The following is a 70,833-nucleotide window of genomic DNA, read 5'->3' as shown; positions in this document are numbered from 1 at the left end:
AACCGATGCCCTCCCTCTTCCATCTCTCTATTCTGTCGCCGTTGCTCGTGCGTCCACTAGAGAGGAAGGAGGAGAAACCCTAGCTCAGCTGCATGGGTGAGGAGATGAAGTCGGAAAACCCTAGTTTTCCTTTGTTCTTCCTCTGTTCTGTTTGCCGCCATGACGCCCTCCCTCTTCTCTCCCTCTATTCTGCCCCCGCCGGAGCACAAGGGGCTAGAGCCATCACGTGCCTCTTTGCCGTAGCTACTGCTGGCCAGAGTTTGTTTTTCAGCTGCTGCTGCTCATGTGAAGGGCAGTCGTTGGCCGATGAAATGTTCATCGAGGACAATCATTGTCGGAGAAGAAACATCGTTGATAACTCTTACGAAGAGTTGTCCAATCGTAGCCAATCAACCTTGATCATCTAATGATCATCTGCCAACTTCCCGAGAGAACTTATGAAGCTTTCGGAGAACGTTCCACCAACATTGAAAAGGTTCTGATAATTTGTCCCAAATCGGCAGTCAAAGATTTACCACCGAAACTACATCGAGAATACGATTATTAGTGATGGTTAGAAAGTCCCGAAAAACGATCACAACAAATATTGTTGCGTGTTTTTGGAATTAGACTTTTTTCTTGAATCGATCGTTATCGATCATCGGCTAGTACTGAAGACGATGATACGACTCGTGCCTTTGGAAGTCATCCAGATGACTGTTTAACGTGGATCACCAGTAAAGGTGGGACTTCAACAAGAACCGCTCGATTGATGCCAACTTCGCTCAACGTCATCAATGAGGTACGCGTAGAATATTTACTATTCTATAAAATTTTAATTTTTTGTTATGTCTTGTATGTTGTTATTTCCTATCTATAAATGCGTGTATTGTGATAATTACTGTTAATTATAATTCTATTTCTACTGCGTACATTTGCGAAACATGTAAATGTAAGATCGGGTTGGATCGGCTAGAGGGGGGTGAATAGACAATTAAAAAGAATAACACTCGTCTTTTATCCAACCATTTGAAGCCAAGCTTTATCACAACTTTTATTATCTTTTATCAAGGATAATTAAGTTTTTATTCATTTGACCATGCACGTGCAATTTTTAATTTTCCTTATTAATCAAACTTCCAACTTAGTCAAGCCTCCAACTTTGGTCAAGCCTAGTCCAAGTCAAGTGTTCACTTGGTCAAAGTCAACTTAGTTGACTTTTTGTAGATAGATTTTTTGGGTGATTTCTGGCCAACCGGAGTTAGGCTCACCCAAGCTCGACTCCGGCCTTTCGCCCCTTGAGTGTGCTTCATCCAGGCTTCTCGTCTCTCGGACATTGTGTACGCCTTTCTCGCTCCACCGATGTACTCTTTCGTAGCTTTCGCGTCCCTCGAATTGCACCGAGCCCATCAACTCACTTCCTCGCGCATCCCTTCTCGTCCGCTACGTCTTACACTCGACTTCCTCTGTACCTATGCTCCTGCACACTTAACAAAGGGATTAAAATAACACAGGACCTAGTTGATCATATCAAAACTAACCAAGACACCAACAGTAAACACGTGTATTGCACCGGGATGATCCCAATAAGTTCTCCATTCTAGGATCAGGGTAAGATCGTAGTTAGGCGTAAACCTGACTAAAAAATTATTTAGAATTTCAAAGTAAAGGTGGATAGTTGTAACCGTCTAAACTTATAGTCAATATTATGTGTGTTTAGTGGACTAACTCTATGTTATAGGAAGCTAACCTAAATCAACCAAGCGATCGGAGTAGAATCGGATGACTGGAGGATCTAGGCAACCAAAAGGAGGTCTTGGCGATCTAGAGGGTTCGGATGATCGGAATGATGCTCTAGGCAACTGAAGGAATAAGACATTAGGAATATTTGGAAGGTTATATGATCCAGGTTGACATATAGATTTTCAGGAGATCGAAAGTGCTTCCGGGTGACCAAAAAGAGGATAAAATTTGGACAACGAACAAAGGATAATGACGTAGCTGAGGGCAAACGAAAAGGTTTCTAGTCGCCCAGAATACTTGTATAAATAGGGATCGACAATGACCTCTCAGATCAATCAATCAATTTCATCATCGATTATCATCATTCTAAAGTGCTTTGCTCGTTTAAGATCTTCATTAGGTAACTTTGCGCTTGTTTCGATATTCTTTAATTAAGCTACCTATTTAATTCTTTATATTTGATTCTGCACTTTCTATATTTATATTCTTGTAGCAAATAAAATTGTAAGAAGTTTTTCCATCTCCAAAAAAATTTTGATAAAGGAGAAAGTATAACAGGATTTTCTAAGACTGATCCACCTAATGAATCACTAGGCCATGAAGTAGCAACCCTAAGGGTTGTGAACTAGGTTAAATTCACATGTTTCTATTCTTATGTGTTTATTTATTTTCTGCTACATTTATTACTTTAATAAATATTATTTATTTTTGAAACAATATTTACCTCTTCTAGTGTTACTCTCTTGATCCTACAATTGGTATTAAAATAGGTTATGATGATCGTAGCTAAGGAAGCTCAAATAATGCATGTCTAGGGTATCACCATACCCCGGGAACTTACCTAGTGCACTTGACTAAGATAATCTAATTGAAGCTATCTTCTAAACTAGTTAGACCAAATTTTAGTCTTGGTAATGTTGGATCGGATAAGCGCAAGAGGGGGGGGTGAATAGCGCTTATAGCAGTTTTTCCCCGATTTCAAAACTTAGAACGTGGTCGTTGTTCTGATATCCAAGAAGGCTCATGTGCGCGCCTCGCCACTGCCTGAAAATTGTTTTTGAAATGTATGTTTAGAAAGTCAAACGATTAAACTTAAATCTGACTCAAAGTTAATCAAATAAAAGATACCTAAACAATAATTAATAAGATAAGTCCAACAACACACTTAACTTGAACCTTGTGTCATTATCAAAATCAAGATTCGATCATCTGATGCTTCCCGTACCAACAAGTAATATGGGTTTATTGTTTTAGGAAGGTTCTGACTAAGACATCTGAATACTTGCTTAAAAATGCCCGATGGTCTATTCTAAAAATGCTTGCTTGAAGAACCAAAAGTGAACTTGAATCTAACATAGGATCTAATCATCCTATTCAACTTAGAGAATTGGATATAATTGATTAATTTTTAATTTTCTATCTTCAAAGCAAAACTAACCATTTTATAATATTTTTTTTCTTATTATATCTCTTTATTATTTGTGCTACTTGCTTAAAAATATTTGAAGATTCCTTTCAAATCTTGAAGAAACTTTTTTTACTGCCCTTGTAGAAATGTTATAGCACGGTGTGGAAGACGTATATCCAGTCGAGTCATGCATTTATAGTTTGACTTTTGATGCATGGGAGGCTCCAAATGAGAGATAGGTTGGAGTCTGTTTAAGAGAAAGCACATTTTGTGGGAAGCAGATGGAAACCCAAGAGCACCTTTTCTCAAATGTCCTCTTGTGACTCTATTATGGAGTAGGATCGGGGCATTGGCTATTCATGCAACATGAGATGCTCACTTATAGGAGGATGCTCAAGATCTACTGAAAGTACTATCGTGGCATTCAAATTTTAGTGAAGGCTCGACATCATGCTATGTTATCCCTGATACATCATGTATGGTTAGTTAGAAATCAGAGCATGCATGAGGGTGCATGCATGATGGTGAGAGGATTGATGTTGAGAAAATTTTAAGAAGGACACAAGTGTATGTAGATAGGATCATGGGAATCTACTCAAACTTAATGTTGTATCATCATGAGTAGAGTACCAAGTGTTGGGATCGTCCCAGTGCAATGTGCGTGTTTACATGTTTCGCAAACGTGCACAGTGGAAATAAATAAATATATAATTAAATTAATTATTATCACAACATACGCATGCATAATAGGAAATAATAGCGTATAAGGCATAGTAGGAAATTAAAATTTTTACAGAATAATAAATTATTTAACGCATACCTTCTTGATGACATTAAGCAGTATTGGCATCAATCGAACGGTCCTCGTCGAAGTCCCGCCTCTACTAGTGATCCACGCCAAGCTCTCATCTGGACGGCTTCGGAAGCCACGAGTCATGTCATCGTCTTCGGTACTAGCCGATGATCGATAATGATCGATTCGAGAGAAAAGCCTAATTTTGGAAACCACGCAACAACGTTTGTCGCGATCATTCCGAGGGCTTTCTAACTATCATCGAGAATCATATTCACAATGTAATTTCGGTGGTCAATCATTGACCATCGATTTAAGATAAATTGGTCGGAACCTTTCCGACATTGATGGAAAAATCTCCGGAAGCTTCGTAAGCTTTCGCAAAATTAACAAATAGTCATCTGACGATCGAGATTTGATTGACAACGGTCGAAAAACCTATCCAATGGCTGGACACAATTTCCAGCGATCGGACAACGAATTTCGACATCCAAAAACTCTAATACAAACAGCCTTCCCTCTCTTCTCCCACACAACCAAACATGAACAATATCACACAAACAACATCTCCTCCTCTCCCACACAGTCTTCTCCGACAGCAACTCTGGCAGAGGTTCCTCTCCGGCGGTGACTTCCTCCTGCGACCAACCAATGGCAGGACAGAGAGGTCCGATCGGGCTTTGGTGGCGGAGAACAGAGAAGGAAGAGAGATCAGCCATGCATTGTTCTTCTCTAGCCAATTTCATTCACTCACCACTAAAGGAGGCAGCGACAAGCGAAGAAGCGGTGCTGATCGTCTTCCACGGAACCGGCAGAGCAGAGGCAGCCGGCCAACGGAGTAGAGAAGGACAGCAATCGACGGCACGTCGCGGGCTCGGGCGACGTCGTAGGGCGGGCAACGTCGCAAGGCGAACTCCTTCACGGGTGCGTAGGAGGCATCGTGGGTGCGGGGGTGTTGCGGAGATGATGCAGGGTAGCGTCGTACCCTTTGGAGAAGATGAACAGGAGCACACGACGTGCACTGGGCTAGGATTTTCCTCCTTTTCTTCGCTTCTCTGGTAGCCAGGGAGCAGACCAGACACGCAACGGGCTAGCACCGCGACATGGGAAGAAGCCCGCGCAGGAAGAAGACCATCTACAGGGGAAAATCGTGATTCCCTTTTTATTGAGGAGCTACAATGTTTAATTACAATTAGGGTTTTTCTTTCCTTATTTTGCTTTCTCACGACAGCCGAAAGAAACAAAAAAAAGCTGAAAACCCCTAAATCGGGTTGAACCAGGTTCAGCCGATCTGGCACTGTAGCAAATCGAATTTATTTTGGTTCGTCTGGTTCACCAATCAAACGAACTTCGATTTGACCCAAACTAGTTTTGTTCAATTTGGTTCAAAAAACTACGTTGGTTCAATCGTTTTGGTTCACTAACCAAACGACCTCTGATTTGAACGAAATCATTTTCGTTTATTTCGTCTTCATAAGACGAATTCCATCATATTGTCCTTTGTCTGGTCCAACCAGACTTTATTTCTTTCGTTGTAAGAATTTAATTCTCAAACTCGTTTTAAGTCCTTCAGAGAACTTGTAGTACGTGTGACCTAATAGGTTTTCGATTATGTTGGTCGTCTTAATTAATCATTAATTACAGAACGATCATGAGTGACAATTAGTAGTACATCATGATCCTAAATTGACTGGAAAATCAACGATTGATTTCAGAACATCTTATAAACCCTCTAGCAATAAATCGTGTCTTATTCCTTTCACTATCTTATACCTACTTGGTTCAAGACATGGTCTATGTGTCAGTCCCCACTAGGCTAACTACGTCACACCTAGCCCAAGCTACTTTCTTGTCCTGTGGATTCAAGTTACTTGTACATGTGTCCAAGAGTATTGTACTCTTGACGTGTAATGCTTTGGCCAAAGACTTTTAATAACAATCCTGACAAGTGGTCGTAGGGTATACATCTCCTTTTTCTAAGGAGTGGTGAATCCTTTGTGGGTTATTCAAATACCTTCGGGCACTTTGACTTATACGCAATCATCTCGGGTCCATACCTCCTCAGAGATGCTTGCTTAATATGTCAAAGTATAAATCTCGATGACCAAGATGACTTGAATACTGCAAGTCAAAGAAAACTCACACTTAAGCTGTACTGAGATCTTCATTGACATATGTACAGAACCATATAAAGTCTCATGGCAAGTCACTTTAATGAACTGGTTACTTTTAACTAGCATCCACATTTAACTCTCAACATCCAATGTCTCTAGCAGTGAGATCTGTTGCTTGGCTAACCAAGGAGTTTAAACGTGCTAGTCTCAACATAATCGATGATGTCCGTATTCATCAATTTCTCGACTAGGGATAATTTTAATACATTCATAATTGCACATGTAGAGATGCTCACGAGTTGTGATCCAATCACAAATTCTCTCATGCTATAAATCGTATTGTGGATATTCAGTATTTGAGTTTAAGATCTAATCAAACATATATGGAATGTGTACTCAAATAGTAAATTGTTATTTATCCAATAAATAGTATAACCGTAAAACGATTATCTTAGGACACCTCTCAAATCTAACATCAAGGTGATCATTGATCATTCGATTTGGATATACATTATTGATAAAAGAAATCTAGAAAGAGTATCCAAAGTCTATACCAAAACCTTAGATAGTCATACTATCATATCCTCACTTATTGTAATTTTAACCAAACTTACTATTTGATCTTTTGTGTTTTTTAAAATTTGAATAGATAGTCATACTATAGTAAACCAATAGAGTCCACCTATATTTCAAAGTAAGCAAATGACTAAATAAATTATTTAATAATTTTAGCCAAAATTGTTATAGGTCATTTTGTGTTTATTTTTTTTTAAAATAAATTATAGATGTATACTAAAAAACCATTAGAATCGATCAATATTTTCAAATGACTAAACGACTCCTATAATAATTTTAGCCAAAATTATAATGTGATTGTTTTTAAAAAATAAATTTAAATAGATAAATGAACTTTATAAGGTTAAGGTGATCAGTAATTCAAAAATGACTATTTAGTAATTTTAACCAAGACCCCTTTCAAGAGTTTTCACTAAAGTTATCATATATTTTTATTTTTTTAAAGAACTTATTAGCACCTAAATATAGACTTTTTATTTTATATTTTATAATATTTACTTTTAAATTTTTACCTTCTGGAATTTTTATTTTAAAATAATTTTATTTAAATTTATATTAAAAATATTTTTTTTCAAAAAATTATACTCATATAATATTTTTTTTAAAAATTATGATAAAATTTATCAGTTTTTATTCTCAATTATTTTTTAAAAATATATTTTTTGTGATAATTTTTTAAATTTGTTTATATATTTTAATAATTTTTAATTTATATATTAATTATTTAAAGTATGTTGTTTTAAAATTTTTTTAAAAATGTATATTATTTTGAAAAATATATTGTCTTTTATTCTTTTATATTTTTCAAAATTTATAATTTATGTAATTAGTATTATCTAAAACTAATATATAATTTTAATAAGGAACATGCATTAGATTAACTGGATGGTTGGTCCGATATTGTTTTTGGACGTCTAGATGCTGAATTAATAAATTTAAGAATATTTATAGTATAAAACTTTATGTAGAATGCAAGATATTGAATTTTGTTTAGTTTAAAGAAATATTGTTTTATAGTTTTCAAAAAAAAATACAATTGATAATAAAAAAATCCTTTACGAAATTTGCATCTTTATTTCCTTTCTTAGCAGCCCAAACAGCGACATATTTGGCAAAATAATACACCGAAGTCAATTTGGCGAACTCGAGAATCTGGCGTCCAATCAGTGGGTATATTTTGGTAATTTAACCTTGTGATTGTGAGGGCATTTAAGTCATTTCGGCAATATAAATTGTAGAAGAGGCGGCGGAGGTGGTTATTCCGGTCGAGAAACATTTATGAATACACAAAGCTAGATTGATAGGGAATAGCCGTCTGCCCGCATCCCTTCCCTTCCCTTCCCTTCCTACCTGTGAAATTGATAAGAAAGATTTCGATCTAAAGATTTTGTCCTTTTTTCCCCTTTCTCGGAGTTTGTTAGATGCTGATGAACAGATGAAGCATCAGAGATTAATTAGGTTGCTTCCTTCAATCTGTTAGTGCAAGTCAGCTACAACGAGAGATCTCATAAAAAAGATCGTTGTTTTTTTTTTTATTTTTTAAGCAGGGGAGTGATTTAGAGAAGAGAGGAGGACACGATGTACGGATCGCCACTGGCGTCGGCCCAGGCGGATACCGAGTTCGAACTCCTCCGTCATCAGAACTCTGGTCTACTGCGTTTCCAGTCAGCTCCGGGCTCTCTGCTCGTGGAACTTGGCGGGGGTGTCGTCCAGAAGAGCAACCTATTCCAGGAGTCGCTACCGCAGCCGGAGTTGGTCTCCCACCAGCAGATCGTTGCGTCCTCCTCCGCTCCGCCCTTGATGCACCGTGAATTGGCGATGCAGCAGCAAGTTGAAATGGGAGGCGGAAGGAATTCTTCCAATCTGAGCAATCTAGTACGGCAAAGCAGTTCGCCGACCGGCTTATTCTCTCACTTGAACGTCGAGAATGGTAACATCTATGCGTTTTCTCTTGTAGGGATAGAAATCCAATAAATTATCATCATCATCAAAAAATAAAAAGAAAAAAGAAAAGGAATCAGATCAAAATTCTTTCTTTGATTGCCTCTAGGATATTCGATGATGAGAGGACAGGCTGGTGGTTTCAGTGCTGTGGAACTACCTACGACCGGCAGTTTAAAGAACCAGTTGATCCTCTCGTCGAGGCAGAGCTCAATGATGTCTCAGATATCGGAGATGGGAAGCGAGGAGATAGGTGGAAGTAATCCTGAAGAGAGTTGCCAGTGTTACGTAGCCGGAGTTCCGGTGTTATCTTGGGAGGAAACTGAAACCTTGTTGACTCCTGGCAACATGTTCTCAGGAAGCAGAAACAGAGAGGAGGACGGGAAGATGGTGGCTGGTCTCAACCAATCTCAAATATCTCAGGCAATTCACTTTAAACTATATAATTCTAGTGATAAACTACGTTGATTAAGAATATTGATTTGCTTAAGAGCAGTACGGGGAGATGAGTAACCATGTGGCAGCACTGACACATCAGATCAGCTCGCCGGATGCAGAAATGGCGGACATAGAGAAATCTGTCCTGTTTCAGGATGCAGTCCCTTGCCGGATCAGAGCCAAACGGGGTTGCGCCACTCACCCGCGAAGCATCGCAGAGAGGGTGGGTCATTCTTCTTCTTCTTCTCCTTTCCTGCTTCTTCTCCTTCTCCTTTCCAGCTTCTTCATTCCAAAACCTTGATTGAATTTCGCCAGGTGAGGAGGACCAAGATTAGCGAAAGGATGCGGAAATTGCAGGAACTAGTTCCGAACAAGGACAAGGTATAACATCTCTACGTTCCAATGGAACAGTAACTAACAATGCCTGAAAAACTAACTTGGGTTGTGTTTTGCAGCAAACCAACACCGCAGATATGCTCGATTTGGCAGTCGACTACATTAAAGATCTCCAAAAGCAAGTGAAGGTATCTAAACATGATTTGATTATCTTTAATTCATGCTTTTGATTTTTTTTTTCTTTTTTTTTGTCTTTTCCTGGCCGCTACTTCAAGATATTGACGTATGGCCAACGAAGCTGCATATGCTCGTCTATCTAGCAGATGTCTTGTCGCAACTCATGATTGCTTCCGTGATTCGTCTGATTTAGGGATAGATTTCATCTTAGAACTACAATTGAGATTGCTGAAACCTTTAATCGTGAAGGTCTCTTCCCTTCATTTGTTATATTCTATAAGTATTCCTGTGTCTTATATCTTGTGGATCGTATAATGCATGTGTCTTCCTTACAAAGAGCAAGAAAATATTCAGCTAATAGTTTTTCCTAAAGAAAGAAGTGTCTGCAAACTTCTTGAAATCAGAAATCGAATTCATGTGAGAAGAGAAAGGTGAATCGATGTACAGAGCAGCTGTATCCAGCAAATTAAGATCGACCTCCTAAGTTAGTAGTCTTTTTTTTGTGTGACAATTAGGGTGATAACGTTTACCTCAATTGTTCTTCCACGATCTATCTTTTTCTTCCGTAAAAGGTGGAATCCGTCATCCTAACGGTCCTATAATCATCTGTGAGAAGATAAATCAAGAAATTATAGTTGATCAGGACGGAGGAGATTATTGTTCGATTTCATCACGATTCGAACCCTCGTTCTCTTCTGCAATTCTATTCCGTCGTAATCAATAACCAATTCAGCTATGCCACAGTTCATGATCTAAAAACATATGGAAGAGTGACAAATCATGAAATTAAATAGCCTCTTAAATAAAAATAATTTATTCTTTAAGAAAATAAATCTCAAGATATAAAGTTTATACATGTGACAATTCTACTATTCAAATAAAATGCTAGCTCTCCCACACACGGCGAGGGCTTTTTTTTATTTATTTCATGGTGGAAGAGATTGAGAGAGAGTCACCGCAAATAAAATGCTTTCTCCCTTCATTTCATCGTCGCCATCATTCATCATATCCACTCGCCGTGATCACTTTCCCTCGTGCGTCAGTCTCACAAGTCACCATCAATGGCCTCCTCCAACGAGATGCATGAACTCCGGCTCATTTCCTCCATCAGACGGCAGAAGTCGACGAGTGCAAGAAAGAGATAAAAGCGTGAAATTTGCACGGTGGGTGATGCCGATGAGTGATATGGTCTCTTTCCGAATAAATTACGTTTTGATAATTAAGAGTCAAAGGATGATCTAAATTCAGACTAATTTGGCAGCACAAGTGAACATGATCTAAAGGAAGATGATTCCACTCAAGTGAAATTTGGGCAAGATCAAACATCATCTTAGGCTCAGATTTTATCTCGATTGCAGATACCATCTCAACTTCAGATTCCATCTCCATCGTAGACAGGGGCGGAGCCAGGATTTTTACCGAGGGGGGGCCATTTTTTAACATCGCATTGTCACACTAATAAAATAAATTTTGAATGAACTAAGAAATAAGTTACATTCAACGCAATTTAAGTTGCGCTCTTCGCTTTTTCATAGACTCAAATTCATCTATGACAGAATTGACATCAAAATTGCGAGCAATATCCTTCTCAATATACATTATCAAAGAACTTGATAAGAAATCATCTTCCATTTTGTTCCGCAACCTATTCTTCACAATTTTCATTGCAGAAAATGTACGCTCTGATGTTGCAGTAGAAACTGATAGAGTCAAAATAAGTCGAATCAATTTGTCAAGAAAAGAATAACTTTCTGATTTTCCTGTCTTCGATAAGACCTGACACAAAATTATGTGCATATTAGTTAGCAATGACTAACCTTCAATAAAAAATATTATTTTTTATATAAAAAAACATTCTTGGCATAATTAGAAATAGTTGAGATATCCTTAAAGTTTACATTTTTCTGAATTTCTATTCGAAAAAGCTCCAATTGATATCTTAAACGCGTTTTTTCTTGATTTGTAAAATCTTCTTGATAGAACTTTTCAGCTAATCGGCAAATTTCATGAATATCGAATGATTCATAACCATTTTTCGGATGAAGTGTTGAACTGAACTTGAGTAATTCCATCATCTCTCCATTGAATCGGATCTTCATCTCTTGTAATATACTGTCTATTGTGCCAATAAAAATTTCAACCCGATAATAATACTCTGATGTAACTGAATCAGCCTTTCGTGGATGACCTTTACTCGACAATCGTCGATCATTCATGTCAGGGACATTCACATCATGCTTCTCACAGAATTGCTTTACATTTTCTAACAACTCATTCCAACCTTTTTCTCAAAAATTTTCAAGGTTTTCTTTGGTATTTGCTACTAACTCAGTAGCATTCAAGATCTTATATTGTATCTCACCTCTTGATCTTGTGAGATTGATTTTGAAGAACCTATCCAATGGACCACAGTATTGAGCTTCATCAATCTCTTCTACAGAAGAAGCTTCATCAATCCCTGCAAAAATAATAGCAAGACAATATAATGGACATAATTATATTATTAGCAAATTAGTAAGAGCAGTTGATCACACAACAACAACAACAACAACAACAACAAACTCAATAATTATATTAATGCAATGAAACGTCTATCAAACTAAATGATGGGATATAAAATCATAATAGCATACATATAAACTCAAATAATGTAAAATCATTTATCAGCTAGTAATAAATAATTATTATGGGAAAAAGAAATACGGTGAGAATGAAATAGGATCAATGTTTTTCTTTTTTCTACATTTAGTTTGTATTAATTGCCTAAGTAATAAGATTTTTTTTGGAAAATAACAAATCTGCAAAACTGTAATAATAATTACTTGAGTAAAAGGAATAATTATCTTTTTCTTTTTATCAAACTTTGATTGTTTAACTGACTGCTGATTTCAATTGTACCTTTTGGATAAATACGAATATATGGCACATGAGAAATGTTCGGCCAAACTTGGAAGCGATCCTAATTGTACGCCCCTGTTCAGGGGGGCAGGGGGGCGACCGCCCCTAGGCGCCCCCCCTTAGCTCCGCCTCTGATCGTAGATATCATATCGGTCTCAGACACAGTCTCAGCCTCAGATATCATCTCAGTTTCAGACTCCATTTCGGCCACAAAATATCATCTCAATCTCAAACTCCATCTCCGCCGTAGATACCATCTCATTCTCAAACTTTATCTCCACTGCAGATATCATCTCGATCTCAGACACAGTCTTGGCCTTAGATGTCATCTCAGTCAAATTCCATTTCGGCCGCAGATACCATCTCAATCTCAGACTCCATCTCCGTCGTAGATATCATCTCGATCTCAGACACAGTCTCGGTCTCAGACGTTATCTCAGTTTTAGATCCATCTCGATCGCAGATCCATCTCAGTCTCAGGCTCTATCTCTGCCGCAAATATCATCTCGATCTCATACAATCTCAATCGTTGTTTTCTCAGCCTCAAACGTCTTATTAGTCTCAAACATCATCTCGGTCTTAGACATTGTCTCGACTTCAGAAGTCATCTTGGCCTCGAGCCTCAATTTCTCATATCCTTAGAACCATTCCATATCCTAACTATGAGTCTCCAATTCTTTGCCTTTTGTGGGCCCGTGAACAAGGATTGTAAATATTCCTGAAACACACGATCATACAAGAATAAAAGGGCAGTTATGAGGTTGTAAGGTATGTTCCCCTTGGATACCCTCCTTGCTGCATATAAGGCCGAAAGGGAACAAAAGTAATCAACGGTTGTCAAGTTTGATTCCCTCGGATACCCTCATTTTTGCACATAATAGCAAAAATAAATAGAAGCAATTAACAACCGCTAAACCTGATCTCCTCGTACGCGTCCGTAATGACGTTGCCCTAGTCGATGTAGAAAGGCACTCTCGACGGCTATATAAAGCCTAAAAAAGTGTGATTTCATTCTCTCTTCTTCATCTTTTTCTTCTCTTTTTGGAGATTCCTCTCCTTTTTCGCAGAACTCTAAAAGCATCGGAGTGGCTTGCCGAGACTCCTCCGCACTAGTTTAACCTCCCATTGAAGTGTGTTTCAGGTTCTCTTCAACCTCGTTAATGTTGGGAAAGTTGAAAAACCGTTCCGGTGAATTCTTGCAGTTTTCCAGAAACGATTTCAAGTTGCCCTCCAATCAAACCAAGGTTTGATCAACGCATTTAGATCATTGGGTTCTTGTGTTTTGGTTTACAGGATCCGAGATAAAAGGAATAATTTAATTATAACGAAAATATTAAATTATACCTCTTCTTTACGGGATGTCTAGAAGGAGTTGAAGACCTCTCGATCTTCTGCTGTATTCCTCTCCTCTTCTCGAACGTTGTGTAGGCAACGATCCTTCGAGATGATTCCACCAAGTCTCTTTACTCTGATGGCAAGCAAGCAATGAACTAACCCTTCCTTTCTTTCTCTTTTGCTTCTCCTTCTTCCTTCTCCTTGGCCGCCGGCCCTAAGGGGAAAATAGGATCAAGGGCGCTGGCCCTAGAAGAGCTAGAAGAGGAGAAGAGGAGCCGGCCCTAGGGGAGTAAGGGAAGAAGAACTCCTAGGGGTCGCCGGCCCTAAAGAGAATAAGAATGGAAGAGGAGGAGGAGGGAAGCCGGCCCTTCACAAGGAGGGAAGGTATGTGGCCGTCCCTAGCACAAGGAGGGGAGAAAAATTTGCTCAATTGTAATTTTTTCTTTGCAAGCCTCCTCTTTTATAGCTTAGCCATCTCACAAAATTTGGTATGATTATAATCAAATCAAATCTTCTTATCCAGATTTGATTAGAAAAATTATTACCAATTTTGTCTGCGGAAGAGATAAAATTATGATTCTAATCAAATCAAATCTCATCCAGATTTGATTAGAAAAATCATAATTAATTTTGTCTGCAGAAGAAATAAAATTATGATTCTAATCAAATCAAATCTCATCCAGATTTGATTAGAAAAATCATAATTAATTTTCTCTGCGGAAGAAAATTAATAATTTCGTAACGGAAATTTTAATCAGAATTTCTTAACAGAATTTTTCTCCAGAAAAATAATTTCAGAAATTCTTAAAATTTTCTATCCGAAATTTCATATAATTTTCTTAGGTGGATACGAGGTTTTATCCAGAGGCTACAGCAGGGACCTAGAGGAGAAATTGATTTTGGCCTCCTGATGGACTTGGGCTTCCTGTGTTCTCCCTGAACACCCAACTTCAAGCCCATCAATAATAACTCATTCCACTAGAGAGTTATTATTGCACTACCGCACCAATCCCATATTATAGTATGGGCTCCTTCTTACTATAAGTACATTAATCTCCCTGTGTTTAAGATATCGTATGTCCGTTAATTAAATGAGTTACTGACAACTCGAATTTAATTAACTTCTGATTCCGAGAGTAGTACCACTCATCCTTTGTTATCATGCGGATCTAAGTCCACCTGCAGGGTTTACATGATAATCCTTTATGAGCTCCTCAAGGGGACATCATCAGCCTAGATTATAGGACACAGTTTCCTTCTATAATCATCAACATACCATGTACATAATATTACTTCCCAACTCATCGGGCCTTTTGATCTATCGCTCTAAATCTCACCTTTTGATGAATCAAGGAAGTATATACTAAGTACATGTGCTTGTTATTATATAGGGATTAAGAGCATGTACATTCATAGCAATAGAGGTTTAGTTCGATTATATAGTCAGTATAAATCGAACAATCCTCAGATGGTCCTGCTCAATACATATTGAGTGTACTAGTGTAATTCTATAGTCAAAACAGACTAAGACCAAATTACACTACAACCAATCCAATGGTTTGTCCAATTTATCTTGATTGTGAACACTGTTTGTAATCTATAAGGAACTGATAACATGGTCTTATGTGTGTGACTCCGCACACCATGTTTATCTACAATATAGATTAAATGGACACTTGCATAAAAACTAAATGCAAACATTGACCAAATATGATTCTTATTTCAGAATGTTTATTGGTTGAATTTATAATGAGAGTCTGTAGACATATATAGAACACTACTTTTAACTATTCCTAGTCGAGCATTAATATGCAAGGACAATATTAATGTGTTGAGACTAGCATGTAGGTTAATTGATGACTTAATCTCACAAGTCATGGATATGTGATATCACGTTGACACATGGGTACATATTAGAGACTATGTACTGAATTGACCTGCCATGAGAATGTTTCGTGGATCGTTGTATGGGTGTCATAAATATTCTCATGTGACTATTGGTATGAATAGTCCTTAGACCTGAAGTCACTACGGTTCCCTACATAATGAGTTGTATACTTTAGCTTCGTTAAACATCACCTGTAATAGGGTGACTATATAAAGGCGATCACTGAGTATGCAATAAGTTATGTGGAGGGATGTAAGTGATGTAGATGAGATTTATTCCTTCCATAACGGAAGTGATATCTATAGGCCCCTTGATAGAGTAGGACTGCAAAAATGTATGATTATGCTCGAATAAGTCAATATGAGATATTGAGCTTATTTGATTGAGTAGTCTACTTGGAGATCAAGAAATACATGATTGATAAGAGGATGACACGTGTAGGATCGAGTTGACCGGCTAGAAGGGGGGGTTGAATAGACGGTTAGAAAATTGAAGCGGAATGCACTCGTCTCTTAAAAAAAAACTTGGTTGCAACAGATCGTTGCTTCCAAGACAATGGCTCAACTAATGAATACTCCTTATGGCGGAGAAGCCTTACAACTGGGAACTCAAAGACTTAGAGAGAAAGAGAGATTACAATTCAAATCAATGTTGATACTCTAAAACTCTAAGTCTATTTATAGGTTAAGAGAACAAATCTTAATCGTAGATCGTAGATAGGTTTTGCTCTTAACCATTGATCTGTAGATGGGATCTTCATCGTTGATCTTTGATAAGCTTGATTTGTAGCCGTTGATTAAATAAGGATAAACTTTATCTTTAATAAAAGATAAAGAGAATTATCCTTAGTATATATATAATTTAATGTAAATGGAACTAACTATGCATTATATTCATCAACACAGTAGAGACGCAAGTGTGAGATTTAGAGTTAGCACGGTGAGATCATTTTTTTTTTCAACCAGCGCAACTCCACGAAGAGAAAATCCCAATCATGTATGTAGCGTACAGGATATTATATATATATATATATATAGCTGATATCCTACGCGACATCCCCATCCGCGACCCGTGAGCACCACCCGACCCACGCCCACTGCCGCCGCTCCCGTTTCGCCATCCGGCCACCTCCCACCGCCGGACCGGGCCCGATCGACGTGCCACTCGCCGGCGCGTCGATCGGCGACCGCCGGTGGCCGGACGGCAGCGAATTCGACCGGAATCTGCCGCTCTCCCACCCACGCCCACTACCGCCATGATTTCATCGCCGTCCGGCCATCTCCGGCCGTCGGACCTGGCCCAATCGACGCGCTACTCACCGGCGCATCGACCGACGTCGGTCCGGCTGCTGGAGATGGCCGGACGGCGACGAATTTGGTCGGAATCCGAGACCACAGTGACTGACGCGGATTCCGACCAAATCGTGATCGGAATCTGATCAAATTCCGACCGGAGACCGGTCGGAATTCAAAGTTAATCATTTTATTATATTAAAATAAATATAAATAAAAAAATTATTAAGTCAAGCATTAAATTAAACTCAGAAGATTCGTTAATTGCCTTTTGTTTTAAATAGATTTTCTGTCATCCATTTGATATGCAGTCAATGGGCACTTTTCATTTAACTCCTTTGAATTTTGAAAAATATATATTGAATGATATCATTTTGCGTATTGAGAAAAGAATATGAAAAAGCACAATCCTCAGCCCTTGCTTCTACTTAAAAAGTGGAGTCGAGGATATTAAATCATTTACGATTTACTCTATAATTATTTATAAAGTAAATTAAAAAATTATAATTGATCATAATGAAAAGATAAATCGAGAAGTTACAATTGACACCATAATGGAGGAAAACGTTACCTCGACTTCGTCGAAATCTAATCCTGTCCACTTTTCACTTTAACAATTCTATTCCATCATAATCGACTCAATTGAAAATTTATTTTATAGCAACTAACAAACTTTAAGCCCACGGAAATAATTTCAATAATCTCTGTGGAACGTTGAAAATGGCGTATACGTATCATTCTCCAATAATCTTCCGTCTCTGTTTGCGTTTCCTCGGCCTCGTCGTCACATCAATCATTCTTCGTTTTCTTCTTCGATCGGGGCAATGGAAGCTGATCGGAGGGTGGGAGTGGCCGTTGATTTCTCGCCTTGCAGCAAGGCAGCGCTCCGCTGGGCCGTGGAAAACTTGGTGAGGAACGGCGACCACCTCATCGTCGTCAACGTCCAGAAGGAAGGACACTACCAGGAGGGCGTGACGCAGCTCTGGGAGGCCACCGGATCACGTATGATTCACCTTTTCCCTGCCTTTTTTTTCTTCTTCTCTTATTCCTCTTTACAAGCCCTAAAAATTAAACCTTTTCCCTTTGCTTCCTCTAATCGAAGTCCCGTTGCTTATTTCGGCCCCAATTCAAATTTGATTTCTCAACATAAATGATCTTTCAGAGATTGAAATTCTGGCTTTTGAGTTATGGATTGAGGACACTGCTAAGAATCAGATGGTGTGGGGTCATGAGACTAGCAGTTGCAATCTAGGTTTACTGAGAAACACAAGTCTTAATAAGTTTTGGACCTTTTGTGTTTATTCAAGAGTCAGTCTTACGTTTGATTAAATTCACACTACTCTGAGCTACGGGAATTGTGTAAAGTCATCTTACTTTGGAACATTTGGTGCATAATTGTAGCTGATTTTATGAGTTCTTTTTCTTTTGTGAATTCAATGGCTGATAAAGAACATCAAAATGATGACATATCAGCTGATTTTTTTTTTTCACAATTAATGTATAAAACATGCTGGAAGAGCTTCCTAAGGATCGATGTTTATCAATTGGTACGCCAACATGCAATCTCAGATCTTTAAGTGCTCCATAACTGAAGTCTTTTCCTATTTATCACCATTAATAGGTTTGTAAGGATGTTTTTATTTGAATCAGAATAGAAGAAATATCAGATGGAATATGCTGTTGGATCAGTTACTTCAGAGATACTTCTCCTTTGTAGATTCAAGATAATTGTCCTAATTATTTCAACCAACTTGGTGAAGGAATACTACACCCATAGGGCATTATGATTTCCTATATGGATAATACTGTCTTCCACTTTAAGTTAAGCTACGAACAATCAGGATCTACTTAAACAGCTGGAAATGTCACCTAGTTCAAGGGTTTCTAACTTCTAGCTTGATTTTCAAACCTAGATATGCTACTGCTTATATACAATCTTGTCTACACACCTAATCAGTTTGTAGCCAATGACTAAGTCAAGTTCATCAATCTTAATATTGAAATGCTAATATCAAATCTTGATGTCTAATACAAGTCTCACTTTTTCCCATACTTTGCGTAGTTCAGACTAGAAATTATCTGAGTCGCGAACCAACAAAGATCAAGCAAGACAAGCTAGGCATCCTTCGACAATTGCACACAAGACCTTTTGTTGCTACTCTTTCTTGAGTAAAAAATACTTGCTACTTAGTCTTCTAGCTTCTTTGATTTAGTTGCAGCAGAGTAACAATTGGAATACATCATTTCCTTTTCCTGTCTTTCTGCATCTTATTGAATCTACCTTCTCGTGTATATGATCTTGCATCGCTAATTGCATCTCTTTGTCTTCTAATTATCCTGTTACTGCAGCATTTATTCCCCTATCAGAATTATCTGATTCTGGTATCGCAAAGAAATACGGCGTGAAGCTAGACGCTGAAACCTTGGACATACTCACCACTGTTGCCCGGCAAAAGGAGGTAGTCTCTACTTTCTATCTGTTAAATTTTTAGCTGCCCAAACAAGAACAGAAACTGTGACCATACTCAACACTTGTTAGTAGTTTCTAACTCTGTCTATCAAGTTTTAGCTGCCTAAACAAGCATTGCAACTGTGAGCATGCTAAAAAACACTTGTATAACTTTTTCAGGTCATCGTTGTGTTGAAGATCTACTGGGGAGATGCCCGCGAAAAGATATGTGAAGCTATTGATAGCATCCCCCTCAGCTGCTTGATCATTGGAAATAGAGGTCTTGGGAAGCTCAAGAGGTTAGAAAACTTCTACTTGGTAGATATTGTGTTCCAATGATAACCTTGAATTAGAAATGGAACAAGAACCTTATGGTGCCTTTGGCTCTATTCCCTCATCTTTCAGGGTGCTCCTGGGCAGTGTGAGCAGCTATGTGGTGAACAATGGAACTTGCCCTGTTACAGTCGTTAAGAGTACTGATCATGCAAGTTAACTTCACTCTGCTTGTCTTTCTTTTGCTTGAATAAGAAACTTGGCTGATATGCCACTGTTCTAAGTTGCTTGATGAGGTTGAACTCATGATGTGTTATTATTCTATGTGCCTTGTGGCAGTGTGTTTGTGTGCAATAACAATAATTGAGGTGTGTCTTATCAGAAATAATTTTCTGAAATGATCAGAATTTATTTAGTTTTTTTAAAAAAAAATTAAAATAGGGTAAAAATTAGAAGGTAACGTCTCTTTAAAAAAAAAATCACATGAGCATCTCATTTAAAGTGAATAGTCCAAAATGCTTTTAATGTAGGTATGATTCAAAAATTCTATATTTTTTAATTGGATTTAGCGTTTAAGATTTAAACCACAATCAGGTGCTACACTTTGTAAAAATTGATAATCAGTTGTTATACATTATAGTAATTATCTATTAGATTTTACATATGAAGTGTTATGGAGTTCTTTTTATTTAATTTGTTTATTAAAATATTATTTTAATTATGTTATCATTCTCTAATAAGTAAAATTAATATAAGATAATGATATTATTGTAAAAGTTAACAATCAACTGCTACATTTTGAAATAGATATCGATTAATTTTTATACGGTCGATCGTGATCATATAATATTCATTTAAAATATAATTGATGTCATAAAGTTTCCTTCATTTATTTTATTCATTAAAATATTATTTTAATCAGATTATCATTATGTAATAATCAAAATAGGATATTAATACTGTTGTAAAAGTTAATAACAATCAATTGTTATATGTTGTAGCAGCTAACTATTATCTTCTATACGATTGATTATAATCAAAAGATATTCATTTAAAATGTAATAGATGTAATAGAGTCTCCTTCATTTGTTTCGCTTATTGAATATTGTTTTAACCATACTAATATTCTCAAAGAAGCAAAATCAAAATGAGATAATGATCGTATTTTACAAGCTAGCAATCAATTTCTACACGTTGTAGCACCTGGTTGCTAGTTCCTACATGCTCGATCGTGATCAAAAGATATTCATTTGAAATATAGTGAGTGTCATGAAGTCTTTTTTATTTATTTCATTTATTAAAATATTATTTTAACAAAGTTATCACTTAAAGCAAAATCAACTTTTGATAATGACACTTGATAAAAGCTAACAATCAATTGCTATACGTTATAGTAGTTAGATGCTAACTTCTACTAAGGTTGAATATAATCAGAAGATATTTATTTGAAATGTAAAGTCTCTTTTATTTATTTTACTTATTAAAATATTATTTTAATAATATTATCAATCTCAAATAAGTAAAATTAATTTTTAATAATGACACTTTATAAAAACTAACAATCAACTATTATACATTATAGCAAATAGTTACTAGTTTTTATGTGATCAATCATAATTAAATAATATTCATTTAAAATATAGTAGATATCATGGAGTCTCCGTCATTTAATTCATAAAAACATACTAACAATAAAATAAAATACAGAAAATTAAATTCATCGGAGTTTATAAAAAGCTTAATCCCTTTAATTCAAATTGTTTGATACGGTAAATAAAAGAAAGAATTTAGTTTGGTTTTGGAAAATAAGACATATTTTATTTATTTGGATGTTGTGTTTCACCTTTTAATATATATTATAGTTTTTTTTATTGAGCAGGAAGCGAGAGGAAATTAATAGGAATAAATTTTTAAAATTAGCATTTTGGACTTTTAACCATTTAACTGTAAAATAATAATACGATACGAACGAAGCAGAATAAGCGAGGGCAGACACGTCGATTTGGACACGTGGCTTTTCGCTATTGGGCTCGCTTACTTTTGGCCAGTAGGAGAAAGACGATTGACGAATCTCAAATTCAGGTAAGGTTACCTCCGGTTACTGTACTCAATTTTCTCTCCAAAGATAAATCTCCGATCTCAACCTCTTCGTCTGGATCCAAATCGAGAAGAGCTCGAAGGGCAGTGAGAGAGAGAGAGGTCCGCAATGGCGATCCGAAGGAGACCGCCTGTCGTAGCCGCCCTCGCAGTGGCGCTTGCCGTCGCATCGATCGTCTCCGCCGAGGTGTATTTTGAGGAGCGATTCGGAGGTATGCGTTTTCCCTCGTTGATCCGTATTCTGTTCCCGATCTCGATCGGCGTTGAAATCTCTTACTAGATCACGCTCATGTATGTTTCATGAAAATGAGACTCTAGTTTTGCTACGGATTTGTCGATGCATTCTTGTGGTTGATGAGTGCAAGCTTTCCTTTGATTTGCCGTTGACCTCCCTGTTTTAGATTGCAACACAACTGCTGTTTTTATGGTTATTTGGACGTTTTATCTCCATGGTTATGCGGCATTGTTTTTTTGTTGGTTCTAACAGTTCCTTTTGTCTGCTCATGAACGTTGCGTAAAGAACATTTTGGCGATTGGTTTAAAACATTCCGATCTAATCTGCCACAACGTGATCGCTTCTGTTCTTTTTCCTAGGTTGTTCTCTCAAAGGAAGAATTTGATCTTGCGTTTTCTTATTGCATTTTTCTTTTTGTTCTTGATGCTGTTGGATTGTTTTCGCCGATTTGAATTATTTGTTGATATTGACATGACTGATGTGTTTATATTGACAAATTGGTGAACTATAAATGAATTAATTTTTGTAGACTAAAAATTCAGAATGATCGTCTGCCAAAGGGGGGAAAACTTTTTAATGATTATTTCTCCTAGTAACTGTAATTGCATATATTTCTATATGAAGATGGATGGGAGGATCGATGGGTCAAATCTGACTGGAAAAAGGATGAAAACATGGCTGGAGATTGGAACTATACATCCGGCAAATGGACTGGGGATCCAGAGGATAAAGGTAATTCTCTAAAACCATGAACCTTGCCTCGTTATCACTGTAAAAAATTTTTGTAACTTGCTTTTCACTGTGAAAGCTTGAACCATTTGATTATGTGATATACGATCTTGGCTTCATAAATCCTTTGAATACAGGAATACAAACAGCAGAAGATTATAAATTCTATGCAATTTCGGCACAGTTCCCAGAATTCAGCAACAAGGACAAGACATTAGTTTTGCAGTTCTCTGTTAAACATGAGCAGAAACTTGATTGTGGAGGTGGCTACATCAAGTTACTTAGCGGTGAAGTTGATCAGAAGAAATTTTCTGGAGACACTCCCTATGGGTACCTCTACATTCTTTGTTTGTTATCGCACCCATTACATTTTTCATCTTATCTGAATTGGACGCATGCATTTGGAAATTGCAGCATTATGTTCGGCCCTGATATTTGTGGGTACAGCACCAAAAAAGTCCATGCTATCTTCTCACGTGACGGGAAGAACCATTTGATTAAGAAAGAAGTGGCGTGTGAGAGCGATCAGTTAACTCATGTCTACACCCTCGTTGTTCGACCTGATGCCACATACAGCATCTTCATTGATAACAAAGAGAAACAAACTGGTAGTTTGTACACCGACTGGGATATTCTTCCCCCTAAGCAAATCAAGGATCCCAACGCAAAGAAAGTAGGTTTCAATTATTCATGGTTCATCATAGACCATTGGGTGTGACAGCTTGATCTCAATGACAATATTTAATTAATCTTTTTGGCTATGTTGCAGCCAGAAGATTGGGATGACAAGGAGTACATCCCAGACCCCGAGGACAAGAAACCAGAGGTAGTTTCTGCTCAATGTTAATTCCGTCATTTTCATTTTGATTGTTTTCCTTTTTGTTCCCTAACTGCCATCTTCTACAGAGATTTTAATTTTGGCTTCTTTTCAAGCATTTTGAAAGATTAAATTTTCGCAGATCTTTTTCTAGATATTACTTCTAGGTTGAATGTTAGTTGCTAGTCAGAATCTGATTGTTATACATCGTTGGATTCCTTTCCAAGATATTCTTCTGTCCCAGTATGTTCATCACTGCAAATTTTGAGCCAAACTAACTTAATCTTATTGATGAAGGGGTATGATGATGTTCCTAAAGAGATCCCTGATCCCGATGCTAAAAAGGTATAACTGATTGGTTCTTTAGTAAAGTTAATGCTTTATGGGTGTTATTATTTGTGCATTTGCCTTTGCCATCTTCTGCTGCATCATAGCTCTTCTATGCATTTGCTGTAGCCGGAAGATTGGGATGATGAAGAAGATGGTGAATGGACAGCTCCAACTATTCCAAACCCTGAGTACAAGGGTCCTTGGAAGCAAAGGGTATTGGCGTGCTCTTTAATCTTCCATGATAAAAGAGGCATTAGAGAGCCAGCAAAAAAAAAAAAAATCTAATTAGTTATTATGATGCCTTTTGTAGAAACTTAAGAATCCTAACTACAAGGGGAAGTGGAAGGCACCATTGATCGACAATCCTGGTACTATTTGATCTTTCAGTAACTTAATTTGCTCATGACATTTGACAAATAATTTAACCTTTCATCTTCTTGCAGACTTTAAGGATGATCCATACATCTATGCTTACTCAAATTTGCGATACGTAGGCTTCGAGTTGTGGCAGGTGATACATTCTCATTTCTCCACATTGCTGATTTTCTTTGTATTGAGCTTATGATTTGTTATGTTTTTTCCAGGTCAAAGCTGGGTCTATTTTCGACAACATCTTAGTCTGTGATGATCCCGAGTACGCAAAGAAATTTGCGGAAGAAACATGGGGCAAGCTCAAGGATGTAGGTTGCTTAGTATTGAATCTTCCATCTGTCAAAGATTTGTAACTTCTAAATCGGCTTCCATTCTTCTTTCAGGCTGAGAAGGCAGCATTTGAGGAGGCTGAGAAAAAGAAGGATGAAGAGGTAACCTTCTATCATTCTATTTCTTTCTTAGTGAAACACAAAAGTTTTCAACTGCTTGTTATCAAAAGAATCTCTATAACAAGTACTGAATTAAACCATACATGATATTGTCGTTCAACTTCAGTTTCCACGATTGCAACTTCGTCCGCATAAATCAGAATACAATTCCACAAAACTGAATGTTAAATTCCAACTCATTAGAAGCTTCCCTTGAGTCTCTTGATCCAGATATCATTTGTTGTTATGATCCACTTGCATGAGAGAATTGGCTTATTAATGTGTTGGTCCCGATAATAGATCATTCATCTCTATAATTCATATTTAAAGTAAACTTTTTAATCCACAGGAAAGCAAGGATGATCTGTCCGACGTAGAGGTTAGCACGCCTAAATCTACGTCTTTTCCTATGGCTTATATGTTCACTTTCTCAGCCTTTTCTCTTTTCATTGTTGAGTTCAGGAGGATGACGACGAAGATGACGATGCCTCAGACGAAGCTAATTCTAAGGCTGATTCAGATGCAGAAGACGAAAAGGAGGCAGCTCATGTAACTTGTTCTTCGCTTCATTTTTTTCTCTCCATTTATTTTGCAATCATTCTGTTCCTTTCGTGTTACTGACTCGCATCGTAAATCTTGTTCTCAGGACGAGCTTTAGAGGGATGAGATCAAGTTTTGGTGGAAGTAAACAGGAGATTTGATTTTGGGTGGTAGTTGAATTTGAGCACATAACGCAGTGGTTTTCTCTTTATTGCTTATTTGTCACTCAACTGTTTTCTAGATCCATGGACTACTGTCTTGTTTCATTAGACCATTGACTATTTCTGCTTCTACGTAGAACTCTCTCTTTTTTTTTAAAAAAAATATAATAATAATAAATTTCAACGTCGAAATATATAAATAATTGATAGATTAACTTTAGAGCATCTCTAAGTTTTAGAGTTTTTTTGGTCCTTGCCATGCCATATCGCCATCTCAAAAGAAAAAAATTTATTTATTTTTTCATTATTAATAAATCGTCTAACAACTTGTATATAGGTATTATTCACCTCTTCATTTTTAAATATATTTTATATTTATATTTTACATTATGTAATTGATCAAATATAATTTAAATTTAAATCCATACAATAAGTAAAAAATGAATATGAAGATTTATAAAAGAAATACTAGAATTTTTATCCATCTCGAATGAAAAGAATAAAGAAAAAATAAATTGATAAGATGAATGGAAGAAATAAAGATATCTTTATAGATAATTTTATTAAAAAATAATTAATCATTGAATTATGACTGAAAAATTAACCATTGAATAACAATTTCTCTTTATACTCCATCAACTAATTAGTTATGTCTAATTTTTATCTTAAGTAGGTAGTAACAATACTTAACTCCAAGTCACACCCACTTCGCTCCCCAACTACACCTCACAAATTGTCAAAAATATAACAAATAAAAATAAGATGCAGTGAGCAAAATGTCCATGTTTCTCCTCCCATTTTGTATTATTTTCAAATTCATCCTTCGTTAACTCCCTCTTCTATCTCTATCTCCGTCTCCATCGCCAATTTCTTGCTATTCGACGGCAGCGATGTTCCTAGTCGCTTGGTTCTACGGCGTCCTCGGCTCCCTCGGCCTCTTGCAGAAGAAAGCTAAGATCCTGTTCTTAGGGTTGGACAACGTCGGAAAGACTACGCTGCTTCACATGCTCTCAAGGATGAGGTTCGATCCCCTTCTTTAGGGTTCCTCAAGCTTCATCGTATACCTGCCGAATTCGCTTGATTTGACCGGAGCCCGTCGAATGCAGAGACTGGTCCAGAACCAACCGATCAGCTTCGGTGATTCCTCCAGTGTCTGTGTTGCCGATCCATTTTCTTCATCATATGATTCTCTAAATTAATGCATTTGACAAGGAGAGGCTTGCCGAGTCGAAGAAGGAACTGGATGCGCTCCTATCGGCCGATGCCTTGCTAAATGTTCCCTTTCTCGTCCAAGGAAACAAGATCGACATTCCCTACGCGGCCTCCGAGGAGGAGCTACGCTTCCATCTAGGCCTGAACAGCTTAGCAACCGGCAAGGGCAAGGCGAACCTTGCAGCAGACTCTGACGTCCGCCTCCTTGAAGTCTTCTTGTGCAGCGTCGTCCGCAAGATGGGTTACGACGAAGGATTCCGGTGGCTTTAGCAGTACATAAAGTAGTTTTATGAACTTGAAACTCGAATACTTTGTGATCAACTCTTCGACTCTCCATGTAAACAACGAAATATGCTTCGATGCGTATGCGATGTGTGATGCGACGACCTCCCTTGATGATATCCTAATTAAATCAACTCGGGTAGAATTCCTGTTAATGTCAATGAGACATACTCCACTTTGAGTCAAACAAATACATGTTCAGTGTCAAAGGTGGCGACTTTCTCAAGTATGTCATCACGGAGTGCAATATAGAAGTCAATCCAGATAAAATACAAATCTTGCAAAACATGATATCTCCATGAAGCATCAAAGAAGTCCAAAACATAGTTGGACGAATGACTGCCTTATCACGGTTCATCTCTCAATTTTCCAAAAAAAAATCTTCTTTTCTTCAAAATATATTACGCAAAGCAGTTTATTTTTTTTAGATGAGAAGTGTGTGAAGGTCTTCGTTGATCTTAAGACCTACTTGTGCGAAGTTACCTGTCCTATCTAAATCAGTCGCCCAAGAACCCTTATGGTTGTACCTATCTACATCTTAGGGAGCCCTTGGTTCGGTGTTGGTTTGACAATATGGCAATACCCAACAACCTATATACTTCTTGAGTCACTTAGGATGTCGAGATGCACTACACCATTTTGAAGAAGCTTGCATTAGCTTTGATATTAATTACTCATCAACTGCGACCTTATTTCTTATTACACCTATCACAGTGCTCACTAATAATGCCTTGGGCAAAGATGACCAATCCCGAAGCCTCTGGGAGATTGATTAAGTGGACCACCGAGTTCAACGAGTATGAAACCCAATAGTGGACGAGAACCACCATCAAAGTCCAAACCTTGGCTGACTTTCTAACTGAGGTTGCAGGACTGATAATGCAGGAAGCTTGAAAAATCTATGTGGATGGGTTTTCACCAAGAATGGCAGTGGAGTCGGAGTATTGTTGCATTTACCACAAGGGGACTCATTGCAATTGGTCGTCAAACTTCATTTTCGAACTTCCAACAACGAAGTTGAATATGAAGCCCTACTCATCGATCTTCAGGCAGACAAATATGTGAGAGCAGTCGAAGTCATTATTCATTTAGATTCGCATTTAGTTGCTTGTCAACTCAATATCTTTGAAATCCGCAATGACAGATTACGACACTATGCCAAAGCCTTTGCCAAATTAAAGACGGAATTCTAAGAGTTCATCTTACTAAAAGTCCTCGAGCGGATAATCAAAAGATAGATGAGTTAGCCAAGATAGCCAACGCTTTGCATACGTGAGAGTTAGAAGAGCCTGCTGCTCGAGATTAATTGATCGCTCATATCAACCATGCGGCTCAACCAAGGTCCTCGCCTGACTGGAGAGCCTCCTTTATTTCCTTCATGAAGTATGGAACTTTACCTGGCGACCTCGAACACACCTGCACCTTCAAGAGATGGGTTGCATGTTTCACTCTAATTGGGGACGTCCTATACAAGAGTGTTTTCTCCCGTCCTCTACTCAAATGCTTGAGCCCTAAAGATGTCAGCTATGTCATGTGGGAGATCCATCAACACTGTTGTGGAAACCACACCGAAAGTTGGACCTTGGTGAGAAAGGTGCTAGTGGTTGGTTATTTCTGGCCCACCCTACAAACTAATGTTGCTTAACTAGTCTACACTTGTTCAAATTGTCAGAAGCATCAACCCATAATTCACCATCCCATGAGTTCCTGGAAACCTCTATAGTATCCTGCCCCTTTGATCAGTGGAGGATGTATATAGTAGGACTCTTCCATACAATTCTGAATCAGAGAAAGTTCCTCTGGATTATTTTTCAAAGTGGATCAAAGCCAAGCCGTTGGCAAAGATAACTGAAGAAGCCATCCTCAAATTCCTTTGGCATAATATAGTATGTAGGTATTACCTTCCCTGTCAAATAGTGTCGGATAATGGACGATAATTCTAGGGTGGCAAGCTCTGGGAATGGTGCAGAAACCTTGGTGTCCATCACACTTGCACCTCTGTCTATTACTCTCAAAGTAATGGACAAACTGAAGTCGTCAACCAAAAGCTTGTCTAAGGGCTAAAGGTTAAACTCGACCATGTCGAGGACAGTTGGGTAGAAGAGCTTCATAATATCCTTTGGGCTTACCGTATAACTGTTATATTTGAGAGGTGTTTTAAGACAATTGCTTTATAGTTATATTATTTATTGAATAAATAGAAATTCACTATTTCAGTGTACATTCACTATATGTTTGATTGAATCTTAAACTTATTTATTTGATGCCCATAATATGATTCATAGCATGAGAGAATTTGTGATTGGATCACAACTAGTGATCATCTCTACATATGCAATTTTAAATGTATTAAAATTATCTCTATTCGATGAATTGATGAACATGAACGTCATCGATTCTGTTGAGACAAGTATATTTTAAACTCCTTGATTTACTAAGCAGTTGTTCTTGCTGGTTAGAGACATTGGATGTTGAGAGTTAAACAATGATGCTAGTTAAAGGTAATTAGTTCATTGAAGTAACCTTTATATGGTTCTATGCATATAGAGATATGTCAATGAAGATCTCAGTGCAACTTAAGTGCGAGTTTTCTTTAACTTATGGTATTCAAATCATCTTAGTCATGGAGACTTATACTTTGATATCTTAAGCAAATATCTCCAAGGAAGTGTGGACTCGGGATGATTGGGTATAAGTCGAAGTGTCCGAAGGTGTTTGGATAGCTTATAGAGGATTCACCGTTCTTTGTAAAAGGAAATGTATAATTTACGGTCGCTTGTTAAAATTGTTACTGAAAGTCTTTAGCCAAAGTATTACATGTCAAAAATATGGTACTCTTGGACACATATACAAGTAACTTGAATCTATATGACAAGAAAGCAAGCTTGGACTAAGTGTGATGTAATCAGCCTAGTGGGGACTGACACATAGACCATGCCCTAAATTAAACATGTATAAAATGGTGAAAGAAATGAAACACATTTCATTATAGTTGCTGAAGGATTCAAAAATGATTCTGGAATCAATCATTAATTTTTTTTGATCAATTGGGGATTATGATGTACTACTAGGTGTCACTCATGATCGTTCTGTAATTAATAGTTAACTGCGGACGACCAACATAGTCAGGAACCTATTGGGTCACATGTACTAAAAGCTTCTCCGAAGGATTTAAAATGAGTTTGAAAATTAGATTCTTTGACCAAGAGAAAGAAAGTCTAGTTGGCCCGGACAAAGGGCAAAAATGATAGACTTCGTCTTATGAAGCCGAAACGAACTCAACATGCGTTGTTGCGTGTTTTCGATATTAGAGTTTTCTCTCGTATCGACCATTGCTGCTCAATGGTTAGTACCGAAGATAATGACATGACTTGTGGCTTGGGAAGTCGTCTATACGAGAACTTGACATGGATCACCGGTAGAGGTGGAACCTCGACAGAGCCGCTTGATTGATATCATTCCTGCTGAGCGTCATACATCAAGTATACGTAGAATAAATCGTTATTATAAAATTTTTAAATTTTCAGTTATGTTATGTACATATTGTATTCTGTATGCATATGTTGTGAGTATTGTAATAATTAATTTTAATTATTATTTTATTTCACTGTGCATGTTTGTGAAACGTGTAAACACGCGTAATGCACCGGGCCGATCCTAATAACAACCCCTCACAAGAGAGGCGAGATGACTCCTTTTCACCTGGCCTATGGAGGAGAGGTTGTTATCCTAGTCGAAGTTGGTTTCAAGTTGACTCAGATCTAGGTCTACGAGGTAGAGAAGGAAAACTCCGACAAGAGACTCTTGGAGCTGGATCTCATCAGCGAAACTCTTGAAATAGCAGATACGCACCTCAAAGCATATTGACAGTGCATAAGTCGGGCCTACAACAAGCGAATAACCCCCCTGTTCCTTTCAGGTGGGAGACATCGTGTGGAAAAAAAATTAAGCCTACGGGAGATGTCGGTAAATTAGAACCCCGCTGGGAGGGGCCTTACCGAGTCATATGGTGACTCGATGGTGGGTCATACTATTTGGCTGACCCCAAGGCAAGGAACTTAAGCAGCCATGTGAAGGTGCTTGAAATTCTATCTTGTTCAATTTATGCCAGATAAAAATTTTACAGGGACGGAACCTTTCTAAGCAACCCACATGTTCGATCAGATATGTGCTTGATCGAAGCATAAGATCGCTAGACTCTTGTGTTGATATTTAGGATCCATACAAAGAAAACTAACTACGCAGTGGAATTAAACTACTTGTACCTTTCATTTGTAGATTGTATAGAAAATAGTTTGTGCCCGAAAACCTCTTGATCTTCTGTTGTATTCCTCTCCTCTTTTTGGACGTCGTGTAGGCGACGATCTACCAAGATGATCACCACCCACCTTGCTTTCTTTTCTTCCTCTCTTCCTCTCTGTTAGGATCGGTACGTTCGCTAGAGGGGAGTGAATAGCATTTTTCAATTTTTCTCCTGCAAAAATATTAGCGGAAGCAAAGAAATAAAGAAGAAAAGATCACAACGCTAACCCGTTCGATTTACTTGGTATCCACCTCTACGAGGTGACTAATCCAAGGATCCACACACAGCCGACGATTCCACTATGAAACCCTCCTTCTCGAAGATCTCTTCGAAGGCGGAGAAACCCTCACAACTTAGATCTCTTCCTTTCAATAAATGATAGAGTTAGGTTTAGGGAAGAGAGAAAGAGAATACAGATCTCAGAAGTTATCCAGAAAATAGATAGAATGAAAATCTTATTTTCTTCGGTGTCGATCTTGGCTTTTATGTATTTCCATACTTTGTCACTTGATCACAAAGTAAAAAAAAAGAAACATAAGAGGATCAAATTCTTCTTGTTAATACCAAAAGATCAAAGGGGCGACGGTCTTGAGCTTTAATTTCATTCTTAGGAGCATAACTAATGTACTCTTTCGTATCTTCAAGAACAATAATCTACTAACAAGAACGTATGTACAATTCAGTTTCTGATGTCAACACTAAAAAGGTATCAAGCAACAAATAAGAGTACAGGTAGGAGTCTCTCCTACCGTACCTCTTTTTTTCAGAAAAATTAAAAAATAAATAGTGTCCGTGATGGAAATGCCTGCACTTGTCAATAAAAGATAGGTAATACACATTCCACCTAGCAATTTTTGAAGGTTTTATCTCTTAGGAAGATCATGGCAAGGCACTACATAGGTAGACGCTAAAGTTGGGAGATTCAAGTTATTATGAGGAAATGGGCATAGCCAAACAAAATATCAAAGCAGAAACAATAGTGAATAACTTCCAATCTCCTGGACTGGGACCTCCCCCGCCTGCTCGTGGAGGACGGGGTCACCGGCCTTTACGATCTCCGGGAGGGGAGCCTTCCCCTTCTTCGTTCCAAACCCTGATAACCAACTGGCAGCGGCTACCCTGGTGAACGCGCGCTTCTTAATCTCCAGGAGAGGATATTGCGTTCCCACCTCCCAGAATCCACCGTGTCTCCTCAGCCGGTAGCATCCAGCGGCAGAGGACGAGAATACGAGCCCTTACCGATGTCAGTAGAAGCTTGACCTGGGGCAGCGCGCGGCGGACGAGGACAGCGCAGGCGCCGGAGGGGGGCAGCACCGAAGGTCGCGGAAGAAGAGGCGGGCGCAGGAGCCGCACAGGCGGCGGAGGAGCTCGGAGATCACGGAGGAACAGCCGCAGCAGAGATCGCGGAGGAACAGGCGCAGGAAACCACCGGTAGCGGAGGAGCAGGCAGAGAAAGGCGGAGAAAGAGTGGATCGGGCTCAGGAGAAATGCGGAGGGAGTTGTTGGGATAGGGTTTTACGCGAAGGTTAGCGAGGAAATAAAAGTTTTCGCCGCAAAAAATCAGAGAGGTTAGCAACGATTTTACCATTTTCGTCACTAAAAATCAGAGTTAGCGACGAAATATCATGTTTTAGCCGCAAAAAACCGAACGAAGGATTAGCGACGAATTATTCTATTTCGTCGCTAACAGTTAGCGACTAAACATATTAATTCGTCGCTAACAGTTAACAGGACGGCCAATAGTCGATTATTAGCAACGAATTTAAATGTTTCGTCACGAAAATATCGACGGAAATATATTTTCGTCGCGAAAATAACGACGGAAATATATTTTCGTCGCTATTTTTTGCTACGGAAATATTTTCCGTTGCAACACTAGTGACGGAAATATATTTCGGTCGCTATTTTTGTGACAGATATTATGTTTCGCGCTATTCGTTAGCGACGAAATTAATATTTCGTCGCAAAATTAAAGTGAAATTAATATCAAATTGAAGTTAGCGACGAAATATCAAATTTCGTCGTTAACTGTTAGCGACGAAATTAATATTTCGTCGCAAAAATAACGACGGAAATATATTTCCGTCGTGAAAATAACAACGGAAATATATTTCCGTCGCTATTTTTTGCTACGGAAATATTTTCCGTCGCAACACTAGCGACGGAAATATATTTCGGTCGCTATTTTTGTGACAGATATTATGTTTCGCGCTATTCGTTAGCGACGAAATATTAATTTCGTCGCAAAATTAAAGTGAAATTAATATCAAATTGAAGTTAGCGACGAAATATCAAATTTCGTCGCTAACAGTTAGCGACGAAATTAATATTTCATCGCAAAAACTGAAGTTAGCGACGAAATATCAAAATTCGTCGCTAACGGTTAGCGACGAAATTTGATATTTCGTCGCAAAATATATAGTTAGCGATGAAATATCAAATTTCATCGCTAATACTTATATTAGCGACGAAAATGAAAATCGTCGCTAATAATTCGTCGCTATTTTTATAATCTCTTGACATATAATTCAATCAAACCAATACTCATCAAGAGTCTTCCTAATGTCTTGTGAGATGTAAAATATATTTAATAGGATCATGCAATACTAAAGTTCATCATTAAACAAAGCACATACCAAATTTCCTCCACATCACTATCTAAGTTCACATTTGTCCTATAGTATTTGAAGCTACCTTAGCATTTTCCAAACCAAAATTTCTTGATAATTCCTTTAGCATATTTGGTTTGGTATTCTCTCTTACCTATACAACATAGAATACATCACTTTTGGGCACCCAAAAACTAGATTCACTAACATTTTGTAAATACTTCTTAGGAACCCAAGCTTGTCTAATTTTGCCCTTAGTAGTTGAATTGTTCAATGACCCTTGTCTTCCTACTAGGGAAATATATGATACTTCCTTAGGTCTATATCCAATTCCGGCCTTATTGTAAACCGCTCTTTGACTATTAAGGATCATGTCAAGGGTTTTAGATCCATTTGAAAATTTTTCTATGCATTTCCTAAGGTCAATGATTTCATCTTTTAATTTAGCATTTTCCTCATTAATTGTACTTGAGTCACTAGACTCACATGCATTGTTCCTTAATTCCTTCTTTAATGCCTTAACCTTAGATTTTGACTTAACCAAAGCATTTTTAAGATATGCAATAGTACGATAAAGAAAATTTGCTTTTACCTTATCCATTACCTCATCTTCGCTTGAGGAAGATTCGTCACCGCTCGATTCTTCTTCTTCGCTTGTGGTGTCATGGTCACTCTCTCGTCCCATGAGTGCCATGTGGCTTGAGCTACCATCACCTCCTTCTTCTTCTTGTCCTTCTTCTTTCTTTCTTTTGAGTCTTCTTTCTTCTTTAGCTCCGGACAATTCGGCTTGATGTGCCCCTTCTTGTTGCATTCATAACATGTTACATTAGAGTTATAGTTAGAACTTTGAGATTTACCTCGTGGAGGTGTGAACATCTTCTTGACATTTCTTCTAGTGAACCTCCTTGACTTTCCCATCATCCTCTTGACGTAGTGAGCAATTTCTTTATCTGACATTTCCTCATCGCTATCTGAGGATTCGGACTCAGATGAGGTTGCCTTGTCCCTCTTTTTCTTCTTCTCCTTCTTTTCTACAAACAGAGCTATACCTTTCTCTTTTGTAGACAAGTTAGCTTGTTCATGTAATTCGAATTCACAAAATAATTCGTCTAATTTAACAATTGATAAGTCCCTTGACACTTTATAAACATCGACCATTGATGCCCATAGAGTGGTTCGGGGAAAAGCTTGAAGCACGTACCTTACCAAATCCCGATTGTCGAGTTTCTCACCTATGACGTGGAGACCGTTCACGATCTCCTTGAACCGCCCGTGCATTTGACTTACCGTCTCATTGGCCTTCATTTTGAAGATTTGGAGTTGTCCAACCAAAAGATCTCTCTTGGCTCGTTTCGATTCACTAGATCCTTCGTTTAATTCGATGAGCTTCTCCCAAAGCTCTTTGGCCGAGTCAAATGGGCCGACTTTGCTTAGTTGCTCTTTTGATAGTCTGCATTGCAAGGTCGTTGTTGCTTTCGCATTTGCTTGCGCTTTCTTGCATATATCTTTGGACCAACTTTTTGTAGGAAGAGGAAATCCAAGAGCGTCCTTCGGCTTCTCGAATCCGTCTACAACACTAAACCAAATATCAATATCGTTCATTAAAAAATATTCCATCCTACCTTTCCAATACGCGAAGTCATTGCCGTCGAAGTAGGGTGGTCGTGCGATGCTGTATCCCTCTTGAAACGCCATGAATGATTTCGATTGAACGTTAGATCTTCCGAAAGGAACCCGCTCTGATACCACTTGTTAGGATCGGTGCGTTCGCTAGAGGGGGTGAATAACGTTTTTCAAATTTTCTCCTACAAAAATATTAGCGGAAGCAAAGAAACAAAGAAGAAAAGATCACAACGCTAACCCGTTCGATTTACTTGGTATCCACCTCTACGAGGTGACTAATCCAAGGATCCACACACACAGCCGACGATTCCACTTGAAACCCTCCTTCTCGAAGATCTCTTCGAAGGTGGAGAAACTCTCACAACTTAGATCTCTTCCTTTCAATAAATGATAGAGTTAGGTTTAGGGAAGAGAGAAAGAGAATACAGATCTCAGAAGTTATCCAGAAAATAGATAGAATGAAAATCTTGTTTTCTTCGGCGTCGATCTTGGCTTTTATGTATTTCCATACATCAGTCGACTGCTCATAAGGTCAGTCGACTGATGGCATTAATGACTCATTAATTAAATCAGATTTGCGTAGTTGTTAGCCAAACGGTCGACTAGCAGTCGACTGCTGGAATCGTCAGTCGACTGCTCCCAGTCGACTGATCAGTCGACTCCATTCGACTGATCTTTTTGTGTGTGTCTCGGATCAACCCCAGTCGACTGCTGGCAGGGCCAGTCGACTGCTCCAGCTGAAAACTCCCCCTTTCAGCTCTTTCTTCAACCCTTAACCTTGACGCAAACCTTCAAACGCCTTCCATAAGCCTCGTGCTCATCCTTGCACTAGCTTGAGACGTTTTCCTCGGTTTTGTCATGCTAAGTCATCCTTGCCAAGAGGCCGCACCTTCGGGACTTCATCCTTTGCCAAGAGGCCGTGCCTCCGAGACTTCACCACTTGCCAAGTCTTCAAACATAGACTTTCCTGTATACTCAAATCACACATGTTAGATCACCAACATTGCCTAACTTAAAGCCATTTTAGTCAAACATTAAAATCCAATCACTTGGGGCACGATTGCACCAACACTCTCCTCTCTAAGCCGCCACCTTCCTCTCCTCTTCTTCCTTCTTTGGGCACTGGCCCTAGGGAGAACCAAGAAGGGGGAGCAATCAATGGGCGTCAGCCCTAGGAGAAGGGATAGGGAAAGATGTGGGCGCCGACCCTAGGAGAAGAAAAGAAGCAACTCAAGGGGAACTCAAGAGGCGTCGACCCTAGCAACAAAAGAACCTAGGAATTGTTATCATTAGGTGCCCCCTCTCCTCCCCTTTTATAGGCTTACTTCTCTAGGAAGTTTAGAAAAAAAAACAGAATTAACATAATTTTATTCGCTAACAGAATTAACAGAATTCTATTGGATAACAGAATTAACAGAAATTTTGTTGGATAACAGAATTAAAAGAAATTCTGTTGGGTGGATACGAGACTTTATCCAAAGGCTACAACAAGGACCTAGAGGAGGAATTGATTTAGGCCTCTTGATGGGCTTGGGCTTCCTGTGTTCGGCCCGAACACCCAACTCAAGTCCATTAATAATAACTCATACCAATAAAGGGTTATTATTGAATTACTGCACCAATCCTATATTACAATATGAGCTCCTTCTTATCATGAGTGCATTAATCTCCCTGTGTTTAAGATATCGTATATCCGTTAATTAAATGAGTTACTGACAACTCAATTAATTAACTTCTAATTCCAAGAGTAGTACCACTCAACTTTATTATCATACCGGACTAAGTCCGCCTACATGATTTACATGATAATCCTTATGAGCTCCTCAAGGGGACATCATCAGCCTAAATAATTAGGACACATATTCCTTCTATAATCAACAACACACCATATACATAGCATTATCTCCCAACTCATCAGGCCTATTGATTTAACGAATAAATCTCACCTATTGATAAGTTAAAGAAATAAATACCAAGTATACGTGCTTGTTATTATAGAGATTAAGAGGACGCACATCCATAATAATAGAAGTCTTGTTCTTTTATATAGTCAGTATAAAAAGAACAACCTCAAACGGTCCTGTTCAATATACACAAAGTGTACTAGTGTAATTTTATAGTCAAGATAAATTAATACCAATTACACTACAACCGTCCAATAGTTTGTCCCAATCCATCTTGGTTGTGAGCTATTATTTATAATTTATAAGGAACTGATAACATGATCTTCTGTGTGACATCACACACCATATTATCTATAATATAAATTAAGTGGACATTTGCATTAACATATATAAAGAATATAAAATGCAAATATTTGACCAAAATGATTCTCATTTCAAATTATTTTAAAATAGATGTTTATACAAAAAACTAGGCTTATAGTATACATCCCAACACCATGGAATGTCATTCACCTAGGACCTTATCGCATTTAGCTTTGATTTTGTTATTTTATTTTTCACTTCTGTTTGTTTCGTTACTCACTCTGCAAATGTTCTTTTATAAGAAAGCATAGTGACTACCTTTCATTTAGCCAATCTCTTGGCCACACTCACTGACAACTCAGCATCTTGATTCAGAGTCCCGAGCCTACACATCCAAATGATCAAGTATTTGGACGCTCATGACCCTTTTAGCCCCACTCGCTAATGGCCCGACTCGACAACGTTAGTCCTCTCGGCCACACTTATCGATACCTCAAAGTTCTAATTCAAAGTCTTGAGGCAACACGTCTGAATAATCTAGTGTCTCGGCGCTCATGACCCTCTTAGCCCCATTCACTAACGACCCAACCAAGTAGGATTAACCTTCTTGGTCGTACTTGCCGACGGCTCAGTGTCCTCATTCATAGCATCAAACTACATGCCTTAGCTGCCCTCTTAGCCTCACTCGCTAATGGCCTGACCAAAAAGAGCCAGCCCTTTCGGCCACACTCGATGGCTCGGTGTTCTCATTCAGAGCATTAGGTTGACACACCTTAGCTGCCATCTCAGCCTCACTTACTGATGGTCCGACCAAGAAAAGTCAGCCCTCTCGGCCACATTCACCGATGCCTCGGTGTTCTCATTTAAAGCATCAGGCTGACACACCTTAACTACCCTCTTGGCCACACTCGTTGATGGCCTGACCAAGAAGAGTCCGCCCTTTCGGCCACACTCGTTGACGATTAAAAGTTCTTATTCAAAGCCTCAGCCCGATGCATACCAAATGCCCCATGCTCATATAGTCTCGGAATATAAGGTAATCTTCTTTGGCCACACTTGGCGAACGCTTAGTACTCATTCGTCTCAACCCATTAGTCCCGGGCGAAAATCTGTGTCAAGAGCTTTGGTGCCATACTCGTCCCAATTTTGTTATCTCAATCCTTAACACCCTTATTATGGATCCGACCCTGTACTATCCTCACCTTCTCGTTCAAAGGGCGACCTCATACTTAATAGTTTAAACTCCCCATAGGTTGGGCACCCCCGACCATGACGTCTGATTAAATACTTACCAACCGGAAGTTGCCCCTCAAATTCTCTCTATAGTTTAAGTCGATGGCGGCTTCCTTCTCTCATTAGCCTACTTTGGTTTTTATACCTCGGTCTTGCTGTCTTTCTCTCTCTCATTGCCTCTCTCTCTTGTTGCCTTTGCAAATTTCAATGACTAGAAATCGTTCATACAAGGAAATCTTTTCTTTGACACAATAACATAGTAAGTGGAAAAAAAATTAGATTTCATTAAAGGAAAATTTTTTACATGTTAACACTTCAGTTTTTTGCTTATTAACGCGTTATACATGATTCATTCTATAAAAAATAAAAAAGTTAGTCAGTTAAAAGTAAAGAGTAACTAACACAAGCCTTACTTAAAGGATCACCCAATCGTGTGGATACTGGGCTCAATCCTGCCTGATACAACTTAACTTCATCCTCCACCAACAGACTAATGTTGAATTTCAGCCCAGACAGGATGGTGAGCATCTCCGCATACACGGGTTCTGATCTATAATCGCATAACAGAGGGGAAGTGGGTAGTTCGTCTAACCAAGGGTTCGACCAGGTATAGGGTTGAGGGAGGGAGGGGGGCTTAATGAAAAAGAAATAGTTTTTCCAACCCTTGTGTGATGAGAGGTAGTTACCCAGAAAGGTGCTCCACGACTTGGCCGCGAAGTAGAAAACTCTGAGTTTAGTCTGTCGAAGGTAGAAAAGATAGTGGAAGGTGGTAAGGTCAAGGGGAATTTGGTACAGTTAGAAGAGGATGACTGCGCCACAGATCATGTGACAGGAGTTGGGCACTAACTGGGACAAAGAGAACTGAAAATAATGGGATAACTCTTGAAAGAAAGGGTGGAGGGGAAACCTTAGCCCACCGGAAAACTGACCTTCAAAGCAGGTATGTATCTAATAGGTGGCTCGTGTGATCAGTGCTCCAGCATTGGGATCCTAATGTCGTGGTCTAAGGGAATGTCGAAAGTTGTTCAGAGGCGCAAAGTGATAGTTTAGGTGAGGGAAGTCCGTTGAGACTTGTACCATCTATCTAAGGCATTGACAGTGCCCATAGGATCGAGAAATGGTGAAGAAAAGGGGCAAAGGGTATAGTGAACTTACAGGGGCACTGAATGAAGGGAGGAAGACGAAAATAAAGGAAACGAAGACAAGAAAAGGCGCTAGAGTTTAGGAAACGCAAAGTGACAAGACAACACCTCTTTGATTAACCTAATATAATGTCGTAGCAGCTTGATATTTGGACCGATGGATTACAGGGTTTTTTGTCTCTGTTGGATCGGGCAGAGGAAAGATTGGACAACCACTCAATCATCACCAATAACGTTCCACAATTACATGTTACGAAGTGACACAGTGGATTATATGACAATTTTAAACGCAATCGTCAGATGAAGAAATCGTGTAGGTGTTAGCGTACTCTCTCTGTTGGATGCGATAGGACGCTTGCAACATTGCTGTCATATATCTCTCCTCTCCATTAATGCAGCGCCACACGTTATCATCGACAGGACATTCTCGTGGTGCACGAAACCATCAAATCAATATTTTAAGCGATAAGGTTAGATCGTTCAACATGGTGCAGTCAGTTGGACTATGCTTCCTTTGACTAGACTTAAAGGATGAGCTTGTGATGCGTATGTGATATGTGATGTGACAGTCTTTTTGATAAGCCACATCCCAAAAATCAAGGTCAAACGAAGGTCAAGGCTCATGCTGATCTGACAGCACGAGTCAAAATAGGCCAAGAGAAAATGACTCCACCTCGATGGAGCTTGGGTTGAGCCCAAATGTCATCTCGGCTTTAAATGTCATTTCGACCTCAGACACCATTTGGGCCTCAGATGTCATCTTAACCTCAGACGTCATCTCGGCCTTAAATGTCATCTCGACTTAAGACGTCATCTCAATTTTTTTTCCCTCAGACGCTATCTCGATCTCAAACACTATCTTGGCCTCATGCATCATCTTTACTTTGACTTAGGTCTCAATTTCGCACGCCCTTAGGTCCGCTCCATATCCTAAGTATGAGTCTTTGCCTATCGTGGGGCCTTAAACAGGAGTTGCAAATATTCCTGAGACACGCGACGACTTAGGAATAAAACAGCGGTTACAAAGTTGTCAGATCTGGTTCTCTTCAATACCCTCCTATCTCTGCATAATAAAAAAAAACTAAAGCAATTAACGAATGTTAGATTTGGTCTCCTTGTACGCTTCTATAATGATGTTGTTCTAGTTGACGTGGAGATCCTCTCTCAATGGTTATATATAAACTCTAGAAGAGGTACATCAGAGGGGATTCTTTCTCTTTTTCTGCTTCTTGAAATGCCCTTTTCTTTTTCACAGAACTTTAATTTGAGCGTCAGAGTGACCTGCCTAGACTCTCTCGCGCCAGTCTAACCTTATGTTGAAATATTTCAGGTTCTTTTCATTTTCTTCGATGGATTCTTTCGGAGATCTTACACGTTAGATCGTTCATTGATTGATGATTTGATCATCTGTGATATTTGATCAGAATACTTGTGAATTGTGATTAGATAAACTCTGTTATCATTTTTTAATTTTTTTTTTGTTCTTTATCAAGTAGCTTGTTCCCCGGTCGGCACACTCAAGTGCAGTCTTCTTCTCCGATGATCCATTCGAGTGGGAGGATGAAGATTACCTTTTGCAAATTAAGCAATGTTGGGCCTGGTTTGATGGGCCGAACCACAATCTAGTTAATAACGGCCTATTTGATTCAGTCCGGTCCAAAATGATTACCGATTTAAATTTCCGTCGTGCTGTGACGATCCTTTACCTAATAGTAGATCGCCTCCCAGCCATGCCGCCGCCGCCGCCGCCCTCCACCGGAAGCGTTCCTCGCTGCCGTCACCACCTCCTCAGCTCATGAGACGAACGCCCCCTCCTCTTCTACGCCTCCGCAGCTCTTATTTCGCCACCTTGTTCTCCACCCAGAAGGCCTGTCTCGATCCGACGCACCTCGCCGTCGACAGCCCCTGCGAATCCCAGCGCGACCATACTCGCCATCACTCCCGGGTCACGCCTCCAAAATATGAAAGTATTGACGGCGTCGGTCGATCCGGATCCACGCCGGCATCAAAGCCGCTCCTTTCCAGCGGAATCACGCAGCAGGCAGCCGCTGCGAAGCCCCTCGACCCCGTCCGTATCGCCGCGGTTCTTTTGCAGAAAGATCCTCTCTTGGCGCTCGATTCTGAGCTGCGGCGCTACGCGCCTTCTTTGAGCCCCCGGATCATTGTAAGTCTGCTGCAAAATCTCCAAAATCCTTTGTTTTGCTTCAGGCTGTACATTTGGGCCGCCAATTTCGACGCAAAATTGGCGGCGCATCCCTCGGTACGTACGGTGTTGGGCGATGTGCTATGGAGGAAAGGTCCAATTATTCTGACGGCGGATTTGATGAAGGAGATTAGGGTTTCTGGGTATCGCCTCACAGAAGATGTTCTCTGCATGCTTTTCTCGAGCTGGGGGAGATTAGGGCTCGCCAAGTATGCAAATGAAATCTTTGGGCAGTTGCCAGTGCTTGGTCTCCGACCGACGACGCGGCTCTACAACTCCATGATCGAAGCTTTGGTCAGGGCAAACTCACTTGATCTTGCTTACTTCAAATTCCAACAGATGCCTTCAGACAGTTGCTTGCCCGATCGGTTCACGTACAATGCTCTCATCCACGGAGTCTGCAAACGTGGTATCGTCAACGAAGCTCTTCGGTTGCTGAAGCAAATGGAGGGTTCAGGTTGCCCACCCAACGTGTTCTCATACACAATGCTGGTGGATGGCTTCTGTAATGCCAAGAAAGTTGCAGAGGCATGTCAGGTGCTCGAGACAATGAAACAGCGAAAAGTCACTCCGAATGAAGCCACATTCCGAGCATTGATTCATGGTGCATTCCGATGTATTGAATCCGGCAAAGCATACAAAATTTTAAGCAACTACTTTGAAAAGGCAAAACTGCTGGATGAACAAGTTTGTAGCACTATGCTGCATTGCCTTTCGACGAACAATATGGCAATTGAGGCTACCAAATTCTTGAACAAAATGGGTGAAAGAGGGAAATGTGCAGATACCTTAACTTTCGGTGTCGTTGTGGCATGTGCTTTGAAGAGCTTGAGGTTGTCTCAAGTGTGTGAAATGTTGAATAATTATGTGGAAAGAGGTGGGAAGCCAGGATTCAGTACATATCTTACCGTCATAAAGTCTTTGTTAAAGGAGAAGCATGTGGTGGAGGCTAGTCATTACCTGAGGAAGATGATCTCAAATGGATATCTGTCTAGTGTGGAATCATACAATACCTTGATCGATTGCTTCGTGAAATCAGGAATGTTGGACAATGCTGTAGAACTTTCAGGGCAGATGCGGGATCAGGGTTTTCGTCCGAATCTCATTACTTTCAACACTCTGATCAGTGGATTTTCCAGGACTGGTGATACAAGCAAGGCAAGAGGTATCCTAGTGAAGCTTTTGGAGCATGGACTCAACCCTGATGTGGTTACATTTAGTGCTTTAATCGATGGGCTTTGCCAAGCTCAGCAGATAGATGATGCTTTGAATTGTTTCAATGAGATGGTAGAGTGGGGAGTCTCCCCGAATGCTATCACATACAACACACTGATACGTTCACTTTGCGCGATTGGGAATATCGACAAGTCAATGAAGCTATTCCAAAGGATGAGATTGGAAGGCATTGATCCTGATGTTTCCTCTTTCAATCCCCTCATTTTGAGTCTATGCAAGATGGAAAAGTTTGAGAGAGCACTGCACCTCTTCGGTGCTATGTTGAGATTTGGAGTTGTTCCGGATGTGAATACCTCTACTTGTTTCATTAAAGCCTTGTGTGATGCAGGGAGAATCGAAGACTCGAAAGAGGCAATGCGCGTGATGGAACTCCATAGTATTTCTCCAAATTCTCAGTCGTATGGGTTAGTCGCCGATACCCTTGTTCGTATCGGCAAGCCAGCGGAAGCTGAGGAATTCATTAGCAAATGTAAAAGGAAAGGAATTCGCGTAAGTTCTTCCTCTCCTTTGCCAGAAAAGAACCCTTGAAATTTTGACAGTTCAATTTAATCTTATTCACACCTTGTTGTTCTAATACCAATCATTATTATTTTCTGAATCAAATGTCTTATTAATGTTTTGTAGTTGAAGTTGTTCTTGAACCTTAAATGATAACTTTGGGGTATCATTCATGTTGGAATTAAACGAAGATATATTTATTTGCGGAATTTTAAAAGAAGTGTATCTTTTGTCGTTTGACTTCGAAAATTTTTGGAATGCGAACTTCGAACACCAACAACTTGCAGTAGGAATGATAGTTACAAGAACTCGAATTATCACCGTGACTTCACAACGTCGCAATCCTCTAACCAATAATGTGACGAAAATCTTCTTGTTCTATTCAACAAGAAGAGAATATTTTTCTTCTTCTCAAGAAATATTCTTACACCCTCTCTTTTCCTCTTTCTTGCTCTCTCACAAATAACATGAAATGGGCTCTTCTCATGCACAGAAGCAAAGTCAAAAAGGAGAAAGAGGAGATAGCTTTGGAGAATACACGAATCAAAAAAAAAAAAATAGCCTCTTCTTACTATATTCTCAATGTATGCTCCTACAATATTTCTCACAAGTATTTATAGGAGAGGGGAGGAATTAAGAGTGTGGAGATAATGGATGATAACTAGTGGGATCATGGGATAACTCATGATCCCATATGTCCCATGTGGGCATTTATCAACATCATGGCTACCAATGTTGGAATCAAACGAACATATATTTATTTGCGGAATTTTAAAAGAAGTGTACCTCTTGTCGTTTGACTTCAGAAATTTCTGGAATACGAACTTCGAACGCCAACAACTCGTAGTCGGAATGATAGTTACAAGAACTCGAACTATTATCGTGGCTTCACAACGTCGCAACCCTCTAGCCAATGATGTGACAAAATCCTTCTTGTTCTATTCGTCAATAAGAAGAGAATATTTTTCTTCTTCTTAAGAAATATTCTCACACCCTCTCTTTTCCTCTTTCTTGCTCTCTCACAAACAAGATGAAATGGGTTTTGGCAACCTCTTCTCATGCACTTGCTTTTACGCACATAAGCAAAGCCAAAAAGGAGAAAGAGAATTTAGCTTTGGAGAATACACGAATAAAAAAAAACTAACATTTTCTCACTGCATTCTCAATGCATGCTCTTACAATACTTCTCACAAGTATTTATAGGGGAGGGGAGGAATCAAGAGTGTGAAGATAATGAGTGATAACTAGTGGGATTATGAGATAAGCCATGATCCCATATGTCCCACGTGGGCATTTATCAACAATTCCCTTGCGAATAACACATAACACATACCAAACCTATTGCATTCGAGTAGTCGAAATAGCTCTTCGATATGTTTGCAAGGGTATATATATATATATATACTCCTTGAAAGCTTTCAATTAGAGGTGTAATTGAATCGAGCCGAACCAAATATTAAGAGGCTTGAGCTCGAGCTTGGTTCATTTACCTTAAGCTCGAGTTTGGTTCGAATTCGATTCAAGTTTTATTTTTTAAGTTCGAATTTAACTCATAATGAAATTAAATATTTTGCGAACAACTTGAGTTCGGATTAAAAATGACTCGTTTAAATGTTAAAAGAGCTTAGTTTGAATTTAATTCGAAAATGACTTATTTAAAAGTTAAATGAGTTTAGTTCAAACTTAACTCATTGATATATAATATTTATAATATATATATATATATATATATATATATATATATATATATATATATATATATATATATATATATATATATATATATATATATATATATATATATATATATATGACATCATAGACGAGTCTCTTAACGAACATGTTCACGAGTCTCTTAATGAATACATTCGCGAATCTCTAAACGAATATATTTGCGAGCTCACGAACCAAATATGGTTAAACTCAAGTTAGATTTTATAATGTTTTCAAGCTCGAAATCAGGCTCGAGCTTAGCTCATTAACTTAATCGAATAATTTTTTTTTTCAAATCGAGACCCGAATAGCTCATGAGCGGCTTGACTTGTTTACACCCCTACTTTCATGGTGATCATTCAAGGATCGAGGAATTGAACCTTATGCTCTGTTTGGATGGGGTGAGAGAAGATTCATTAATGGAAGAAGAAGGGAAGAGAGAAAGGGAAAGGGAGGAGAAATAAAATATTTATATTCCCCTTGTTTGGAAGGGATGGAAGGTTCATTAACGTAACATGTATTACTTTGTTTGGGAGGAAAGAAAGGGGAATGAAGATTAAATATATAAAGTTACAAAAATACCTTCACTTCTTAAAAAAGATAAGATATATAGAGGACGGATGAGAAATTATAAAATTCTATTAATATTGTATGTAAAAGTTGGGATATAGAAAGTCATAAAATAGATAACGCATGCTTTTTGAATACATCTTATCCTTGGAGGAAAAACAGAAGAAGATTAGCGTTATCTATCTCTGTCCTCTTGAATCTTGTCCTTAAAAAGATTTGCGACGAAGACTGATGCTGACATCATAGAATGTGAGTGGTTGGACATTGAGCGGTGACGACTCATATTGTGTGAAGAACGACGATGCAAGACGAGATATCTAAATAGATGAGTTAATTTAAAAATTAATATTTTAAAATAAGAATAAAATTGAAATAAAATATTTTTCAATTCTCCTTCCCCTTACACTCCAAATCGAAGTGTAAGAAATTTTAACAATTCATGAGCATGGAAGGATAAAGTTTACCCTTCTCTCCCCTTGCCCTTCTTAACTCACTCCATCCCAAATAAAATCAAAATTCTTCTTCACCTTATTTATCCTCCCTTCTCCTTCTCTCTTTCTCCTCTTCTGCCCTCATCTTCTCTTAAACAAAGCATTAGTAACAGAAATGGACCGATGGATCTTAACTGGGCCGAGAATCACGTGCTCTTGGCCCATTATCATTTTCCCTCTCCAAGAAACGTGACGTGCTTCATTCCTTCAAATTCCTTCCTTTTTCTACTTCTTCCCTCCTTAAATTGAATCCGCACCTTTTCTAATGTCTCTCCTCTGCGATCAGCTAGGGTTTCCAGCAATGGCGAAGCGGCAGTCCCTTCCATGGTGGCTCAACGGCCACAGTAACCCTAGAAGCTCCCCCTGGCTCCAATCCGTTCTTCTAGGTTCGATTTTCATCGCCTTTTCCTTGAATCCTCGTCTGCGTTTGATCTAAATTCTTGAGTTTTCATGATTATTATTTCAAGTTTCTTTCTCCCGCCGGCAATCGATTGAGTTTTGGTGGAGGAAAATTTTCATTTTAGGATCGAAATCTTAATCAAAACGTACACGAAGCTTTATGCACCATTTTTTCTAGTCATTTCATGCGGACAAATATGCAGACATTTGTATTGTTTCCCAGTAACTTCGAAGAAACAAGGCAGATCCTTTCATTCAGTTAAAAGTTAGGGTTCATGTTGAAGGTGAGTTCTTAGGGTAGATCTTGCTATTTCTATGAAAACACTATGATTACTGCTTTGTTTGATCTTTTCTTAAACATCAAATAGAAACATTCTCTAGCAAAGGCTACTATAATCATGATCAAGTCTTTATTAGTCCCAACTATTTAGAATTGTCGAGACCTACAATTTATTGTTCTTGTAACCAGAACTAGACGAGAAGACGAAGGCGATCCTAGAACTGATCGAAGAAGAAGCAGAGTCTTTCCTACGGAGTGCAGAACGGTACACCAAGAAGAGACCAGAGCTCATACACATGATTGAGGATTTCCACTTAGCAAACAAATTGTTGGCTCAGCGATACGACCGACTCAAGTCAGAAATGAAAAACCATCAAAATGTGAATCTTACGGTCCCGATATCGAGCGGGTGCTACTTAGGTAAGCTAACTGAGCATACCCATGGAGCACAACCATGGGGCACATTAGACAGTGAGGAATCTGAAGTGTCATACGCAAAAGAGGCGATGGAGAATGACGGAGTCGAAGACAACAAGACGATGAACGAAGACGTCAAATGGTTGAAGTTGAATAACCAGATGCTAATGCATGAAGAACCCCAATCTTGCTCACCATTGTGCATGTATAGTAGTGAAGAATCTGAATTGTGTGAAGCAAAAGATGGAGAGGAGGAGGCGATAAATAAGGAGATTGAGAGGTTGAAGACGGTGAACAAAATGTTGAAGGATGAAGCAGAAGCTAGAGACTAAGAAAAAAGAGAAGTCATAAGGCAGCTTTGTTTGCCAATTAGCATTCTGAAAAGTGAGAATTGTTGCTTGAGGAAATGCATAAGAGAACAACAAAAGAAATGGACATTTCTATGGTTTTAAGATTTACAAAAATTATTCTCCCAAAATTTGGATTTAGGGTTTAAGAGGATTAGTAACTGTATTTTCTCATGGAAATTTTTTGGGTGAAGGGTATTTTTCAATAGATTTTTTTTTTTTGAATTACAAGGGGTATCTGGGCATTTGGCACCAACTAGTCCCCTTGGTATCTTTAAAATGAATGCATGATGGTGTTGTGCCTGCCTTCCCAAGTTGTTCATGAAATTTACATCATATAATAGTTTTAAAATCTATTTTAATAATTGAGATTAACTATAATAAAAAAGTGGAATCCGTCATTCCAATAGTTTCACACGGTCGATTCCACGATCATTCATGAGGAGGTAAATCGAAAGTTATAGTTTGTTATTACGAGAGAGGGCAATGTCTTGGCTTCGTTGAGATTCAACTATTGTCTACTACAACAAGTCTACCCCACAACAACAAATTCAATCATGCCTCAGGAGCAATAATTGAGATTAAAGATGGTATACAAAATGAAATCTTTATAATGATTTATTAATTGACTTGTGTTATTGACTTAACAATGTTTCAAGGATCACTCGACTTAAATTAGTAAGATTTTATTTAGAATTGTCAATGAATTGAATATTCATGAACAAATTTAATATTTGATTTGATAATAAGTTATTTATATTCGTTTAATATATACAAAATTAATTAAATAAATAAATTTAATTAATTTATTAAATTAAACGAGTAAACTTAAATTATTAAACTTATTAAGTTCAATAATAAATCAAATAAATTTTAAACAATCAAATAAATTTAAATTGAGAATTCGATAACATCTAAATAAATCAAATTTAAATGAAGTTTGAATCAAGCTCAAACTCATAAAAAAATTCAAATCAAACTTGAATAATCATTTCAACTAAATTTGATTACTTTATCAAACAAATTTAAACACTATAGAACTTGGTCGTTTATGACCCTAATTCTACCTATGTAACTCAAGATAATACCAAACACAAGTACACAACACAATTCATGGGTTAAGCTCAAGATAGTACCTTAGTTCATTTTAAATTTGATTTGACTACCTTATCAAACAAACTTAAACACTATAGAACTTGGCCGTTTATGGCCCTAATTCTACCTATGTAACTCAAGATAATACCAAACACAAGTACACAACACAGTTCATGGGTTAAGCTCAAGATAATACCTTAGTTCATTTTAAATTTGATTTGGTTACCTTATCAAACAAACTTAAACACTATAGAACTTAGCCGTTTACAGCCCTAATTCTACCTATGTAATTCAAGATAATACCAAACACAAGTACACAACACAGTTCATGGGTTAAGCTCAAGATAATACCTTAGTTCATTTTAAATTTGATTTGGTTACCTTATCAAACAAACTTAAACACTATAGAACTTGGCCGTTTACGGCCCTAATTCTACCTATGTAACTCAAGATAATACCAAACACAAGTACACAACACAGTTCATGGGTTAAGCTCAGGCAAATCCCCAAATGAGTACTTCTTGCTAAGTTGTAACCCACATATCGTTCTCAAGTATCAGACAAACGATACCAAAACTTTGATCGTTTCTAAGATCATCAAAGAAAGGCAACGACAAATTTGAGGTGGAAGAAGAAAACCTTAGCGCCTGCTGACTCCCAAGGCATAAGAAATGGCAGCTAACACGGCAGCAATTCCCGGGCAAACCCATGCCAATGCTCCAACTTTCTTCTCAGACTCAGCCCTGGCACATTGCAGCACCTCCAGCTCTTGCTCCGTCTCGTTGATCAAAGCCACCTCAATTGCCTTCAAATCATCTATGGCGGCATTTAGAACATCCTCACCTGAATTCCATTCGCTTTCGATAATTTCTTGTTCGATGATCTTCTCGGAAGTAGCCTTTAAGAGGCATAATACCTTTGATAGGTTTTCATTAGTAACCCTTGCCATCTCTTGGACTGCAGACTTCTCTGCAACCAATGAATCAACATCCCCTTTCATGAGCTTATTCTCGGCGTTAAGTTTATTGAGCACGGCCTCGGAGTTGCAAAGCTCCTTCTTTAGTCCCTCGACCTGAAGCCTTAGGCCATGGACTTCATTGATCATGAGATTGCAGTCATAGATGGTTGAATCTTTTTCAGCTTGAAGTATTGAAATTTGCTTCTTCTGGTCGACAACTTTTAACTCCTGCATAGCCCACAACCCGTCGATCTCGCACTTCGCTGCTTTGATCTTCCTAATTGTGTCTTGAACACCATCAATCTCCTCTTCATGTAACCTTTTCCGTGAATTTATCTCAAGCTGCAATTTTTCATTCTCCTTTTGAAGGTAGCCAAACTCCAACTTCAATCTCTCATTTTCCTCCATGAACAGAGATTTCAATTTCTCTTCTTCAGCGAGCTTCGACAGTATCGTGTCCTTCTCAATTTGTAGATCAGAAACCTTAGCATTAAGATGAACTTTTGCTTCCTCCAACTCTTCCTTTATTCCTGTGATGATATGTAGCCTTTCCTTCAACAAATCCACCTCTGCAATCAAAGCTGTTCTGTCCGCATCAAATCCAAGCTTCAAGCTTGCAATCTGCTCTGTGAGAGAGAAGTTGTCAGCTCAACAACTTGCGATCTTCTCCTTAGCCTCTCGCAATGCCATTGACACTGCGTTGAGATCTCTTTTGTAAGCGACAGTCTCGGACGCTATTCCCTTCATATCTTTCTCAATCTCAACTTTCTCTGCTTGAATTGTCTGCAACTGATCATAAATGCCTCTGAGATCCTTCTCCAATGACATGGTTTTTTCCTCCATTGAGGCCTTATCGGCTTCAAGGGCTTGAATAAGCATCATCTTCTGCTCAAGCTCCAACTTTTGCCTCTCTGCATCCTCCCTCCACCTTTGTTTCACATCGGCAAGCTCAAATAGGGCAGAATCCTTCTCTGACACTGCGATATCGAGATCCCTTATCACTGAATCCCTTCTTTTGCCAATGACAAATTCCGATATCACCTTCTCTGCCGCCAATTTAACTATTCGGGACTGGAGGTCTCTCACTTGCTCCCGCTCCTTGAGAAGGAGCTGGTTCAGATCCCTGAGGCTCTCGGCGGCGCTGCTTTTCTTCTTGTCCATCGGACGAGAGAACGAGAGCAGGAAAACTTCCGACGCTTTTTTAGGGTTTTGAGATTTTGAATCGTTCGGTTGGTTTTAGTCGTGTAGGATGAGTACAGGAAACAGGGCATATGTAAGATTTCAAAAGGTGTCAGTGGGTGATTGCTTCCTTTCCGTGTTCGGTCTTTGGATGACACGGGCGATGCTAGCGAAGGTTACAAGTTTTGAAATTTGAATTTGCCGTGAGAAATGAACGGTTGGGATTCATTTTCTGGATGCGGAGCGGACTTGTGATAAAATCCAACCCGCTTTCCCCCAGCATCCGCTCGAGTACCCTTACGGAACGTGTCCCTCTTGACACTGTTATGCATCTCCGTGGGTGGCGGCGCATTTCTTCGCCTCGGGCAGCCTACCGACTCAGCCATAGGGATAGAAAAGAAGCAAGGAATGGAAAAGGAAGAAAATTAAACGGCCGGGACTTACTAGGTTAAGACAGAGACGTCGGAGGAAGAAGACGAAGGAAAACAGTGACGCCGGAGGAAGAAGATGAGGGCAGTTAGAAGACTGGTGAAGAGTTAAGTGTATTAGGGTTTTTTATAATCTAACGACAAAGAAAATGGACGGTGGATATTGCTCATCACCCATTATCTTAAATGTCCCGCCTAAGTTAAAGAATAGGATCCTAGCCTTTAAGGGCTAAATCAGCACACATTATAATCTAAGCCGTCTGATGATGCGAGGAATTAATACAGATCGTCGATGCAACTATCATTAAAACTTTATAGATCATGACTAACAAATAATACGTTAAGGTTATATCATTTCGTCTAACATAAGTCCAGTAAGTCAGATTTCACTTTTTTTTATTACACTAAACCAGAAGACTTATGATCCGATAGAATTTTTTAGTGATTATGTGGACAGCATGAAGAGGGGAGATTTTAAAAAAATGATAAATTCCAGTCAGTCTTATGAACTCAATCCCTGGGGTGGTCGGCCCGGTCCCACAGAAGTTTCCCACCGACCACCAGGGTAAATCGGGAAGCGCATACGACGGTCAATCCAGATGCCCAGCATCCTTTGATTGCGTTCCCCATTTGAAAGAAAATTCTTGCAAATACGCCATAGTTGAGGATCGAACCGTGGGTCCCTGGATCACAATCCGGATGTCCTACCGTTGCACCATTGCCCCGGCGACGAAAAAGGGAGATTTAAAAAGTGTAGGAAGGTGGGGTAAAACATAATCATTATTTAACTTTTCAAGTTTATGCATCTAAACCCGACCTCCTACTTGGGTTCTTGCATACCACCGACACCTCGAGCCGACCTCCCATCATCACATGTCGACCTCTGACTCCGAGCTCGGCATGCTCCTTGTATCACGTATCGACCTCCAGCTCCGAGCTTGATATGCTCCTTGTATCATTTGCTAACCTCCTGCTCCGAGCTCGACATGCTTCCTGATCACACGCTGATCTCCTACTCTGAGCTCGGCATGCTCCTTGTATCACGTATCGACCTCCGGCTCCAAGCTCGACATGTTCCCTGCGTCATGTGCCGACCTCCGGCTCTGAGCTCGGCATGTTCCCTACATCACATGTCGACCTCTTGCTCCGAGCTCAGCATGCTTTCTGCATCATGTGCCGACCTCCTGCTCTGAGTTCAACATCACATGCCGACCTCGCGTCATGAGCCCCGATATTCATTTAGAATTCTTATCTTAACCTTAGCATATGAAGGATGATGCTCCCGTATAAATTGGAGATCCCAGGATCATCTCTTTTGGAAATATAGGAATATATTAACAAAACTTATGAAAATTAAAGGGATTTTTCTAAATAAGAACAAGTATTTTAGAATGTTTCCTAAAACTGATTCTAACATCAATTACTATAAAAAGGTGGCGTATATCCATGGATAGAGGTACACACATATCAACCCTAATTTTCCCAAATCATTAAACTCTTTTCTCATGTCGAACCCTAACTTGAGTGTCGGAGTGACTTCTCAAGATCCACCCCCGGCGTCATTTTAATCCTTTTTTTTTTTTAATGTTTTGTAAGTCTCTTCTTCTCTCTCTACAACCTTATCCCAGGAGTGTGCACGTTCATAATCCTTGAACCGATGTTGAAACCATTCACAGTATATTGGCCGGAACAAAGATTAACAATGGTATACAAAATGAAATCTCTATAATGATTTATTAGTTGACTTGTGTTATTGACTTTTAATAATGTTTCACATATTACTCGATTTAAATTAGTAAGATTCTATTTAGAATTGTCAATGAATTGAAAGCTCATGAACAAATTTAATGTTTGATTTGATAATAATTTATTTATATTTGTTTAATATATACCAAATAAATTAAATAAATAAATTTGAATAATTTATTAAACTAAACGAGCAAACTTAAATATATATGTGTTTAGTTTATTAATATTCATGAATAATATTTATAAATAATATTTGGAAACAACGTTTATAAATATAGAGTCCTGATCTCCTGCGCGAACCACCGTACGCGACACCTGCGCACCGCTCCGACCCACCGCCGTTTCCACCGCCGTCGCGCCGCCGTCCAGTCACCGACGGCCGCCGGACCGGATGCGTTGGAAAGCCATCTCGCTGGCGCTCCGGCCGGGGCCGGATTCCGACCGGATTGTGGCCGGAATCCGGCCGGAATCCGGCCAGAAACGCGACAGAACGGCTGTTGGCCGATTTCAGCGGAAATCGGCCGGATTCCGGCCGAATCACGGCCGGAGACCGGCCGCGGTCGACGCGCCGGCGCCGGGCGCGTCGACCTCGGCCGGTCTCCGGCCGTGATTCGGTCGGAATCCGGCCGATTTCGGCCGGAATCGGCCAACAGTAGCTGTTGGCCGATTCCGACTGAAATTCGGCCGGATTCAGGCCGAATTTGGCCGGAATCCGACCACCGGACCCGGCGCCGGTGAGTTGCGCATCCATCGGTGCCGGTCCGGTGGCCGGAGATGGCTGGACGCCGGTGAACAGATGCGGTGAAGGAGCAAACGTCCGAGGAGAAACACTGTGCGTCGATCGGAGAAACGGACGGTCTTGATCGCGTCGCGCACGGGGAGCGCAGGATAGCGGAGCGCAGGTGATCAAATTTCTATAAATAATGTCTATGAACCATATTCATAATAAAATTTTTATCAACATGTTAAATAAATAAAAAAATTATATTATTAAGTTCAATAATAAATTAAATAAATTTTAAATAATAAAAACAATTGAATTGAGAGTTCAATAATATTTAAATAAATCAAATTCAAGTTAAGTTTGAACTAAGCTCAAATTCATAAAAAAAAATTCAAATCAAACTTGAATAATCATTTCAACAACTTAGTTTATTTTAGATTTGATTTAGTTACTTTATCAAATAAACTTAAACACTATAGAACTTGACTCGTTTATGACCTTAATTCTACCTATGTAACTCAAGATAATACCAAACACAAGTACACAACACAGTTCATGGGTTAAGCTCAGTCAAATTCTCAAATCAGTACTTCTTGCTAAGTTGGCACCCACATATCGTTCTATCAGACAAACGATACCAAAACTTTGATCGTTTTTAAGATCATCAAAGAAAGGCAACGACAAATTCGAGGTGGAGGAAGAAAAACCTTAGCGCCTGCTGACTCCCAAGGCATAAGAAATGGCAGCTAACACGGCAGCAATTCCCGGACAAACCCATGCCAAGGCTCCAACTTTCTTCTCAGACTCAGCCCTGGCACATTGCAGCACCTCCAGCTCTTGCTCCATCTCGTTGATCTTCGCCACCTTCTTCTCGAAAGCTGCCTCAATTGCCTTCAAATCATCTACGGCGGCATTTACAACATCCTCACCTGAATTCCATTCGCTTTTGATAATTTCTTGTTCGATGATCTTCTCGGAAGTAGCCTTTAAGAGGCATAATACCTTTGAAAGATTTCCATTAGTAACCCTTGCCATCTCTTGGATTACAGACTTCTCTGCAACCAATGAATCAACATCTCCTTTCATGAGCTTATTCTCGGCGTTAAGTTTATTGAGCACGGCCTCGGAGTTGCAAAGCTCCTTCTTTAGTCCCTCGACCTGAAGCCTTAGGCCGTGGACTTCACTGATCATGAGATTGAGGTCATAGATGGTTGAATCTTTTTCAGCTTGAAGTATTGAAATTTGCTTCTTCTGGTCGACAACTTTCAACTCCTGCATAGCCCACAACCCGTCGATCTCGCACTTCGCTGCTTTGATCTTCCTAATTGTCTCTTGCACACCATCAATCTCCTCTTCATGCAACCTTTTCTGTGAATTTATCTCAAGCTGCAATTTTTCATTCTCCTTTTGAAGGTAGCCAAACTCCAACTTCAATCTCTCAATTTCCTCCATGAACAGATATTTCAATTTCTCTTCTTCAGTGAGCTTCGACAGTATCGTGTCCTTCTCAATTTGTAGATCAGAAAACTTAGCATTAAGATGAACTTTTGCTTCCTCCATCTCTTCCTTAATGCCTGTGATGATATGTAGCCTTTCCTTCAACAAATCCACCTCTGCAATCAAAGCTGTTCTGTCCGCATCAAATCCAAGCTGCAATCTTGCAATCTGCTCTGTGAGAGAAAAGTTGTCAGCTCGACAACTTGCGATCATCTCCCGAGCCTCTAGCAATGCCATTGACACTGCGTTGAGATCTCTTTTGTAAGCGACAGTCTCGGATACTATTCCCTTCATATCTTTCTCAATCTCAACTTTCTCTGCTTGAATTGTCTGCAACTGATCATAATTGCCTCTGAGATCCTTCTCCAATGACATGGCTTTTTCCTCCATTGAGGCCTTATCGGCTTCAAGGGCTTGAATAAGCATCATCTTCTGCTCAAGCTCCCACTTTTGCCTCTCTGCATCCTCCCTCCACCTTTGTTTCACATCGTCAAGCTCAAATAGGGCAGAATCCTTCTCTGACACTGTGATATTGAGATCCCTTATCACTGAATCACTTTTGCCAATGACAGATTCCAATGTCACCTTCTCTGCCATCAGCTCAGCTATTCGGGACTGGAGGTCTCTCGCTTGATCCCGCCTTTCAACTGTTTCCTTAAGGACGAGCTGGTTCAGAGCCCTGAGGCTCTCAATTTTTCCCTTCTTGTCATGAAGCTCATTCTTTAGCTCCTCCACCTGCAACCTCAGGCCATGGATTTCAATCACCCCGAGATTAAGGTTATTAATGGCTGAATCCTTTTCAGCTTGGAGCATAGATATTATCATCTCCAGATTGACAAGTTCTGATGCCTGCTTACACCTCAATCCATCAATCTCATCCTTCGCTTCTTCGATCTTCCTAACCGTCTCCCGCAAACCATCTAGCTTTAATTCATACATCTTTTTCTGAGACTTAATCTCAAGCTGCAATTTTTCTTTCTCCTCATCAAGCTGCAACTTTTCCTCTATGACTAGAGCTTTCAACTCCTCTTCTTCGGCAAGCTTGAGCAAGGTCAAATCTCTTTCAGCTTGTTGCACTGAAACAATTCCTTGTAGATGAGCAACTTTAGCCTCAAGACCAATCTTTTCTTCCACTATCTCTTCCTTCTTTAGTTCGATGTTATGGAACCTTCCCTTCCATCCGTCCACCTCTGCAATCAAATCTGCTCTGTCCGCCTCAAATTCAAGTTGCATCCTCAAAATCTGCTCTCTGAGACCAACATTGTCCATTTGACAACTCACAATCTTCTCCTGAGCCTCTTCTAATGCCTTCGACACTGCATTGAGATCCCTTTTGTAAGTGGCACTATTGGATACTAGTCCCTGCAATTCTTTTTCGATCTCACCCTTCGCTACTTGAATCATCTGCAGCTGATCATAAGTGATACTCAGATCCTTCTTCATCGACCTAGCAGTTTCTTCCATGGTGACCTTATCAGCTTCGAGGTCTCGGATAAGCATCATGCTCTGCTCAAGGTCACACCTTTGCCTCTCGGCCTCCGCCCTCGCGTTCGCATCTCGGATCTCAGCTCCCCGCATCACATGGTCAAGCTCCACTAGGGCAGAATCCTTCTCAGACAACGCCGCATGAAGATCTCTCCTTGCTGCATCCCTCTCGCTGGTGACAGCTTCCAGGATCTTCTGCACGGCGGCCAGAGCCGCCTCCGCCTCCGCCCTCTCTGCCGCGATCTCAGTTATCCGGGAGGTGACGACGAGGCCAGCAAAGCTTTGGTCAATCTCGATGAAGAGGGAGCGATCTTCGGAGAGGCGGTCGACGCAGGACTGGAGGTCTCTCACTTGCTCCCGCCGCTCCACCGTTTCCTTGAGAAGGAGCTGGTTCAGATCCCTGAGGCTCTCGAGTTTCCCATTCAAGCCTCCTCCTACGACGGTAGCCGCCGCGGAGGGGCTGCTTTTCTTCTTGGCCATCGGAAGAGAGAACGAGAGCAGGAAAACTTCCGACGCTTTTTTAGGGTTTTGAGATTTTGAATCGTTCGCTTGGTTTTAGTCGTGTAGGATGAGTACAGGAAACAGGGCATATGTAAGATTTCAAAAGGTGTCAGTGGCTGATTGATTGCTTTCCGTGTTCGGTGTTTGGATGACACGGGCGATGCTAGCGAAGGTTACAAGTTTTGAAATTTGAATTTGCCGTGAGAAATGAACGGTTGGGATTCCCTCTCGTCACTGTTATGCATCTCCGTGGTGGCGGCGCATTTCTTCGCCTCGGGCAGCCTACCGACGCCCGCCCTTACGCCGCCCTCCTCCGCTCCCTCGCCCGATCCCCTTGCCCCTCTCCGCTCTGCCGCCTCCGCCAGATCCATGCGCACCTCGCCCTCCTCGGCCTTCTCCACGACGACGACGCTCCACTCACCGCCCACCTCGCCTCAGCCTACGCCCGCGCCGACGACTTCCCCTCCGCCTCCCTCCTCCTCCACCATGCTGACCGTCCGTCCACCCTCCTATTCAATGCCCTCCTCCGCTCCAACTCCCTACGCGGCTCCCCCCTCGAAGTTCTCTGCCTATTCCGACGGATGCTTGCCCTTGGCCTCCCTCCCGACCACTTCACCTTTCCCTTCGCCCTCAAGTCCGCCGCCGACCTATCCTTCCTCTCCTTCGGCCGCGGCCTCCACCTCTACACACTCCGCCGCGGCCTCCACCGAGACGCCTACGTCGGCAGCTCCCTGGTCAACATGTACGCCAAGTGCGGCGACCTCGCCGATGCCCACCGCCTGTTCGAGGAAACGGCACTTAGACTTCCCTCCTCATGGAACGCCCTCATCGCCGGTTACATGAGAGTGGGCGCCTTCGACGCCGCCGAAAACCTCTTCGACGAAATGCCTGAGAGGAATATCATCTCCTGGACCTCCATGATCTCCGGCTACTGCCAGAGCGGACTATCCGGCCGCGCGCTGAGCCTATTCCACGAAATGCGGCAGAGGGATTCGGAGGTGAAGCCCAATTGGGTGACGGTGGTGAGCGTTCTCCCGGCATGCGCCCACTCCACCGCGCTGGAGCAAGGCGAGAGGATCCACCAGTACGCCGCTGCCATGGGCTTCGATTCACATCCCATCGTGCAGATTGCTCTCGTTGGAATGTACTCAAAGTGTGGCAACCTTACCAAAGCCCGCCAACTGTTCGACAAAATTCCTGGCAGAGACAAAGATGTCACTGCATGGAACTCCATGATCACCTCCTATGCTTCGCACGGCCTCGGTTGCGAAGCCGTATCGACATTCGAAGACATGTTGAGAGCAGGCATTCGCCCCGATCCTATCACATTCACTGGCCTACTCTCTGGGTGCAGCCACTCAGGGTTGATCAAGCAAGGCCTTGCATATTTTGATTCCATGAACACAGTTTACCACATAAAGCCGCAATCGGAGCATTACGCATGCGTCGTCGACCTCTACAGCCGCGCCGGTCGTTTGGTTGAGGCAATGGAGATGATCAAAGGGATGGAGACTGAAGCCGGTGCTAGTGTCTGGGGTGCATTGCTCTCAGCTTGTCGGAATCATGGCAATGTGGAGTTGGCAGAGGTTGCAGCCAGCAAATTGTTCGAAATCGAGCCCGATAACAGTGCTAACTATGTGTTGCTTTGGAGCATGTACTCAGAGCTGGGCAGATGGGATGAGGTGAAGAGGGTAAAAGCTCTAATGCGCGAGAAAGGAACAAAGAAGAACCCCGGTTGTAGCTGGACCGAGACCAGTGCCAAAGTTTGCACTCCGGGCAGCGACTAGTTTCTTCCACAAACAACAGATGTTTAGTATTTAAAACCATCAAACATGGAGGGAAATGAAGAATATCAATCAAATAATCTTATTAGTTTGGTTTCAATCTTCATCACCAAACTAAGAAATTGAATGGAGAATATCCCATGTTCTAGAGCTAACATACAAGTGATTTTAGAGCCAACCTCATCAAATAGTGGTAGAAACACTTAAGATCTCAATAATAGCCACAGATATTCAGTCAATTTTTTTCATCTTTCACAAAAAATGGGTGTTAAATTTAGTTTCCTTTTCAATAATGAGGTACTGTAACTAAAAGACAAGCAGTTATCTTCCTTATGTTACAACCTGTATAAAATTTGCTGAACAATAAATCGTGTACCCGATCGGGAAGTCAGTTTTGAATCACTGGTTAGATTTTGCGAAGTAAAATCTTCATGAATGCTGTTGCAGCATCTATTTGGCAACAGCCACATCCTACAGAACAAAAGAATGTTGCCTCAACTTATGTGTTCCAATTACTGTAGCATGATATGCTATTAGTCCCATAACTTATACTGGACAGACTTGGGGCAGACATATTGGTCATCCACATTTTAGCTCCACCGTGCTGTTCTGCGATGTTGTATGCATATGATGAATACCCAACTTCCGTCGAGCATGAGTTTGTGAACCCCATTCCGATCGACTTCATTGTTCGAGACAATACTACAAGGCTGGAAAATGTAGAGAAGCTGTTTCCAACAAAAATGTCTGCTCGTGAGCAAACCTCATAGTCAATTGCAGACTGAATGAGGTAAGGATGCTTATCGTATACATCCTTAACTGCCAGTCTCTTTTTCTCAAAAGGAACAAAACCATCTTCCCATCCGCTTAGTATTGAATCGTCCTCTAGAAGGGCATCGGCAACTGCAAGGTAAACGACTATAGGCTGTTGTATAGCGGTAATGCGCGATACTCTTTCAATTATTTCTTCCTTGCTACTACATATCTGGTTGATGTTCAATCTCTGCTCTACTTTCTTACAATGAATCATCCAGTCTTTCTCGATCCTCATATGAACAGCCATGTATGGGATATGGTGATCTTGCCAGCCATCTAAACTTGCTTTCTTCTGGGGAGCATTAGAATTGTGGCTCACCTCTCTACCTACATCTTTGATCTTTGATATCACCTTAGCCACTTCCTTCTCTATCTCATCAACCACTACAAGACATTCAAATATCTTTGCATAATCCTTGGCTGGCCAATGGTCGTGCCAAAGGAAAGGATTTTTCCCAGAGATCCGAATAACTTCAATGTAATCAAATGACTCGTTCCGGCATTGTGTCAACTGATTTAGATCCCTTTCCTTTGTCCACTTCCTACCACTACCTTTAAGGACCTCATATGGCTTGCTCTTGTTCACAAGATCAGAATAGCGTCCCACTCGCACAAATCCATTACATTGATCATTGAATTTTTCAAAATTGAATAACTTATCAAATGCCATAGGTTCGAGCAAATCAACCTCTTTGTAGAATAGAGACGCACTCAAACTAGGCATCAGAAGGGTTCTGTTTAAGAATCTCGCAGTTAAGCATGCCCTGGCCAGTGCAATTTTCTGATTGTTCAACCCCCAAATGATCTGAGGAACTTCCAGGAATTTGTCTCTGGTGATCGAATTTTGCAAGTTAGATGCAGCAGTGATGCCTATCCAATTGGAGGTCCTCCATGTAAGCAAACTGGATCTGGGGAATGAAGATATGACGGTCCTAAGTACAAAGATAGAAAATACCAAAATGAAGCACCTGAAAACCAAAGACTTCATGCTACAGCTGCTTCGCTTGAGCAACTCAATGTTTGCTGAATTCATCACTGGCCTTCTTCATTCTGTTCTTAGTGCAAAATGTTGCTTCTTGTTGTATCAACATGAATGACAAAATTTATCACCAGAATTTCTGCTCCCCATTAGTATTGTAGAACAAGCAAATCACAATGAGGACTAACAATGCAAAATGATCAACTGCTCATGATTAGACATCTAATCATTCATTCATGATTCTCTTATAATCATAGGATCTGCCAAATGCCTAGCGTCGATACTGCTGGCAACCACTGAAGTAGCTAAGATATAACAAGTTTCAAGCATCTGATGTAGGTAAGCCTTCCAAAGATTTAACAATTTTCCAGTAATTCTGAAAGTCAAATACAAAAAAATAAAGAAAAGAACATCATTTCATGTTTTTATCATAAAGTTAATAAAAGAACTACTAGCATGAAGAATCAGAAAACTTGAATAGCATGTTTGTAAGAATAAGAGTCTCACTTCTGTAATAAATTCTTCAACCTCAAGTTCTTTTCGGTTGTTTAGATTAATTTAGACAGAACTCCCTCTCCTTCTCCATCCTCCTGTTTTGTTTTATTTCTCTGATTGAAATGAACTATCAATTGTTCCCCAAAAGAGGAAACCTCATTTACATCTTAAATCTGTTAGTGAAAAAATAGATAGAATTCATGAAACACCACTACTATCATCTCTTAGCATACTTGATTCTAAGATCAAACAGTATTGTTTCTAAGTTCTAACCACCATAAAATTTCACAAGGTACCATAAAACCTGAAGAAAAATCCATAATTTGACCATAAGTTTCCGAAGGGCTAGCCCATCCCAATTGGAATGTCCTCTTTTCTATAACTTGCTAATGGAAGATTGAACCAATTTTAGCACAAAAAGGAAAAAAAAAAAAAAAGAGTACGAGACCTTCAGAAATACTCAACATAGTCAGTCTCTACACACTGGAACTAATGGACAGCAACCTAGCAGACAATGATATTACAGATCTATGCATGTACCATGGTGCTCCGTTCACCCGTCCCAGAGGTATTTAGGGTACCGACTATGATATTACAGATCCATGCATGCACCATGGTGCATATAAATCAAGCTCCATTGAGTAGATTATCTCCAATCAATTAGAAATTAGCCAGAGCCAAATAGATCACAAAGAAGAAGTTTTTAACAAAGCATGAAGAACAATTCATCCAAATACAGCTGCAGAAAGGCATTCATCCATCGTGCTGATGCTTGCACATAAAAGGGGGGAAATCATCAATTTGTTTCTCTTTCCTCTACCTTTCTTCTCTCTCTCTTTTTTTTTTTTTTTTCAGTTCCTTTTGGTTGTAAGTTTTCTAAGGTTTAGGAAACTTCAAAGGATGAAAAAAACCAAAGATTTCGCAGAAATTTTCCGCGCAGGCAGAAAGGGAACTGAGAAGAAGGGAGAAAAGGTTCTTTCATGTCCAAAAAAAAAAAACTTTCGAATTAATCCACAACGAAAAACCATTGTTCACAAATGACCCATGAAAGAGAGAATGCTCATCAATTGATTAAAAAAAATAACAAGTCTGCGATCAACTATTTCTCTTGCAAGTGAAAAAGCGAAAACGCTTCCAAAGATCCAGAGAAAGATCCTCTTACTGTGACAGAGAATAGACCAAAGTACAGAATGAATAAGGAGGCGAATGAATCAACCGAACAATAATTTGAGGAATTGCCGAAGAACATACCCTGTCAGAAGCAGCTGGTCTTAATGCGGCGCGCAGGGAGGTGGTGGGGCGAGGCAGGAACCCTACTTCCATGACAAATCAATAGGATGTAGCATCAATCGCGTCGGATTTGCGCCCACAAACGTAGATGAGAAGATGGAGTGATGCTTCTCCTTCGATCGCCTCCAGATGATAAATTTGGATCTGGAATAACAATCTCGATCTCGATCTCGATCTCGATCATGATCTCCATCTAAATAATTGATTTTAAAAATAAACAATTATTAACTGGAATAATTAATTGAGTTAACTTATAAAATATTAAATAAAAATCCAAATTTGATGAAATTAAAGAGGAACAATAATTAATAACCTTAATGAGTAATAAATTAAAGATAATAATATCCAAAATGATTTAGATTTGTTTATTCTAAAAAAATGATAAATCCTAGTTAGCCTCATTGACTATCTTTGAGAGTGACCAGTCCGGTCCTATGGAATCCTACTGACCATCAGGATAAATTGGAAAGTGCACGCAGCGGCCAATCCGGACGCCCAGCATCCTTTTGATTGCGCTCCTCATTTAGAGAAAAATTTCTACAAATACGTCGTAACTAGGATCAAACCATAGGTGCCTGGGTGACAACCTGGATGTCCTACTGATGCACCATGATTTAGATTTGTTTATTCCAAAAACATTGTAAGATCGATATCGAAGAGTTAAATGGTCAAATTTACCGTCTTAAATGATCCTACATCGATAAACATTGTAAAATCTCACTAAAATGGTGATATAATAAAAAATATACAAATATCACTTTGATACGATAAAATGATAAAAATCTCATAGTGGTGACACAATGACAGTTTTATCATATATGGGGTTTATAAAAATTTACTGATGTAAAAATTTAATATATAAAATTATAAAAATATCCTTATAATCTACATTAATTTAGAAATAATTGTTCGTTAGGTATTTTATTTTATCTAATGGTCGAGTTCGTCATCGAAATTATAAACTAACTATATAAAATTACAAAAATATCTTTATTTTTTAAAATAAATCTATATGTGAAAAATATATATATAATTCATAAGATTAACAAAAATTAATATTTACAACTTAAATAAATAAAAAATTTAAAAACTAATAAGCGAGTACGATAAAAGATAAATCACAGTTTTATATATATATTTATAAAAATTTACTGATGTAAAAATTTACGACGAAGGTCGACATCGAGGAGTGCGAGTGATGAGATCCTGTGACGACTGCGTTATATGACGAGGAGCAACGGTATAAAAATCTAATAGATAGGTTATTTTAATAATTAATATTTTAATATAAGGGTAAAATTGGAATAAATGTGTTTTAACATTTCCTTCCCCTTCCTTACACCCCAAATCGGAGTGTAAGGAATTATGTCTATTTATGGGCATGCAAGGGGAAAGCTTCCCTTTCCTTCCCCTTCTCTCCCCTTCCCTCACTTTTTTACAAACAAGGTTACAAATTCCCTTCCCCTTATTTACCCTTCCTTCCCCTTCCCTCACCTCCTCCCAAACAAGACCCAAGGGGTATTTGGTTGAGGGTTATCATTAATAACCTTGGTTATCTATCCAAATACGTCATAGCTGGGATCAAACCGTAGGTGCTTGGGTGACAACCTAGATGTCCTACTGCTGCACCATAATTTAGATTTGTTTATTCTAAAAACATTGTAAGATTGATCTCGAAGAGTTAAATGGTCAAATTTACCGTCTCAAATCATCCTACATCAATCAAAATCGATACATCTTGAATGCAAAATTGCTTACGGCGTGAAGCCAAACGATTGAATACTCATCCATTCAAACAAAAAGTCATATAAATAAGACATTTCACAACCGAATGCAACTTAATGCATTTGCACAATGGCAATAATACTACTGATGGTCCAAGATCGGATGATACGGTGTGAAAATCTCACAGTGGTGACACAATAACAAAAATTCAAATCTCACATTTGTGACACAATGACAGAAATTCACCTCACACCTAAGGAGGTATTTGGTTGAGGGTTATCATTAATAACCTTGGTTATCTGTCCAAAGTTATCAATCATAACTTTTTTTTATTCAGATTATGATCAATTCCCAAGTAATACAATATTACCGTCACATTAGCAAATGAGTTATAATTCGGAAATATGATTACCTTGATAGCCAAAGATTTTTTACAATTTCGGAGGTTAACGAATTTTTTTCCATGATTATCTTTTGATTTTAAAATTTAGTTAATTATAATATATTATAAAAATTAATCGAAACAAAGTTAATTAATTTAATAAATTTTATATATAAATTTAAAAGAGATAATTTATTTTAAATTTAAAAAAATAAAATTAATAAATTATAATTATTAATTTAATAAATTATTTTATTAGAATAATTATTTTATTAAAATATATATAAATTTATGTTAAATTTTAAAAAATAAAATTAATAAATAATGTTTACTATTTTAATAAATTATTTTATTAAAATAATTATTTTAATAAATTATTAAAATAATTATTAAAATATTTTATTAAAATAATTATTTTAATAACTTATTTTATTTAAATAAATTTAACAAATTATATTTATTAATTTAATAAATAATTTTATTAAAATAATTATTTTAATGAATTATTTTTTAAATATATATAAATTTATTTTAAATTTTAAAAAATAAAATTATTGAATTATATTTATTAATTTAATAAATTATTTTATTAAAATAATTATTTTAATGAAATATTTTATTAAAAAAATATATAAATTTATGTTAAATTTTAAAAAATAAAATTAAATGATCTTTATTAATTTAATAACTTATTTTATTAAAATAATTATTTTAATAAATTATTTTATTAAAATAAATTTAACAAATTATACTTATTAATTTAATGAATTATTTTTTAAAATATATAAATTTATTTAAAATTTTAAAAAATAAAATTAAGGAATTATATTTATTAATTTTATAAATTAGTTTATTAAAATAATTATTTTATTAAAATAATTATTTTATTAAAATAATTATTTTATTGAATTATTTTATGAAAAAATATATAACTTTATATTAAATTTTAAAAAATAAAATTAATAAATGATGTTTATTAATTTAATGAATTATTTTATTAAAATAAAATAATGAATTATATTTATTAATTTAACAAATTATTTTAATAAAATAATTATTTTAATGAATTATTTTTTAAAATATATATAAATTTATTTTAAATTTTAAAAAATAAAATTTACAAATTATATTTATTAATTTAATAAATTATTTTATTAAAATAATTATTTTATTAAAAATATATAAATTTATTTTAAATTTTAAAAAATTATAAATAAATTATATTTATTTTTTGATATAATATGAATTTATTATCATTATTAATATTAATATTATTAATTTAATTTAATTTATTTGAATCAAGGGTAATATAGTAAATATAAAACTGGTTATATTTTATTCTCTCCAAATAAAGAAGTTGAACCAAATAATATTAGGTTATATTTTACACCCCATTACCTTGGTTATGTGATTACCTTTAATTACATAACCAAGGTTATTGATGATAATTTGAATCAAACGCGCCCTAAGAGTTATAACGTCGAAGTCTTCTCTTAGCTTTTTTCTTGTACCATGACAATTCTTACAGAGAATAATAAACATCAAAAGGCTCGCTGAGAATTGTCCTCACAAAACCACTATGATGTCTAAGTCATCGTGGTGTTTTGATGACAAAGGACAAAGTAATAAGAAAGATTGAGTTAGAGAGAGCTCTCCTTTTACGTGGAGCTTATACTTAGCCTTTTATAAGAGTGAAGTACCCGTAGAAATTATGGAAAGGTGAGGAAGAGATCATGGGTGAGTGGGAAATATGATCCTATCTATTTTAGAGAGATAGGGAAGAGATCAGGGTGAGTGAGAAATAAATTGATCACTAATTATGCAAAAACTCATCTAAGGAAATACACGCATGCAAACATAATTATAAATAAGACATAAATAATTTTATACCTTTTGAATGACGCGGAGCGGAAACAATATTAACTAGCAATCTTGAGCAAGGTTGTCTCTACTTGTATCCACGCTGAAATCTCCTCGAGATAACCTCTCTAAGTCACGTGTCGTATCTCCGCTGTGAAACTAGTTGAAGGGAGGAGACAAGCGATTTGAGAGAGGACCTACAGTTCGATTCTGTATTCGACGACTCAAAGCAACCCGACGATATGAATCAGATTGAACGGAGGGGATCACGCCTCCGTTCGAAGGTTGTATAGTTCGCTGTCAAGAAGGGGCGATGAACCAATATGGTGTAGATGTTCCAGTAGCAACAATTGCCTCGAAACAAAAATCAAATCGAAAGGAAGAAGCAATTCTTTTCATTGGAAAAACAATCGTTGCTTTTCCTTGTGTTCCTCTCTTCCACTGCAGATTTGCAACTTCCTTTGACTTTAGAACGGCCGACCCTTGGGAGGTACTAATCCTTGGAAGATTAGAAGCTAGTGATGAGCTTTGGAAGAGGCCCTATTGTAGGATCGAAGAGAGCGCTAGAGGAGGGTGAATAGCGCTATCTGTAGCATTTTTTGATTTTCATAAAGTTCATTCATTTTCGTTTGTAAATCCGATCGATCAGAGTAAAACAGCAAAAAATATTGCAGCAAAAATTGTAAAATACAAACACACAAAGAGACAAGGCTTTTTTACTTAGTTCACAGCCACAGGCTGCTACTCCAAGGCCCATGATCGTTTGATCATTTATGTTGGGCAATCCACTAAGAAACTCTCTTCTTACAAAAAGGAGTTTTTTCGATTACAGAAAATAGGAACGGTAAAAATATTACCATTCTTTAAAATTAAGTACAAAATCAAAATTGACTTACCGAAGTTGTAGAGTCGTAGTCTTTCTGTGCAGAACTTCGGCGTTACGATAACCTCCTGGATGATTCTTCGAACGCAGACAGTCATCGGTTTGCTCTGAGTTGATGTACTAAGGGATCTCCCTCGAAGCTCTTTTATAGGGCTTTTCGGGCGCCTGAAATCCTTTCCAAACGCCTCCACGCTATCCGTCGATCCACCATCTACACTGCTGACCCGGCACTTCTAGGCACCTGTATCCTTTTTCGGGCGCCTGTATACTGACGTGGAGGTTTCGGATAAACTTTGACCGCTGCAGTGTTTATCCGAATCCGAGCACCTAAAACCAATCTAGGCGCTTGGAAGCTGAGATGTCCCTACCATTGGGACTTTGCCACCTCACTGCTCTGCTGGTTTGGTTTTGCTGACGTCCAATCGCCTGGACCAAATCTATGCATCTGGATTCTGATCGCCTGGATTCTAGATAAGGGTGCTCAGAATCAAAGTTCCCGTCTCTCCATTCCTGCATTATAAGTTAGTACAAAGGAAAAGTAACAAGAAGGAGAAAATAGTTTTTGAACTGTTTATGGTCTTAACTTCGGATTTTCAATGAAATCCTGGGTTAGACCGACGACTACTGTTCCCACACTGAGAACGCTCCCTTACCTACTCCACTTGAGAGAATTTACCTGTTTGCATTCGGACTTGTTGGCTTAGTCTCGATCCTCGACCCCCAGGATTTGCTGTTAGACAATTGGTTCTCCTGACCTACCTAGACTTTTCCGCTAAATAACTGGTCCACCTGACCTGTCTGAACTTCCCACCATACATCTGGTCCATCTGACCTACTTGGACTTTCACCTGGTGCATTTGATCTGCTAAGACTTCTGCCTAATCCTTCAAACTAGGACTTCCCTTTGCCTAGTTTCCACTAGGACTTTCGTTGTCTAACCTCAACTAGGACTTTCCTGCGCTCCCTACACACTTAGATAAACACATCAGTACACACCACACACTTAACTTGAACCTCGTGCCATCATCAAAATCAAGGTTCGATCATTTTGTGCTCTCTGCACCAACCACTATGGCCGACGGCTACAAGAATCACCCTAATAATGGGCGATGGGGGCGGCGACAAACTTTTTGTTGTGGGCGGCGACAAGAGAGGAAGAAGAGGAGTTTGTAGTTTGTATTGGATTTTAAAACATAACAATTAGATTTTTAAACCAAACTCCTATCTTTTAGTTGATAACTTTAATTAAAATCTTCATAAGAGAAATATTTATAAGTGCTTAATAGAAAATTTTCGTTAAGAAATATTAACAGAATTTGTTAAACCAAACTCCTATCTTTTAGGCTCAAGTATGGTTCAAAATCAAACCACCTTTAATTAAAACCAAACAAATCAGTTTATAATTAAATCAGTGGTACCTAGTAGTACATCATGACCTCCAATTAATCGAAAAATAAATCACAGTTGATTCCAAAATCACTTTTGAACCCTTCAGTAGTTATGGTTGATCGTGCCTATATTTCTTTTTCCCATCTTATATTCGCTTAATTCAGGACATGATCTATGTGCCAGTCTTCACTAGATTTCTTTCACCTTTGCCTAGTTTCCACTAGGACTTTCGTTGTCTAGCCTCAACTAGGACTTTCCTACGCTCCCTACATACTTAGATAAACACATCAGTACACACCACACACTTAACTTGAACCTCGTGCCATCATCAAAACTAAGGTTCGATCATCTGGTACTCCCTGCACCAACACCTATGGCCAACGGCTACAAGAATCACCCTAATAATGGGCGATGGGGGCGGCGACAAACTTCTTGTTGTGGGCGGTGACAAGAGAGGAAGAAGAGGAGTTTGTATTGGATTTTTAAAACATAACAATTAGATTTTTAATCCCTTGTTGATAACTCTTCATAAGAGATATATTTATAAGTGCTTAATAGAAAATTTCCGTTAAGAAATATTAACAGAATTTGTTAAACCAAACTCCTATCTTTTAGGCTCAAGTTTGGTTCAAAACCAAACCACCTTTAATTAAAACCAAACCAATTAGTTTATAATTAAATCAAAGAGGGCTCATTTTTTCTTCAAAAGACGTGGTCCATTCGCGCTTTCTTTCCGATAAAATATCTTCTATATATATCCTTAGTCTAATCCAACTAGACTCAATCTCTCTCAATCTAAGAATCCAATTCTCAAACTCGTTTTATGTCTCTTGAATATAAACTAGTAGTGTGTGTGACCTTATATGTTCCCAATTTATGTTGATCATCCATAATTAACCATTAATTACGAATCGATCATGAGTGGTACCTAGTAGTACATCATGACCTCCAATTAATCGAAAAATAAATCACAGTTGATTTCAAAACCACTTTTGAACCCTTCAGCAGTTACGGTTGATTGTGCCTATATTTCTTTCATCATCTTATATCCACTTAATTCAGGACATGATCTATGTGCTAGTCTTCACTAGATTGACTATGTCACACTTAACCCAAGCAGTAGTTCCTTATCCTATGGATTCAAGTTACTGAAAATAATTGTCCAAGAGGATCATCTTCTTGATGCGTTATTGCTTTGGCTAAAGATTTACAAGTAACAATCCTAATAAGTAGTCATAAGGTATACGTCTCCTAATTAAAAGAGTGATAAATCCTCTATTGGCTACTCAAATACCTTTAGGCACTTCAGTTTATACCCAATCATCCCAGGTCTACACCTCCGTAGAAATGCTTACTTGAGATTTCAAAGTATAAGTCTCCATGACCAAGATGACTTGAATACCTAAAGTCAAAGAAAACTTGCACTCAAGCTGCAATGAAATCTTTATATACATTCATAGAATCATATGAAATCTCATGATAGGTCACTCCTAATGAACT

At 38.8% G+C, this 70,833-nt stretch overlaps 7 protein-coding genes and 3 pseudogenes across 11 annotated transcripts; 7 read left to right on the top strand and 3 right to left on the bottom strand.

Moving 5' to 3' along the window:
* The first annotated feature begins 7,939 nt into the window (after window positions 1-7,939).
* LOC141835371 (transcription factor bHLH130-like) lies at window positions 7,940-9,842 on the top strand. Of its 4 annotated transcripts, none has more exons than XM_074722817.1 (7): window positions 7,940-8,071; window positions 8,161-8,543; window positions 8,664-8,977; window positions 9,051-9,215; window positions 9,308-9,373; window positions 9,448-9,516; window positions 9,604-9,842. In XM_074722817.1, exons 2-7 carry the CDS (start codon window positions 8,192-8,194, stop codon window positions 9,646-9,648), a joined length of 1,011 nt encoding a protein of 336 aa, XP_074578918.1. In that variant the 5' UTR covers window positions 7,940-8,071; window positions 8,161-8,191; the 3' UTR covers window positions 9,649-9,842. The 4 variants fall into 4 exon arrangements, with proteins under 4 accessions (XP_074578918.1, XP_074578919.1, XP_074578920.1 ...); XM_074722818.1 differs by having other exon boundaries at window positions 8,158-8,543; XM_074722819.1 differs by having other exon boundaries at window positions 7,940-8,543; window positions 8,664-8,972; window positions 9,088-9,215.
* Window positions 9,843-17,669: 7,827 nt separating this feature from the next.
* LOC141834609 (universal stress protein PHOS32-like) lies at window positions 17,670-20,055 on the top strand. The gene is made up of 4 exons (XM_074721926.1): window positions 17,670-17,920; window positions 19,268-19,377; window positions 19,548-19,666; window positions 19,773-20,055. Exons 1-4 carry the CDS (start codon window positions 17,743-17,745, stop codon window positions 19,858-19,860), a joined length of 495 nt encoding a protein of 164 aa, XP_074578027.1. The 5' UTR covers window positions 17,670-17,742; the 3' UTR covers window positions 19,861-20,055.
* A 1,750-nt stretch (window positions 20,056-21,805) lies between these two features.
* LOC141834608 (calreticulin-like) lies at window positions 21,806-25,481 on the top strand. Its single transcript, XM_074721924.1, has 14 exons — window positions 21,806-21,949; window positions 22,597-22,704; window positions 22,839-23,031; window positions 23,116-23,374; window positions 23,471-23,527; window positions 23,816-23,863; window positions 23,975-24,061; window positions 24,159-24,216; window positions 24,292-24,359; window positions 24,433-24,528; window positions 24,604-24,651; window positions 24,998-25,027; window positions 25,111-25,197; window positions 25,295-25,481. Exons 1-14 carry the CDS (start codon window positions 21,847-21,849, stop codon window positions 25,304-25,306), a joined length of 1,254 nt encoding a protein of 417 aa, XP_074578025.1. The 5' UTR covers window positions 21,806-21,846; the 3' UTR covers window positions 25,307-25,481.
* A 758-nt stretch (window positions 25,482-26,239) lies between these two features.
* On the top strand, window positions 26,240-26,846 carry LOC141835162 (small COPII coat GTPase SAR1A-like; annotated as a pseudogene).
* A 14,874-nt stretch (window positions 26,847-41,720) lies between these two features.
* On the top strand, window positions 41,721-44,002 carry LOC141835287 (uncharacterized). Its single transcript, XM_074722727.1, has one exon. The coding sequence runs from the start codon at window positions 41,756-41,758 to the stop codon at window positions 43,925-43,927; it is 2,172 nt and encodes a 723-aa protein (XP_074578828.1). The 5' UTR covers window positions 41,721-41,755; the 3' UTR covers window positions 43,928-44,002.
* Window positions 44,003-46,972: 2,970 nt separating this feature from the next.
* On the top strand, window positions 46,973-48,219 carry LOC141835017 (protein NETWORKED 3A-like; annotated as a pseudogene).
* A 1,531-nt stretch (window positions 48,220-49,750) lies between these two features.
* On the bottom strand, window positions 49,751-51,328 carry LOC141835016 (uncharacterized; annotated as a pseudogene).
* Window positions 51,329-54,885: 3,557 nt separating this feature from the next.
* LOC141835342 (uncharacterized) lies at window positions 54,886-57,709 on the bottom strand. Its single transcript, XM_074722789.1, has one exon. It carries the CDS (start codon window positions 57,707-57,709, stop codon window positions 54,956-54,958), a length of 2,754 nt encoding a protein of 917 aa, XP_074578890.1. The 3' UTR covers window positions 54,886-54,955.
* A 260-nt stretch (window positions 57,710-57,969) lies between these two features.
* Window positions 57,970-59,659, top strand: LOC141834899 (pentatricopeptide repeat-containing protein At2g20540-like). The gene has a single exon (XM_074722290.1). It carries the CDS (start codon window positions 57,970-57,972, stop codon window positions 59,515-59,517), a length of 1,548 nt encoding a protein of 515 aa, XP_074578391.1. The 3' UTR covers window positions 59,518-59,659.
* Window positions 59,660-59,797: 138 nt separating this feature from the next.
* Window positions 59,798-63,217, bottom strand: LOC141834900 (O-fucosyltransferase 23-like). 2 transcript variants are annotated; one of them, XM_074722291.1, is made up of 3 exons: window positions 63,056-63,217; window positions 61,817-61,899; window positions 59,798-61,685 (listed from the first exon to the last, which is right to left on the bottom strand). In XM_074722291.1, exon 3 carries the CDS (start codon window positions 61,361-61,363, stop codon window positions 60,014-60,016), a length of 1,350 nt encoding a protein of 449 aa, XP_074578392.1. In that variant the 5' UTR covers window positions 61,364-61,685; window positions 61,817-61,899; window positions 63,056-63,217; the 3' UTR covers window positions 59,798-60,013. The 2 variants fall into 2 exon arrangements, with proteins under 2 accessions (XP_074578392.1, XP_074578393.1); XM_074722292.1 differs by lacking the exon at window positions 61,817-61,899.
* Between the last annotated feature and the right edge of the window lie 7,616 nt (window positions 63,218-70,833).

The sequence above is a fragment of the Curcuma longa genome, chromosome 9, assembly GCF_044706935.1.
Source record: "Curcuma longa cultivar G26 ecotype Majalengka, Jawa Barat chromosome 9, ITB_CL_G26_1.1, whole genome shotgun sequence".
Taxonomy (NCBI): domain Eukaryota; kingdom Viridiplantae; phylum Streptophyta; class Magnoliopsida; order Zingiberales; family Zingiberaceae; genus Curcuma; species Curcuma longa.
Note: the sequence above shows the minus strand (reverse complement) of the source record. Positions and strands in the feature narration are given on the sequence as shown.

Bases quoted from the DNA above. Each gene is read 5' to 3' on its own strand.
- LOC141835371 (XM_074722817.1), top strand. From the start codon at position 8,192: ATGTACGGATCGCCACTGGCGTCGGCCCAGGCGGATACCGAGTTCGAA. The intron at 8,544-8,663 runs GTAACATCTATG...GATTGCCTCTAG, and splicing joins TCACTTGAACGTCGAGAATG to GATATTCGATGATGAGAGGA. The intron at 8,978-9,050 runs GCAATTCACTTT...GCTTAAGAGCAG, and splicing joins ACCAATCTCAAATATCTCAG to TACGGGGAGATGAGTAACCA.
- LOC141834609 (XM_074721926.1), top strand. From the start codon at position 17,743: ATGGAAGCTGATCGGAGGGTGGGAGTGGCCGTTGATTTCTCGCCTTGC. The intron at 17,921-19,267 runs GTATGATTCACC...CTGTTACTGCAG, and splicing joins CTGGGAGGCCACCGGATCAC to CATTTATTCCCCTATCAGAA. The intron at 19,378-19,547 runs GTAGTCTCTACT...TAACTTTTTCAG, and splicing joins CTGTTGCCCGGCAAAAGGAG to GTCATCGTTGTGTTGAAGAT.
- LOC141834608 (XM_074721924.1), top strand. From the start codon at position 21,847: ATGGCGATCCGAAGGAGACCGCCTGTCGTAGCCGCCCTCGCAGTGGCG. The intron at 23,864-23,974 runs GTATAACTGATT...CATTTGCTGTAG, and splicing joins CTGATCCCGATGCTAAAAAG to CCGGAAGATTGGGATGATGA. The intron at 24,360-24,432 runs GTGATACATTCT...TGTTTTTTCCAG, and splicing joins TAGGCTTCGAGTTGTGGCAG to GTCAAAGCTGGGTCTATTTT.
- LOC141835287 (XM_074722727.1), top strand. From the start codon at position 41,756: ATGAGACGAACGCCCCCTCCTCTTCTACGCCTCCGCAGCTCTTATTTC.
- LOC141835342 (XM_074722789.1), bottom strand. From the start codon at position 57,709: ATGGCCAAGAAGAAAAGCAGCCCCTCCGCGGCGGCTACCGTCGTAGGA.
- LOC141834899 (XM_074722290.1), top strand. From the start codon at position 57,970: ATGCATCTCCGTGGTGGCGGCGCATTTCTTCGCCTCGGGCAGCCTACC.
- LOC141834900 (XM_074722291.1), bottom strand. From the start codon at position 61,363: ATGAATTCAGCAAACATTGAGTTGCTCAAGCGAAGCAGCTGTAGCATG.